This window comes from Juglans regia, chromosome 11, assembly GCF_001411555.2.
Source record: "Juglans regia cultivar Chandler chromosome 11, Walnut 2.0, whole genome shotgun sequence".
Classification (NCBI taxonomy): domain Eukaryota; kingdom Viridiplantae; phylum Streptophyta; class Magnoliopsida; order Fagales; family Juglandaceae; genus Juglans; species Juglans regia.
In genome coordinates, this window is record NC_049911.1 from 1413288 (window position 1) to 1485376 (window position 72089).

The 72089-nt window shown below is 35.2% G+C and overlaps 4 protein-coding genes and 1 pseudogene across 6 annotated transcripts; all 5 read left to right on the top strand.

Annotated features, from left to right (window-relative positions):
- Nucleotides 1-4276: 4276 nt before the first annotated feature.
- LOC109002387 (sugar transporter ERD6-like 15) lies at nucleotides 4277-16103 on the top strand. 2 transcript variants are annotated; one of them, XM_018980108.2, is made up of 17 exons: nucleotides 4278-4783; nucleotides 8277-8339; nucleotides 12426-12515; nucleotides 12603-12662; nucleotides 13452-13517; nucleotides 13613-13678; nucleotides 13782-13857; nucleotides 13979-14043; nucleotides 14279-14365; nucleotides 14575-14659; nucleotides 14768-14811; nucleotides 14911-14973; nucleotides 15065-15124; nucleotides 15232-15285; nucleotides 15409-15468; nucleotides 15553-15667; nucleotides 15800-16103. In XM_018980108.2, exons 1-17 carry the CDS (start codon nucleotides 4577-4579, stop codon nucleotides 15925-15927), a joined length of 1389 nt encoding a protein of 462 aa, XP_018835653.2. In that variant the 5' UTR covers nucleotides 4278-4576; the 3' UTR covers nucleotides 15928-16103. The 2 variants fall into 2 exon arrangements, with proteins under 2 accessions (XP_035551304.1, XP_018835653.2); XM_035695411.1 differs by lacking the exon at nucleotides 8277-8339 and having other exon boundaries at nucleotides 4277-4783.
- Nucleotides 16104-20382: 4279 nt separating this feature from the next.
- On the top strand, nucleotides 20383-31619 carry LOC109002385 (annotated as a pseudogene).
- Nucleotides 31620-35241: 3622 nt separating this feature from the next.
- Nucleotides 35242-45241, top strand: LOC109002386 (sugar transporter ERD6-like 5). Of its 2 annotated transcripts, none has more exons than XM_018980105.2 (18): nucleotides 35242-35406; nucleotides 35818-35880; nucleotides 41094-41183; nucleotides 41300-41359; nucleotides 42191-42256; nucleotides 42339-42404; nucleotides 42489-42564; nucleotides 42660-42724; nucleotides 42948-43040; nucleotides 43136-43216; nucleotides 43296-43380; nucleotides 43463-43506; nucleotides 43587-43649; nucleotides 43733-43795; nucleotides 43890-43934; nucleotides 44559-44618; nucleotides 44742-44856; nucleotides 44969-45241. In XM_018980105.2, the coding sequence occupies exons 1-18, from the start codon at nucleotides 35260-35262 to the stop codon at nucleotides 45100-45102; spliced, it is 1416 nt and encodes a 471-aa protein (XP_018835650.1). In that variant the 5' UTR covers nucleotides 35242-35259; the 3' UTR covers nucleotides 45103-45241. The 2 variants fall into 2 exon arrangements, with proteins under 2 accessions (XP_018835650.1, XP_018835652.1); XM_018980107.2 differs by having other exon boundaries at nucleotides 35322-35406; nucleotides 35822-35880.
- Nucleotides 45242-46726: 1485 nt separating this feature from the next.
- On the top strand, nucleotides 46727-47323 carry LOC109016558 (protein DMP10-like). The gene has a single exon (XM_018998955.1). It carries the CDS (start codon nucleotides 46727-46729, stop codon nucleotides 47321-47323), a length of 597 nt encoding a protein of 198 aa, XP_018854500.1.
- Nucleotides 47324-49807: 2484 nt separating this feature from the next.
- LOC109014847 (pollen-specific leucine-rich repeat extensin-like protein 1) lies at nucleotides 49808-51608 on the top strand. Its single transcript, XM_018997343.2, has one exon. The coding sequence runs from the start codon at nucleotides 49852-49854 to the stop codon at nucleotides 51475-51477; it is 1626 nt and encodes a 541-aa protein (XP_018852888.2). The 5' UTR covers nucleotides 49808-49851; the 3' UTR covers nucleotides 51478-51608.
- Nucleotides 51609-72089: the final 20481 nt, after the last annotated feature.

Genomic DNA, 72089 nt, shown 5'->3' on the forward strand with positions numbered 1-72089 from the left:
GAAGCCTTTATAACTTTTGTCACCACATGGACAGAGCCCATCTCCTCTCATGAATTATATCAATTACTGTTAATTCAAGAAAGTCGTGCAACTCATCAACAATGAGGTATAACCTCCTCTCTTGATCAATCTATTAATCCCAGTGTTGCTGCCAACCGAGATCATCGTGGACGTGGTTCTTACCATGTTGGATGTCAAGGACGTGGCCGGGGTCATCCCTTTTATAACAATTGAGGTGGTCGTTCCTTCTCTCAAAATGGCTCTCCGCGATAGCAATATATCTCTAATCGCCCTACCTGACAAGTGTGTAACGAGTCGGGACATGTGGCTCTGCAATGCCGTTATTGATTTGATCATACTTATCAATTTGAGACTCCATGATCCCTCTCAACAAATTACATAGCTCAAGACTCTCTGTCCGATTCATCTTGGTATCCTGATTCTGTTGCTACTCATCATATTACAAATGACTTTAATAACTTGAATGTTTCATCTGAGCAGTATAGTGGCAGTGATTCAATACGCGTTGGAGATGGTTCTAGGATACCCAATCAAAATTTCGGTGACTCGTCTCTCTTCTTGTTTCTCTTCCTTTTTTCTTCGTAATTTATTGCATGTTCTAGATATTAACAAGAACCTTGTCTCTGTTCTGCATTTTTGCATTGGCAATTCATGCTATTTTGAATTTCACTTCTCTCATTTTACTGTGAAGGACAACAAGACAAAGAATGTACTCCTCACAGGACCAACACGTAATGACCATTATATTTTTCCTTTCAAGCTAGCACAACCACAAAGTCCAACCATTCATCTTGGTGAAAGAACAACAATGGCTCAATGGCACCGAAGGCTTGATCATCCCTCCCTAAATCTTGTCTCATGGGTTCTACAAGAAAAATGTCTACCAATTTCTTCTTTTAATTCAAAGTTTTTTTGTTCAGAATGCCCTCTTGTTAAGGCCCATCAATTACCATTTTGTAATAGTTAAACTACTTATTCTCGTCCTCTTCAACTACTTTGTGCTGATGTTTGGGACTCAGCCCCTCATGGTTCTCGACTGGGTTTTAAATACTATCTCTCTTTTGTGGATCAATACACACTCTATACTTGGCTATTCCCACTAAAACTCAAATTTGATGTTGTTTCGATTTTTAGCACTTTTTTGCCATATATTGAATGTCTTTTTAACTCAAAACTTCTTATTCTCCAAACTGATGGCAGGGGGAATTTAAACCTCTAACTCAAATATGTAAAAAATTTGGAATCATACATCAGCTTTCATGCCCTCACACTCATCAACAAAATAGGTTTATTGAAAGAAAATATCGCCACATTGTTGAGATGGGCCTTGCCTTGTTGGCACACTCGTCTTTACCTTTAACTTATTGGGCCGAAACCTTTGACTGTTGTTTACCTGATTAATATTTTACCATCTCCTACCATCAACAATCCAACACCACATTTTCTTGTTCACAATTGTGAACCTAATTATAAATTCCTAAAAGTGTTTGGTTGTGAATGCTGGCCAAATATTAGATCTTATCTTTCACACAAATTTGCTTTCAAATTTGTCTCTTGCTTGTTTCTGGGCTACAACTCATCTCACAAAGGCTACAAGTGCCTTGACTTAACAACAAATAGACTCTATATTTCACGGGACGTGGTCTTTAACGAATCTTCCTTTCCAATTTCCAAATCACGGCCCACTTCATCTTCTCACCCTCTCATAAATCCAATAGTTATGTTGCCTATTTTTCAACCCTCTCTTCTTGGGCCTGGCCCTGGACCTAGCCCAACTCCTTCCACCCATTCTCCTTCATCTCTTTTCCCTTCCATACCGTCATCTACCTCGCCCCTGTCTTCTTCCCTGCAACTTCTCTCTCGTCAAAGATCCTCCATCACTTATTCCTCCTCGCTCTCCCATTATAACACATGCATAAACAAATTCCTCAAGGCCCTGAATATTTACAGATGAGACCATACCATACTCCTCTCAGTATTGTTTCACTGCTTCTCTTATAGTTCCTGATGAGCCTTCTAGTTTTTCTGCAGCTGCGAAATTTCTTGAATGGTGGGAGGCTATGCACCATGAATTTACGACTTTGCAACAAAATCAGACTTGGAGTCTAGTTCCTCCTACACCCACGACCAACATTCTTGGCTGTCGCTGGGTATACCGAACAAAAAATCAAGCTAATTGGTCATTTGAACAAAGGAAAGCGAGATTAGTCGCAACGGATTATCATCAGCAACATGGGTTGGATGATACCGAGACTTTTAGTCCAGTTGTAAAGCCCTTTACTATCGAATTAATAATCTCAATTGTTGTTACTCGTGCTTGGCCATTAAGGTAACTTGATATTCAAAATGCCTTTTTACATGGTAATTTGTCTGATGAAGTTTATATGCAGCAAACTTAGGGTTTTGTGGATCCCGTGCATTCGAACTACATTTGTAAATTACAAAAAGCCATCTACGGGCTCAAACAAGCCCCAAGGGCATGGTTTGCTCAATTGTCTTCATGGCTACTAGACTATGGCTTCAACTCCTCAAAAGCAGACCCTTCACTTTTTATTTTACAACATTCTAACATACACATTTATTTTCTTGTGTGTGTAGATGACATAGTCATCACAACGTCTCAACAATCTGCCATTGATAGCCTCATTCATGACTTGGGCCATGCTTTTCCCATGAAGGATTTAGGCGTCTTTTCTATTTCTTTGGTGTTGAAGTTGATCATACTCAAATTGGGTTAATTCTATCACAACGGCAGTACATCAAAGCTTTACTCTCCAGAAGTCACATGCTCTTTGCTAAACCTATTTCATCTCCAATGACTGCCTACCTTAAGTTGTCAAAACACGATTCTCCTGAATTTGAAGATGCAACTCTATACCGTAGTATAGTTGGTGGCCTCTAGTATTTATCTCTAACAAGACCAGATATCTCTTTTGTAGTGAATAAGATCTGTCAGTTCATGCACTCACCAAAAACTTCTCACTGGAGTGCTGTCAAAAGGGTGCTTCGATATCTCAAAGAAACTATCAATTTTGGGTTGTTGTTCAAACCTCAATGTGGCCTCCATCTTCAAACTTACAGTGATGCCGACTGGGGAGGCTGTCATGATGACAGGAGATCGGCTGGTGGCTTTTGTATTTATCTGGGTTCTCATCTGATCTCTTGGAGCTCCAAGAAGCAGAGCACGGTTGCACGATCCTCTACAGAAGCTGAGTACAAGTCCATTGCTTCAACGGCTGCCGAAACTATCTAGCTTCAGACCATGCTTCGAGACCTTGGTGTTTCCCTTTCGCAAGCTCCTACTCTGTGGTGCGACAACTTGGGAGCCACCTACCTCTCAGTCAACCCAGTTTTTCACTCCAACACGAAACATATGGATATTAATTTCCATTTCATTAGGGACTGTGTAGCAGCCAAGTCTTGACAAGTCTCTTTCTGCAACTCTCATGATTAAATAGCGAACGTTTTGACAAAATCGCTAGTTGCGGATAACTTTCAGCATCTTCAAACGAGTCTCAATGTAGTAGAAATTCCATTGAACTCGAGGGGGCATATCAGAATAACAGACCCAATTTTACCTTTAGACAAATAGCTGGAAGGCAAAACGTGTAGTACAACCAAAGCAGGTCAGTGAGGCCACTCACTAGCGTCATTACAACCAACAGCAGAACATCTTCTGGAAGAAAACAGCAGAAGAAGTTGTTAGGAATTTGTCTCCAGTTATTGTAAATTAATTTTATTTTTTATTTTCTCACATTCGTGTATAAATACACTTCAATTCCTTCAATGAGAATCAGAGAAGTTTTTCATGAATTCTTCTTCTTCTAACATGGATAAGTAGGATCCTTGTTACTGACTGATCATTGGTGGCCTGTAAATCCGGATCTCTCACTCCCACACACACACGCAGTTAGGCAACCTATTTCATGGTCTTAATTCCTCCCCCCTTGGCAAGAATTGTTCTTTGCGTGCACGTTTGTGTGTGTCTTTTGTACCTCTAAACATCGAGTTCGGCTTTAGTCTGTGGGTTCTATCCTGCCATGCACCTCTGGTACTATTGTCTTAGAGGGTAGGCTGTTTTATAATGGAAGGGATCAGTGGGACCCTTGTTACTGACTGATCATTGGTGGCGTCTAAATCCGGATCTCTCCCTCCCACACACACGCAATTAAGCAACCTATTTCATGGTCTTTCTCCCCCCGTGGCAAGAATTGTTCTTTGAGTGCACGTTTGTGTGTGCCTTTTGTACCGCTGAACATCGAGTTCGGCTTTAGTCCGCGTGTTCTATCCGGCCATGCACCTCTGGTATTGTCTTAGAGGGTAGGTTGTTTTATTATGGAAGGGATCAGTGGGACCCTTCTTACCGACTGATCATTGGAGGCCTCTAAATCCCGATCTCTCACTCCCACACACACGCAATTAAGCAACCTATTTCATGGTCATGTGTTTTGTTCTGTGCATGTGTTTTGGCTTTGCCTTCCTCGCCTAGCTAGCTACTGCTGCTGCTGCTGCATGCCGCCTTTCTGCACCAAGTAAAACACAGTACCCAATATATATGGAGGAAGAGCAGGCGGTGGCGAAGTTGCCTCTGATTGAAGCAGAGTGCTCTGCTCGTTTAAGGATTAGCAATATTGATAATGATCAAGAACATGGTGGTCTCGACAGTGCCGGTGCCGGTGCTCCTGTTAAAACAAGATCGACGGCTGTTCTTTTTATTTGCACCTTTGCGACCGCCTGCGCTGCCTTCACTGGTGGTTGTCTAGTAAGTAGTACTCATGTCTTTCATTGTCTTATTTCTATAGATGGACATCGATATATCATGTATATAAAAGTAGTTGTTTGTTTTTTCTTTCTTTTTTTTCTTACATCTTTTTTTGGTTTGTTTCGATTGAAAAGTCTGAAAAGGATAGAAAAAGGTTTATTCAGTCCATATTATATATAATATCGGGTCCCATTAATTAAAAAAATAAATTAAAACACGCAAACTATATCTTAAATTTTTTCTAAATATAACTGCGATGCACAATTTTTGAGGTGAAAAAACTATTCATTCTTATATCATATAACATTAACTGACTGTTTGATAAATAAAATTATAATAAAATCATTTAATACCATGTCAGTAAGATGATAAAATGATGATAAATAAATTGTACTCTTGGCTTTAATTAGCCGATTTGTGTATTTGATTTTGTTACTTTGAAGAAATTGGACCACTCAAAGCAAGCTTAGAGCACTCTCATTGGAATGGTTAAATTAAAGTACATTTTTTATGAATATAAGATGAATTTAACTTTTAGCTATTCCATTTTTATAAATATCCACATTGGAATAGTCATTTTTTTATTATATGACAATAAAATAATATAAGATGAATTTAATTTTGACTATTCACATCAAATTTTCAAATTGAATTATCTATTTATTCATTATATAGTAATGAGTAATTAATAATTTTGAAAATTTTTTAATTTTTTTAATTATAAATTTATTTTATTTTATCATATTTTACTATTTATAATATTATATATTAATTTGTAATTGTATTCTAATTATATTTTTTCAATTGTTATTTAAAATAGAGAGATAAATAATTAATATTAAAAGGAGAGAGAAATAAATAATATAAAAAGGATTTGATGAATGAATAGTGTGTTCTAAATTTAGAAATTAGTTTGGATATTACTGTAACTATATTCCAAATATTTGGAATATAGCTAATTCAATATGAGCAATTTATTGACCTAATAGCTAAATTCTCATTGGATTTAGCTTTTAGCTAATCCAATGAGAATGCTCTTACCCAGTGGCATGCATAACCAAACATCTTTATATGGGGGGTCAATTTTTTGAACGTATAACATTAATGTAAAATACAAAGAGATAAATCTTAATTTTAATTCCACATTATTTCGTAAAAGCATAACTATATATAAAAGTTACATTTCGGTAAAAACATCTTTAAAAGAAAGCTTTCATTTAGAAGAAAAAATTTATAATTTGTCATATATATGCTGAAATAAAGAGTAATAATAGATACAGTCTTAAGGTATGCAACTCTTGCGCACTCAATTTGTAAAAGAAAGTAGAGTTTATTATTAAAAAATAATTTTTTTACGTGGGTTTCAGATTTACCTACTTTTTTTAAAAGTAGTACGCAAAGCTTTCATACCCTACGACTGCAAATATGATTTCTTTGAAATAAAATCTTAAAAAATACAACTTAGCATCTCCTTTAGATTTCTTATAACAATCTTTCATGGAATAATATTTATTTTTGAAAAAAAAGTAGAATCTACTAATAAAAAAATAATTTTTTTATGTGAGTCTTAGATTTACTCACTTTTATTTCAAAGGCAGTGCGAGGGATTTGTACATCTTAATATTGTAAATATTATTTCTCTATTTCATATAAAATGTTAACCTTAAACATTCTTCTAATATTTATTTCATATTAAGAAGTTTAGTATCGTATAATCAAGAATTTTAGGGTTCATATTAATAATTTTGTTATTCTCACAAATTTAATTTTAGTTTTAAGCTCTTTTAGAACTTACCCATAAAATTGAAAGAATTGTAGGGGACAAAAAAATTAATTTTGCAGGGGCCACAACATAAAATACATGATATTTTAAAATTAAATAAAATTTTGGATCATATAGGAAAAAATTGGAAGGAGGGGCATTTATATATATATACAGATTTTTAAAAAGTTTGGAGAGCACATAGGGGTTATAATTTCTATGTAGATAGAATTTTAAGGAAAAAAAAAATAGGAAGAACTTCAAATTATAAGTTTTTTTTTTTTTTTTAGAGAGGGAAGTGGGTGGTGTGGCTATGGCCCCTAGGCATAAGATGGTTCCGCCACTAAGCATACTCTCTATATTGGAAACAAGTACCAATTAAGAGCAAACAAGTATAGCGAGGAAAGGATAAAAAAAACTTTAAAAGAGAGTCAAAAGAATGATTGAAATTGTCGTGAGAGAAGCGGATAGGTCTAGCGGTGCACCGTAGGAAGTGGAATGGTGTATGCCAATCTGCTAATTGACTCGGGGTGTGGACCACTGCAACTTGTTGTGGCAGCCCAAACTACGGTCGTAGCCATTATAACTTTGTTTAGCATTACTCTATTTGACGTTAGACTAAAAAAACATAAAAACTCAAGTTAGTTTGGTTACACAAAACTGAATTATTTCATATCATTTCATCTTATATAATCATTATAACTTTTTTAAACTTTCACACAAAATATAATAAACAATTTAACATTTTCAAATTTTAAAATAAAAATTACATTAAAAAAACTATATTATAATAATATTTTATTCAACTTTTAACAAAACATCTCATCTCAACTGAACTACGTAGCCAAACGAGGCCTAAGTTTCTAAAATTGCAAGCTCAAGGTTTAGGGAATGAAGCTAGGTTAATATATAATTAGTGATACTGTAGTAATTCAAATGATTGTCATGATATATACAGCTCCTATATATTAATGACTCATGAAACGCTCCTGAAGGGAGTCCCGAAGGGAGAGGACATGCTATATTTGAGTTAGAAAGTGTTGATGAAATAATTAAAATATGAAAAATTATATTCATCATCTCCACGCACTACACTTATTTTATTTTATTTTTTATTTTTTTTCTTCCAAATGTGTGATATTTGGATTATGAGTAGAATAATTCAATTAGTTTAAGAAAAGTAAAACAAAAAAAATTAAAATAAATAAAAAGAATAAAAATAAATGTGATGCATGAAAATGATAAATAGCAAAACTCTTAAAACATTGCAGAATTAATGAAGTAGTGAGAGTACTGCATCATCAGTACTATAGATTAGGGGTGATACCCGCATGGTGCGGGGCGGGCGGGTACCCTCCCCCGCACCCTGCCCCACACCATGTGGGGATTGGGAATCAGGGTAGGGGGCGGGGGCGGGGGAAAAAAATCCCATCCGCCCCGCCTCCCGCCTAGGCATCATATTGTGTTTAAAAAAAAAAATTTTTGGTCTAAAAATATTTTTTTAGACCTAAATTATAATATAATTTAAATAATAAATTAAAATTTATAAATATAAAAAAAAAACTTAAACTCATTAGAATTAAATTTTGGATTGATTTGACCTCCTAGACTAATCTTTATATAGGACATCAATGCAATACTATAGGTATTCTTAAGCAACGTAGGACTTACAGTATAGATATTTGAAGTTGACTAGGAGGTTTTATGGTTGCTTGATTAATTAATTTGCAGGCATCATATACATCACCGGCTGAGTCTGGAATCATAGCTGATTTAGGTCTCACTGTGACAGAGGTACGTAAATACTAAAGTAATATTAATTTTGGATGAGAAATTAATTCTATCTTTTAATAACTTTAATTATGATAATTATATTATAGCTATTTTAGAATTACTTTTATAACCAATTAATATGATGGTGTTCCTTTATAAAAGATACTACATTTTTTTTATTTGAATTTCAAGTTGCACGTACAATACTGTTGTGCACAAATCTTGCAATAGATCGAGTGGGATCGAGTGGAGATCTAAAGACGAAATTGTGCCGAAAAAGTAATAGTAGAAGCAAATAAGAGTCAAAACAGAAACGAAAGTCAGCAATTACACAAAGACACCAAGATTTAAATGGTTCAGCTTTAAACGATAGCTAATATCCATTGGTAGGGTCGATCTTCAAAGGAATTTACTAACAAAATGGAGTACAAGAGAGTTATCACAAACCACTCCTCAATTTAAAAACCCCAATACACCCAATGAGCTCTCAAATATCACAAAAAGAGTTCTCTCCCTTTCTGGCCACACACACACATTTATCCTTACAAAAATACGTTTATAATTAAATGGCGCATGAATTAGGTTCTTTGAATATTCGTTCGAGCGGAGTGTCGAGCGAACAATCTGTCTAAAGTTCGCTTGAGCCAAGGTTGAGCCAGAGTCGAGCCATAGTCAAGCCAAGTCTTTAGAAAGACATTTTCAACAAAAAATCAAGTCACCTCCAAAAAATCTCCACCTTGGCTTGAATTCCATCAAGCCTGAACAAAATGAATTTTACCAAATCGAATTTCACCATTCGACAACAAAGACTTCAAAATGCCTACAAAGATAAAAATAAAAATTAAACTCCCCCACAAATCTCAAATATAAAACAACGTCTATCCTTGAAGAACTTAATTTTCACCAAAAAGTTTTCAATTCCATAGATAAATTGACCAATTCAAAGGCTTGGTCTTAATAAAGAATCTCAATCTCTTCCCACAAAGACAAACGCACTACGATACAGACTGCTTACTTGAACAACAACTTTCGAATACACACGAAGGCTACAATAAATATTATCTACCAAAGTAAAAACACCACAAAGTTTGCATGAGCATATCCCGAAGGTGGCTAAATTGCCTCCTCTATCTACATGACGAAACTATAGACTTGCTCTCATTATGCGCAATGCCAAAATCAAAATCATGTTTCTTTCCAATATCATGATCTACACGCTATTGTGGAAGACAACAAACGCTGTGAAAGAAGAACAGTTTGCCCAATAGCAAACTGTGTTGATCATTTCACCCAAATCTATAGACAAGCCTGGCAAACCCAAAAGTATGCTACGGGCTCTCTTCAAGAGTTTGATTCATCCGTTCAGTTACTCCATTTTTGTGGAGTGGATATTGTACGGTATAAAAAATGCTCTACCTTCCTTTCTGTAAATCACTAGCATTTTCAAGTGCTTGAACACATCAAACACTTCACTCACTGCTTAAGAAAACAAGTACAGTAAACTTTGTACGTTGAAGATCAGATAACATGGCACCACCTTGCACAAGATATACCCCGAAGATCAAAACAAACAAAAAAAGTTGCAGTAAACCTGATTCTACAATGCTTCACAAGAATACAATACCAACACAAAAGTCAAGCTTCCCCGTCTTCTAATCACATAAAGCAAAAGCTGCCTACTAACAAACGACCATGCTTGTTCATCCATATGGCCCAATCACAAGTGTCATAAACGAGTAATACCTGAAACTAGAACATTTGAAGATGCAGCTGCACCAATCACTGTCTCGCAAAGAAAAAAATAAAGGCTATCTATCTTTTTCTCTGTCATGACCACAAAAGAGCCCTTGTAGATTCGAATGACTGCACCTTCAACTAAATACTGATAACCAAAAGAGTCAAGAATGCCGAAAGATATAAAAATTTTCTTCAAAGATGGAATATGCCGAACGTTAGACAAAGTTCTAATGGTTCCATCATACATCTTAATCTTGACTCAACTAATCCCAACAATATCACAAGCCATATCATTCCCAACCAAAACGGAATCACCGTTGAGTGGTTCATAGGTAGTGAACTAATCTCTTTTGGGATGCATATGGAACGTACAAGTTGAATCTACGATCCACTTGTCACCAAAACAGCCACTAGAGCCGTTGACTGCTAGGACAACATCAGAGTTGATAGTATTCTCAACAACACTAACAACATTAGGGAATTTGCTTCATCCTTTTTCAATCTAGGATACTAATTCTTGTAATGACCAAATTTGTAACAATAATGACATTTAACTTTTTTCTTCTTAGATCTAGAGTTGCCACTGGAATTACCCCCACCTTGATCTGAACCTCTTCCACCAGATCAACCACCAGAAGAATATTTCACAAATAAGCCATCGACATGATTATTCGAGCCTTGTACACCTAAGTTTGTTCTTAACTCCTTAGAATTTAGAGCAGATTTTACATCCACCAATGAGATGCTATCTCTACCATGCAACATTGAGTTCACAAAGTATCAAACGACATAGGCAACAAACACAACAAAATTAAAGCTTGATATTCTTCTTCAAGCTTAATATCAATATTCTTTAAATCCGTAATAATTTTGTTAAATCTATCTAGATGATCGGATATAGAAGTACCTTCCTTTATTCGGAGAGTGTACAATCGTTACTTCAAATACAAACGGTTGGTGAGTAACTTCTTCACATATAGACTCTCCAATTTTCTCCAAAGACCTGAGGCGGTCTCTTCTTCGGCCCCTTCACGTAAAACTCTGTCAGAAAGAGATAATAAAATTGCACTATGTGTCTCTTCCTATTCCTTTGTTAATGTAGAAGGTTCATCCAACACCTACTCCTCCAAAACTTTCACCAACCCTTGTTGTCGTAACAAGGCCCTCATCTGAATGTGTCACAAGCTTAAACCATTTTGACCATCGAACTTCTCTACATCAAACTTCACTGAAGCCATCTCAAGAATAGATATTTACCACAAAGTTTGGCACTCTAATACCAGTTTGTTGGAGTCGAATAGAGATCTAGAGACGAGCTAGATGCATAGAAAGCAATAGCAGAAGCAAATCAGAGTCAAAATAGAAACAAAAATCAGCAATCGCACAAAAACACCAAGATTTAAGTGGTTCGACTTCAAACGATAGTCTACGTCCAATAGGGAAGTCGATCTACAAAGGAATTCACTAACAAAATGGAGTATAAGAGAGTTATCACAAATCAATCCTCAATTTCAAAGTCACAATACACTCAATGAGCTCTCAAATATCACATAAGGAGTTCTCTCTCTTTTTGGCCGCAGTCACATGTCTCTCCTGACAAAAATATACGTTTATATATATAAAACGATGTAGAAATTAGGTTTTTTGAACAATTGTCCGAGCTGAGTGTCAAGTGCGCATCGAGTGAATATTTTGTCTAAAGTTCGCAAATATTTACTCGAGCGAACTGTCGAGCGGATGTCAAGTCACAGTCAAGCCAAGTCTTTGGAATAGCATTTTCAACAAGAAATCAAGCCACCATTCCAACAAGATTTGTAGTCAGACATCGTTTACACACATTCATAAAAACAAATCAACTTTTTTCTGATACAGTACTTGTAGGGTGTGCAAGCCCGGCCCACACACTCATTTTTTAAATAAAAAGTTGAGTCTACCACTAAAAAAATAATTTTTCCTGTAAGTTCTAAATTGACAAACTTTTTTCAAATGAAGTACATAAAACTTGCATATCTTAAAACTATAAATAATATTTCTCTTTCACGATGGATTCTATTTTTTTCAAAAAAAGTGTGTGAGGCTTGCATATTCTAGAGTAATCCTAGATACAGTCATAGATTGCGCAAGTGTCGTGCACTCCTTTTAGAAAAAGTGAGTTAATATGGAATCTACATAAAAAAATTAATTTTTTAATAATAAACTTTACTTTTTTTTTAAAAAAATGAGTGTATGAGTGTATGACGCTTATACAATCAATAATTGTAACTAGTATTATTTGCAAATTGTTTGATTCAAAAGGCATGATTAGTTCTGTATTAGTACTGTTGCTATATAGTTAATCACTTTCATTGCTTGGATGTGTGGTGAATGCAGTACTCGGTTTTTGGTTCAATAATGACAGCTGGAGCAATGATTGGCGCCGTAATATGTGGGAGGATGACAGATTTCTTTGGTCGTAGACGTGTATGTTCTTCAAATATATATAAATATATATATATATATATATATATATAAATGTTCTCATAAATTTTCATTTTTATTTTATCGCAGACGCTATGGGTTTTGGACATATTCTACATCGTGGGCTGGCTTGCCATTATTTTGGCTAAGGTTTCGGAATCTACCTACTCTTTTTCCTTTATCGATCTCATAGCTAGGAGTCTACCACTCGATTTGGTAGACGTATATTGTGTAATCGTGTTGTAATTATTTTAAAAAAAATAAATAAAATATGAGATTTATATGAAAAAAATTAATTTTTTAATTGTGGATCCCACTCTTTTTCAAAGCGATTACGCGGCGGTTACAAACTTCACGGTTGTATATAAAATTACTCTATTGGATAAGAAACAAGTGAAAACGAAAAGTTATAGCGTGCACATGATCATGTCTAATTTTTAAATCTTGCATTTCAATTAATTACTTAATTACTGATCATGATTTAATATCTAACTATATATTAAGACAAATAAAAAAATGTCGTGACATAATCTTAATATACAGTCATATTTTAACAATTAATGGGCACAATATCTTAAAACTTAAAAGATAATTATAGGCTGGTGTAAACCAAGTTCATGTGACTTTTTATAGTCTAAGATCGATGCACATGATAAGATTGGAAACAAATATGATTATTACATCCAAAAAGATAATAATGTTTCTTTCCAATTTTATTAATGTATGTAAAATTATAATACAAAACTGTCAAAACAACATGATTAACAGCAATGTTTTTGTCAAAAGCATATGGTCTGATGAAATATATAACACTCAAACCTCCTAATGGAGGTCTTGGATTCGACCCTCCTCTCCGACTGACTAAAAAAAAAAAAAAAGGCAATGTACATTTTTTATCATAACGTGCAGTACTTGATCAATATGGTTTGTGAATTAAAGGGGGCTTGGATGCTCGACCTTGGAAGACTGTCGCTGGGAATTGGGTTTGGGCTTACTTGTTATGTGGTACGTATCAAATGTTGTAATTAATTAAGCTGGTTTTGCTTTCATAGTAGTTAATTGATTAATTAATGGCATCCCACTCATGATGTCAATTACAGGGACCTGTATATCTTGCAGAAATAACACCAACGAATGTAAGAGGACTACTAATGTCAATCAGTCAGGTATTTAATTTATAACTTTATATATATATATATATATATATTTGAAAAATAATTTGTGGAAATATAATATTGCATGTTGAATGATTGGATTGATGATGTGCAGTCAATGACTGGTTATGGTGCTTCTCTCACGTTTGTAATCGGTTCTTTCGTCACCTGGCGTTCTTTGGCCATAATAGGTAGATTTGTTACATGAGTTGATATATAGCAATTAATTAATTAATTAATTAATACTTGATCCATAAAAAAAAAAGCATCGATCGATCGAACATTAATATTTACATCTTTCATCTTGATCAGGTTGTATTCCGAGTCTCTTACTGTTCCTTGCTCTATTTTTCATTCCAGAGTCTCCAAGATGGTTGGTGAGTTTAATTATAAATTAATTGGAAATTTTTACAATATTTTTAATTTAATTGCTCTCATGTACTACAAATTTATAAAACATATTATTAATTTATGAATAAATGTTCCTATATATATATATATATATATATATGCTTTGTTGACTCTTGATTCTTCACTTGTACATACTGAAGCTCGATCTTTTATATTATTAATTTATGAACAAATGTTCCTAAATTTTTTATTGTTTTATAGGATTATATCGAAAACCAGCGTCTTCAACAGAACTCCGACGACAATCTCCTCAACTTGTTTCGGCGAAAATATCTTCATATACTCATTGTGAGCAGTAAATATATATATATATATATATATATATGTTTCTCCTTTTGTGCAACGTTATTTGTTTGGAAAGAAATTATATTTGCAATTTTAGAGTGTGTGCAATAAATCTATTTTTCAAATGAACTATACAATATTTGTGCATTCCAAAACTGTATCTAATATTATTTTTTGTTGAATTTTTAGATATAACTCCAAATTGTTTACAGGTTGGAGTTGGGCTTATGGTAGTGCAAGCATCAGGAGGGCTATATGGATTTATGTTTTATATGAGTGAAATTTTTGATTCAGCTGGTAAAAGCATTGACAATATTATTACCTCTTAGAATATAAAGAAAGAAAGAACAAAAGTACTCATGCATGCTCCCATATCAAAATTGTTTTTTCGTTTGTCTATGATAGGTATCTCTAGTACACTGGGGTTTATCCTGGTGGCTGTTCTTCAGGTATATCTTTATATAAAGATCCTTTTAGTTCAAATAGTAATTGGATTGATCTGTTTGGCGAGTTTCTTTAAAATTAATGGAGTTTCATTTCCTCTGCAGATTCCTTTAATTGTTTCGAGTGCAGCACTGATAGATAAATTTGGAAGACGAACGCTGTTGATGGTTAGATTATTAGACAAAAATCTTGTCAGCTTTCTTTCAACTTATAATTTGGCCAAAGAATTTTGACTAAAATGCGAATATGTTAATGCAGGCTTCTGCAACTGGGCAATGCTTAGGCTGCTTCCTCACTGGATTGTCCTACTTCTTGCAGGTATCGTATATATATAGCTTAATTAACATGAAATTTGAAGGTGATCAAGATATAAAAGTATTGTATGTTTTGAGTTTTGAACATACATATATATGCACCATAATCAGGAACTTGACTGGTGGAAAGAAGCAAGTCCCATTTTGGCGCTGTTAGGGGTATTGGTATGCAAATTTATTTGACAAACAACATTTCTATTTGTCATTTTTTCAATATCTCTCTCCTTTCATTCAATCAGTACTAAACAATTGAGCAAGACAGTGAAAGTACCACTTTGTTTTCACCAGGTATATATGGGATCTTACTCATTTGGCATGGGTGGAATACCATGGATTGTGGTGTCAGAGGTTGGTTTATGTTATATATCTTTATTTTGTTAATATTATGTATCTTTATTTTTATTCTTGTTAATGGTTTGTTTTGTTCTTCAGATATTTCCAATAAATGTAAAGGGTTCAGCTGGAACCCTTTGCAATCTGGTCAGTTGGTTTTGTTCTTTGGTTGTTTCATACACTTTTAACTATTCATTCTCCTGGAGCCCGGCAGGTAAATGCCAATCTCCTGATCACTTCTATCTTAATTCCAGTGTGTCATGCACGAGTTCTTATGCCAAGTACTGTTGATCGTGCATATAAATATCTTTTTGTGGGGAATATTGCTTCTTCTTTTTTTTTTCAGGAACATTTTTCATATATGCGGGCATATGTGGTTTTGGGGTTGTTTTCATCGCAAAACTAGTGCCGGAGACTAAAGGGCGAACATTGGAAGAAATACATGCATCACTCATGACTCATATAATGCAGTGAGAAACATTAATCAAGGGCCATGAAAAATGATAAAAATTATTCCAAGGATTTTTATGATGTAATCGTGAACTACTATTTATGAATTCAACACAAAGTGTGCTTTCAGCTGCTACGCAGTTTTATCTTCCAGTTTATATGCTCCATCGTGCAACCACGACCAAGATTTTTAGATTTAACTAAGTCATATTTAATTATTCAGATTTTGTCGTAGTTATCATACAAACCTCCAAGGTGTAAGGACCTATTTGTGAGAGAAATAAGACTTAGTAACACTACTGGTGCTAATACCACAAATAGATCATGTACTGAAAAACCTTTTGTGCCAGTCAAGAATGTCCTTAACACTTATATTGCACATTCAGTAATTATAATGTCTTCACTGGCAAGATATACTAGCTAGTTTAAGAGAGTATGCGCTTATCAATGAGTTAAACTAAGTTACTTTAAGATTATAATGTCCAACCTCAAATAAGGGAACAATTAATCTTTGCATTACAAAAAACATGCAACTTACATTATTACCAACAAGATTCTCAAAGGTAAAATAATGGGTGTATGAAAATTGTTAGTTAATTACGTTAATTAATCCCTTCAACTTCTATGAAAATTATAGTGGGTGTATTACATACAATTCTACTCAAGAAGTTTTAGAGGTTTTTATAATAATGCGCCATATAAGTCGCATACTCAATCTCTAGGTTTTCTTCTTGGTTATCACAAAATTATTATCCTATGCGCTTTTAATTGCACACACATTTAACAAATTATTCGCATCAATCTAAATTAGAACAAAAATAATTAAAACACGTCACAAGATCGAAAATTTACTAAACTTCTTAATCATCTCTTGTACCACAATGCTTAGTTATTGATTTCTAACTTAATTTTTACGCTAATTTATATTGTATAAGAGATTAGTTTCAAATCAAGCCCAATCATGCTCCCACTATAATAAAAAGAAAAAGTCTTCGTAGCAGCCATTTCAGAGAAAGAAAAAGCATATCTATAATAAAAACAAATGTGACAAAATGATTTCATACTATCACGACATGCATATATTCAGTAATCATAATTATGAAAAAAATATTTCAGAGAAAAATATGTGGCATAACTATTTGTTGAATATATTAAAAGAAGAACGCTCTTTTTAGTTACAATTTTTACTCACATAACAATATATTCTGACGTGTTAGTTATAGATATGCTGAAAATTATAAAATTTGAAATTCAAAATCCAAATTAAAAAAGAAAAAACTAATAAAATGAGTTTTTCTTAATACATGTAATATTGTGCATAAAATTATAAGTACTACTCATATTAAAAATATAAAACAGTTCAGCAAAATACCTGAACTATAAGGTCAGTCTAATGATCGAGCTCATGGACATGGTACATGAGATCTTGGATTCAAAGCACTATCAAATACTACACTTTTGCCTCAAACAACCCAAAGAAAATTCCCAGTCTGAAAGTTGACAACATATTGTGGCATTTCACTGATGTCATTGAAAATATCACTTCTTGGCTCATCTAGATGGCCTTAATCGGTAACTTGATTTGAGTTGTTCGTCATCTTAGTTTTGTCTACCAAGAAAATTTATGCGTGTCAATTCTATTTCTACTGATTTGAAAATTTTCAGGTGCTATTCCATGTCTTGTACAACTTCTAGGCTTATTCTTGATTCCAGAATCTCCTAGATATATGGTTGGTGAGTTCAATTGAAAGACTCTGGTGCAAATGTCATGTTTGTGGTGAATCTCTTGCATAAATGACATGTATAGATGACTTAGTACCTTACTTTCCTTCTGTATCTGAAAGCAAACACAAAAGGAAGCATCCATCAGAAGAAATGACGATACAACTTCATGATGGCTAAAATTGGTAAAGAGAAAGAGTTTGAAACTGCTCTAGGACGACTCAGGGGAAGTGATGCTGATATTTCTCAAGAAGCAGCTGACATCAAAGTAAATTTATATCAAAGAACTGCCATTCTACAACCTTGAGCAGTCTTTCGTTTCTTAGGTTTTATTATGATTCATAGTAACAAAGGAGATGAGCTCTGGCCTGTTTTGCAGTATTTTTACTGAAGCCTTTGAGAAGCATTCAAAAAGTAGGTATCTAGATTCTAGATGTGTGTTCCAGAGGAGATATTATAACACCTCGGTCCCGGGTGGGTCGGAGAATTACTATCTATTAGGTCTCCCAATTGAAATAAAATCTCCATATATTTCAAAACAAACATAAATTCATCTTTTTAAACTTAATAATTAAATTCCTTAATAAAGTCATCAAAGCGAAAATCAATTAACATAAATCCATGTCCCCACAATCTTCCAATAATCTTAACATAATGGACTCATAATTTAGTAAGTTTCAATAGATTCAAATAACATAAAGAACTCCAAATACTCAAATCAAACCCTTCTATTAACATTGATACCCTTAACTACTCGACTCTCTATCCATAATTAGCCAAGCTTCAATTTCTATTCCTGACCCCCAGCTGGGTTATCAATATCATCTGAAAAATATTGTAATAATAATGGGTGAGTTATCAACAATTCAGTAAGTAGAGAACATATATTAATATGTAAACATGAGCCTTTTCAGAAAGTTTGGCATGCAGAAATAAAACATTTCATTTTCCTATGCACATCTCATAACGTGTTATCAGAAAACCAAAGCGACTTTTCAATCTTTTCATATTAAAAAAAAAAATACAACTGTTCATATTAAAAAAAAAAAAAACTTTGGCATAACATAACTGAACATTTTCATCTTATCATATCATATCATGTCATATCATGTCATCATAACATATCATATATCATGTTTAACCCTCATGGTATGGTTGTGTTATCCCCGGTGGCCAAACCAGGTAATATCATATTGTGAAATTTTTCTTTATTCATTTTTGGAGTCCCGAGTGTGTACACTTGAAAGAATACATAAAAGACCACTTTATTTTCAAAGTGGGTGCACTTATATCATATCATGTCATGTTGGTACCAATCATGTCATGTGAACCAGTATCATCATATCAAAACCAGAATCAGAATCAAAGTAAAAACAAATAAGTCCTGCCAAATGTTTTTCAGATGCATATCATATCAAACGACGTGTTGAACATTTTCATATCATTTCCATACGATAAAAAACAAATCCAAATCATTTTCTTATCACACGTACAAAAATTTATAGATATCATATTTGCTCTTTTGTACATTTCAGAAACATATCAAATATTGCTCATATCTACATTATTCATGTCAAAAATATTTCTTTTCTCTTTCACACATATTTCATGAGTAAATACAAAACATATACTGAGGTTGTTTTTTCACATTTTCCTTTTAAAACAATATGTATATTTTTACAAACCAATATCAGTTCATTTCTTTTTATGTAAATCTAGTATAGGAATTCCGCTTACTTGACTCATGCAGCGTATTATCTATGCGTTGAATTTGACCTCTATTAATCTCGTCACCTATTCATAAAAATAATATACACTAAGTATTAATGACCAACAACACAATCTCGATCTAAATAATTAAAATCCATAATTCCTAACCATATTTCAACAAATTAGCAAAACTCAAACAACCACATATTAACCCAGATAACCCATACTTCAATTCAGAATATCATATACCAATTTTAATGTTGACCTATACATCTACTCAAACTAACTTCAAACTCAAATAATCAATATATCAACCCCAAATAGCCGCTAACTCAAAATAACCACCAAGAAGTCAACATATACCTCCAACTAATTTAATATCCACTCCAAGGTTGGTATAAAATCCAAATAGTACAAACCAAACCAAAAAAAAAAAAAAAAAAACCACTATCCAACTCCGAGTATCTATTTAATTCACTGGACGTCCAACCCAATTAATCCAAACTAAGACCAGTCCAACACAAGTGTTCGCTTACACAAAAATGCCCAAAACGACTGTACATTTGAAACTCATTTCAAGAAAATTTCGTTGGAGTGGAAAAGTAACTTGGAGTGAATGTGTGTGCGCGCGTGAAAACAGAGAATGAGAATGTCCTACCGGCGATCGATAGTGTTCGACGGTACAAAACTTCGGGGACCCACGAAAAAGCAGCACCATGGTTCTATACTCAAAGAAGCTGGCAAATTGAGTACTGGTTTTAGAACCGGTTTCCATAAATTCTGATCTGTTCCAGATCACTTCATAACAAATTTCAGTATCCTCTTCTCCGTAGAAGAAGAATAAAGATGAATGTAATTAATTAGGCGATTATGGAGTACCACATTTGGTTCGTAGATCCAACAGCAGGTCAAACCCACAAATTAGGATCCACCAAGATCATTTGTTCGCTTACTCATTGTAATTAATATAAACTATCCAAATAAATACAAAAAATACAAAAAAGTTTTTATTACCTAGATTTTGCGTGCCTCCATGTTTATGAATTGCGTTTTAATATTGTTATTATGTTGATCGGTGGTTGTCGAGCACGTTTTAATATCTATTTTTTTACCCCAAACTTTACAGCTTGTTCCATCACTTTCCTCGACATGATGGTATATTATATGATGAATTTAGTCTGGGCATAGTTCGCATGGGAATTTCTTAATCGTTGTAACAGAGAAACCACGGGCATGTATATATGATTTCGTGGCTTTTGAACTTTAAATATAGTTCAGAGTAGGTGGCGCATCCCAAAGTCCTCCACTAATCCATCTGTTTTAGTCTAACCAAACACTTCCCAACACCTACCAATTTAATCCATCTCTTCGTAGTAAAAGATTTATCTTCTGTCATCATGTGTTGATCATATTTTCCCATATTCTTGCGTGAGAAATTGAGAGAGAGAGAGAGGATGGAAGAAGGGCTGTTACCAAAGTCTACCATTGTTACTGTTGAGGTGCCACCAAGAGCTAGTACAGGCGCCTCATCAGCCACACCTGTTGTTGTACTGAGCACCATGGTCGCCCTCTGCGGTTCTCTCTCCGGTGGCTGCGCTGTAAGTACCAATATTAAATAGTCTTATATAAAGGAAATGCGTTGTGGGGTCGGCTTTCTTGGTCTGAAGAATATATGAATAATTATATTTGTGTTTGCAGACTGGATATTCATCATCTGCTGAATCCGGAATTATAGAGGATTTGGGCCTCTCTGTTACAGCAGTAAGTTCTGTTTATACACTTTTATCTCTGTTTCTTACGTTTGTTTGAATGGTTAAAATAGAAATATTTTGGCATTTTCACAAAAGTAAACTCATCTGATGTCTAGAATTTGCCTAGAATCTGCCCCATTTGAGAATTTCTTGACGCCCTAATTAACCAGCCATCAACAATGTGTTTCCACGTAGAGCCTGAAACTCTGCCTAACCCAACCTGAGCTGCCGCATATTGCCACACTTTACGTGTAATTTCTCCAGTTGCAAGAACATGGTTTAAGTCCTCATACCCACCATTCAAACAACAATTACATTTAGAAACAACCGGAATTCCAATAGACTTCAATTTATCATCAACACTTAGAGAGTTGTTAAAAGCCTTCCACATGGTGACCAAAATATTTTTTGGAACACAGGGGTGCCAATCCCACTCAGCCCCACGGATTTTGGGAGCTCGAACTCTAATACATTGCCATGCACTCTTAGTCGAGAATTTCTCATTCGTATTCTCCTTCCATACAAGCACATCCGCACCATCCCGAGACTTACTCAAGATCTTCATGACCTCTATAGCCTTTTCACCACCAAGAAAACTAAATAAAAGATCAACATCCCAACCATTTTCCACCCTACACTCCTTCACTAGTAATTTAGGATTTCCTACAACAGGAAAAGCATCTCCTAGGGGACCATCATCCGACCAATTATCCAGCCAGAATGCCACATTTCCCCCCTAACTCTCCACTTTGAGAACTTCAGGACATCCGGGATACATGAATGGACCATCCTCCAAAACCGAGAACCCTTCCCATGTTCCAAAAGCGAAATATGGTGATTTTTGACATATTTGGCATGGAAAAATCTGGCCCATAGAGAGTCTTCAGTAATAACCTTCCAAACAAATTTCATAAATAAGAATTTTTTTATATCTTGAAAGCTTTGTGGAATTGTTGTAGTGTGGGTTGGGTAGAGCTGGTCTCTAATGGGGCCTCAGGTGGTATCATTATATTGTGGAATAGGAGGGTGGCGGAGCTGGTGGAGCACTTTGTGGGGGAATTCTTGGTGGCATGTCATTTTAAGAATCTTGAGGATGGGTTTGAGTGGGCATTTGCCGGGGTTTATGACCCTAATGTGGATAGTAGGAGGATTCATTTATGGGACGAAATGTCGGGTGTTTGTAGTTGGTGGAATTTACCTTGGTGTTTTGGAGGGGATTTTAATCTTACTCGGCTTCCTAGTGAGAGGTCGGGGGATTCATATTTTTCAAGTGCTATGGCTACTTTTTCAGATTTAATTTTTGATTTAAATTTGATAGATTTGCCTTTGGTGGGAGGAGATTTTTCTTGGTCTAATGGCAGATCTTCTTCTAGGTTGGATAGGTTTCTGGTCTCGTCTTCTTGGGAAGCCCACTTTTCTGGTTTGATGCAGAAAGTTTTGCCAAGACTGTGTTCCGATCATTTCCCATTATGTTGGATTGTGGAGGGATTGTGAGTAGAAGAAGTTATTTTAAATTTGAGAACATGTGGCTTAAGGTTGAAGGTTTTGGGGATAAGGTTAGAGGTTGGTGGAATTCCTATAATTTTTCTGGCTCTTCTAGTTTTGTTTTGGCTAGAAAGTTGAAATCTCTTAAGAAAGATTTGATGAGATGGAATAAAGAGGAGTTTGGGCTGTTGAATACCAAGAGGAAGCGGCTTATGGAGGAGATGCAATCTTTGGAAGAGAAGGAGGTGCAAGGGTTGTTATCGGAAGAGGATAGAACCAGAAAATTAGGGGTGTTTCTGAATTGGAGAATTTAGCCTTAATGGAAGAAATTTCATGGAGGCAAAAGTCAAGGGTGTTGTGGCTGAAGGAGGGGGATAGTTGTACCAAAGTTTTTCATCAAATGGCTAACTCTCATAGAAGATATAATGCGATTGAGGTTCTTTGTGACGGGGACAGGTTGATTACTGATCAAGAAGATGTTAAGGCCCACATTGTGAATTTTTTTTTAGCAGTTGTTTTCAGAAAACTATTCTTGGAGACCAAAACTGGACAGCCTTGTTTTTAATTCTATAGAGCAGGTGGATGCTGTGGTTGGAAAGATAGTTTGAAGAAGAAGAAATTCTAGATGTGGTAAAGGGTATGGACAAGGATAAGGCTCCGGGTCTGGATGGGTTCACTTTGGCATTTTTTCAAGTTTGCTGGGATGTTGTAAGAGATGATATTATGAAGGTGTTTGCAGAGTTCCACTCCTATATGAGGTTTGAGAAGAGTTTGAATGCTACTTTCATTGCTCTTATTCCAAAGAAGGTAGGGGCTGTGGAGATAAGAGACTTTAGGCCTATTAGTTTGGTGAATGGCATTTATAAAATTATCTCTAAGGTGCTGGCAAATCGTTTGAGTAGGGTGATGGAGAGGATAATTTCACTATCTCAAAATGCTTTTGTGAGAGGTAGGCAGATTTTAGATTCTGTTTTAATTGCTAATGAATGTTTGGAGAGTAGATTGAAGGTGGAGAAAGCTGGTATTCTTATTAAATTGGATATGGAAAAGGCTTACTACCATGTAAGTTGGGATTTTCTTGATTATTTATTGAGGAGATTTGGTTTTGGTGTTAAATGTGTTTCAACTTCAAAATTTTCTATTTTGGTGAATGGAGAACCGGCTGGTTTCTTTTGTAGCTCCCGCGGTTTGAGGCAAGGTGATCCCATTTCCCCCTTTGTTTTTGTTATGATTATGCATGCTATGAGTAGAATGATTGAGAAGGCTGTGGAGGGTAATCTTCTGTCCAGTTTTGTGGTGGGTAATGAGACTAGGAATAGTTTAAAGATCTCTCATTTGTTATTTGCTTATGACACTTTGATTTTTAGTGAGCCTGATTTGGATAATATACGTGCTTTAAGAGCACTTTTGCTGTGTTTTGAAGCTGCTTCGGGATTAAGAGTTAATTTATCGAAGTCTGACATTGTTCCTGTGGGTGATGTTCAGGATTTATCAGACTTGGCTAACTTATTGGGGTGCAGAATCTCTTCTTTGCCCTTGAGGTATCTTGGGCTTCCTTTGGGAGCCTCTTTTAAAGCTGTTAGCATATGGGATGGGGTGATTGAAAAAATTGAAAGGAGGTTAGCTGGTTGGAAGAGGATCTACTTGTCTAAGGGGGAAAGACAGACTATTTTAAACAATACATTGTCCAACCTGCCCACCTATTTCCTTTCTATTTTTCCTCTTCCGACAAGGGTTGAAAAGAGAATTGGGAGTTTATTTCGAAACTTCTTATGGGGAGGCAAATGTGAGGAAAAGAAGTTTCATTTGGTTAGTTGGAAGAAGGTTTGTCAACCATTGGATTGTGGTGGTTTGGGGATTAAAGATTTAAGGTTTTTTAATAGAGCTTTACTTGGAAAATGGCTTTGGAGATTTCAATTGGAGAGTAAAGCCCTTTGGAAAAATGTGATAGAAGTGAAATATGGAAGTTCGAGGGGAGGTTGGTGTACTAAAGCAGCTAGTGGAGCTTACGGGGTTAGTTTGTGGAAATTTATTAGAAAAGGATGTAATTCCTTCTCCAATAATTTCAGATTGAAGGTTGGAGATGGAAAAAGGATTCTCTTTTGGCATGATCTGTGGTGTGGGGATACTGCTCTTAAGTTGGAATTTCCTACCCTTTTCAGAATTGCTAGGGATCATAATGCAACTATTTATGATTCTTACTGTAGTAGTAACAATAAGGTTGATTGGAATATCATTTTTAAAAGGGACGTTAATGATTGGGAAGTAGATGAAGTTAAGGCTCTGCTGGTTAAACTCTACAGCTCAAAGTTGGTGCTAGAAAGAGAGGATAGCATGGTGTGGATTCCTGCTGGAAATGCTAAGTTTTCAGTTTCTACTTATAACAGAATTTTGTCAAGCAATAGTAGTTGTGTTTTTCCTTGGAGGAAAAGTATATGGAAAGTGAAAGTTCCCTCTAAGGTTGCTTTTTTCTGTTGGGTGGCTTCTTTGGGCAAAGTTTTGACTACTGATAATCTTAGAAGGAGAGGTATGTTTATTGCTGATTGGTGTGTCATGTGTAAAAGGGATGGAGAGAGAATCTGTAAATCACCTTTTTCTTCACTGTGAAGTGACAAGATTCTTGTGGAATGAGGTTTTGAGTTGGACAGGATTACATTGGGTAATGCCTAGAGAAGTGGTGGATTTATTGGTAGGGTGGAAGGGTTTGAAGGGCTGCAAGAAGGCGGTGAGGGTATGGAAGATGATTCCTCCTTGTCTTATGTGGTGCATTTGGCTTGAAAGAAATGAGAGATGCTTCGATGATAAAGAACTCTCTTTGGGAGATCTTAGGGATTTTTTCTCGAGTACATTGAGTTCTTGGGCTAAAGCTTTTGTAATGGCGGATAATTTTCTCCTTCTGTTTTAGTTTTATGGTGTCAGTTTCTTTTTTTTTGGAAGTAGTAGGTGTTTCCTTTGTATACGTCTTGTGTACTTGGGCTTATGCCTATTTCTTTGAATAATATTATTACTTATATAAAAAAAAAAACATTCCAAATTTGTCTGTAACTGGGAAAAGTGTAATATTGTCTGAACATATACATTCATGGAGAAGCAAGAACGACTATAATCCGATCTGTAGCAGCCACCATTCTATCATGCTGCATGTTGTTTCTGCTCCCTCCTAAAAATCATGGTGCCCGACCCTACTCTCTCTGGTGGGGATTCCAAAGTGGTACGCAGATTCTGAACTCCAAAGGAACAAGGTGGACTCTAATTCAGAGATTTCAGCAGGTTGAAGCTCAAGCATCAGTTGCAGAATTCATGACAGCTAAAACAATGGGATCGAGCAAAATCTTCTCTAGATCCGAATCTACAACTGTGAGGGCCATTCTTAGCCTACATCTTTCTCCCACAGATGAACCTGATCAGCAAATCTGTATACCATCAGCTCAAGGCCATTTTTCAATAAATCCAGCATATTAGCTCACTTCTCAATAGTCAATATCACTACCCCACGACAACTCCTTTCACTACCTCAAAATGTTGGAAGTTATGGAAGTTGAAAATGAATGGAAAGACCAAAAAATGCATAATAACAATTAGTGTATATCTCCCACACTTCGTGAGAGGTCGAGAGTGTTATCTCATATTCAGGCTGAGTACAAATTTACAATATTACAAAGACAAGATGCATTGAACATTGGAGAGGAGCAATATGTGGGATATAAATCTGTGCTATATATAACCTTTGGAGAAGATTGTTTTGCCATATAAGTTGATGGTGGTGCATAATTATGGGTAAGAGAAGCAGGAGCAGAGATGATTAGGATGCATCGGAACAAGGCACTCCATGGACGTTTTACTCCCAATGCCATTGAGATCTCGAGTTAGATGAACAAACTATTTCCTAGGCTTTGTGTTTTAGCTGTCAAGCCCCTCTAAGGTGAAGCACAGGCTGCCCTGTTTTGTAAGCCATCGAGGAGGTAAAAAAACTCAAGACAATCATCTTAGAATGGGACTCACAGGTTGAAACCAGCCCAATTAGCCTTATCACTGACCCTTCATTCTATTAATTGGCATATGAACACCACACTCGAAGACTGTCAGTGTCAGCACCTTCTCCTATGTTTTTTTTTTTACTCAATATTGATCTCCAAAACAATAATAGCTTAACTCTGGACCCTTTATTTCATACTGGTCATAAGAGGGTCATACTCCACCATAATTTGAAAATCTCCCCTTTTAACCAACCAAATTAATATCCAATAGTATTAGGCTTTTGGATCAATGGTTGGGCATTTAACAATCGGTATAAGAGAAGAGACCACATCAGGAACTCAAGTCACCGAGGGCGCGACCTAAAGGCTAGATTAAAAATCCTTGATGCTATATATGGGTATAGTGTTAAGTCATTGAATGCTAATGGATGAGTAAACTAGCCAAAAGGGAAATGGCTACCATCGGGTCAGTGTTGATAGAGTGGGCCGCTGTAGACGTCGGATTCGGAAGCATTGTGGAATGTTATGATTCTAAGGGTTAAAGGTTTAACCAAATTAATATCTAACAGTTCCATGACTTTTGGATCAATGGTTGAGTTTTTAACAAAATAATTAAGCAAAAACAGAATCAATCTTGCACGACACACAAGATTTACGTAATTCGGCAACGTGCCTACGTCCATAGAGCTACAAAAGATTTTATTCAAATGAAAATCAAGATTACAGTGCAGTGACCGTACAATAATTTAATATAATGATATAGTAAACCCGAACTATCAAGTCGGGTCGGATTAGTAAACCTTAGTTGGCATGTCAGGTCGGAACAAGAGCCAAAACGGGTCAACAATTTTCTGATTCTGGCTTTGCACCTGGACCCATGAGGCTTGTCCTTGTTTGTTTCGGCTTGGGCCTATCTACACTCCATGATTCAAGTCTCATTAAAAAACCATTAAAAAATCACAACGAATTCTTATCGGATCAGATCATCAAACCATTGTACACAAACAAACCAGGCTCCACACAAACAAGCCCAACACCCTTCATATGTAATTCTAGTTATCTTGCTAAAAGAAAAGCATGTTAACATACTCGTATATGCAGTGTTTTCATAGGTAATTCTACTTATCTTGCTAAAAAAAAGCATGTTCACATACTTGTATATGCAGTGTTACCAGGTATGCATACATGTATTTGTTCCTCACTGATGCATTTTGAATTTTCTCTGGATTTTACACCCTTGACGAATTGTCCACGTTTGAACCTTTTTTCCTTTTTCAGAATTTCAGCGGAATGAGTTATTACATTTTCCTGCCTTTTGCAGTTTTCAGTTTTTGGTTCTGCAATAACTATCGGGGGAATTATAGGTGGCTTACTAAATGGAAAGATAGCAGACAGTATTGGTCGGAAAGGTGTAAGTTTCTTTTGTCACATCTTGAGGCTTACTGTAAATCTTGTTTGAAAAATTAAAAGCTGATATAGTTTTTTATTCCTTTCAATTTCTTGTTGATGCCGAAATGCAGGCAATGTGGTTCTCTGAAATATTCAGCTTTGCAGGTTGGCTTTCTGTAGCATTTGCAAAGGTTTTTTTTTTCCTCTTTCCCTTCTTTCCCTTCCCTAAATTGCTGCTTCTGACAGCCAATATGTTGAATTAATGGTACCATGTCATCTTGTCTTTACATTCCCTTTTCGAAGCCAATTGTAGCATCAAGTGCTATGGAAGCAATTATACATAGAATGGATTTTGATTTTGAACTAAATTTTAGTTACCTGGCTATTCCCACACTAACTTGAAAAGATGTCGAAAGTAGGACATTGGACATCATCATGGTGATATATATGTTAACAATTCTCTGAGGATTCTATCCTTTGTTATTTTATTTGATACTTATGAAAGGGCAGATAAGTGAAAAAAATATATTCCAAATCAGTAAGAACCTAGTGAAGGAAATTCCTCCAATTTTCTCTGTTGAATCTCAACTGACAATTGTGTTTAATGCTTGATATAGAATGCTTGGTGGTTGGATCTTGGAAGACTGTCAATTGGTATTGGCGTTGGGATTATTTTCTATGTGGTAAATTGTTAGATTAACGTTCTGTAATTGGTTTACCTATTTAAAAGACATGAAACAGTGACTAAATGCTATGAAAAAAAAAAAAAAAAACAGGTTCCTGTATACATTGCAGAAATAACACCTAAGAATATTAGGGGACAATTTACATCAGCTGCTCAGGTATAACTCAGTCACTGTAGCGTTTTATTGACTAGCCAACTCGTTGTTCACATACTAACATATTGTCAAGTTTGCAGCTGATGATATGTTGTGGCATTTCACTTATGTTTTTCATTGGAAATGTCGTTAGCTGGCGCACCTTGTCCTTAATTGGTACCTTGCTTATTGCTACTTCTCCGTGTAAATTTAGTTTTGAGATGATTTGTTCTAGATAAATAAAAGTTCTATCCAAATTTTATTTTATTTTCAGGTGGCATTCCTTGTCTAGTACAAATTGTGGGATTATTCTTTGTCCCAGAGTCTCCAAGATGGTTGGTGAGTCAACACATTTTGTCAAAATGTATGTAATTTTGGTTATGATATGGAAAAGAATGTCATGCATGCTTTAATATGTTTTCAATGGCCTTTTCAATAATGCTTCAAGGAGGAAACATCTAAATGCTTCAAGGAGGAAACATCTAAAGAATACTAGAATTCTATTTCTATCTTATCTGAAAACAAAAGATGAGCATCGATTTGGATGCTGAAATGATGAGTACAAATTGTTTGCAGGCTAAAATTGGTAAAGAACACGAGCTTAAAGCTGCTCTGCAGCGTCTTAGGGGAAAGAATGCTGATATCTCTCTAGAAGCAGCTGACATCAGAGTATCCTTCTGATTTTATGTTTCTATGACACCATCTCTTTCACAACCCTCACTAGGGGAGAATAGTTTTCTTATTCTCATTATCTATTCACATATTTTGCACGACAATGAGAAAATTAGATATGCTCCTTCCTATTTGCAGGATTTCACAGAAACCCTTCAACAGCAATCAGAAACGAGATTTCTGGACTTGTTCCGTCGCAGATATGTTCATGCCCTCATTGTATGCCTCCTTCTCTGCAGACTGCGGTACCTTTACTTTTCATAGCTTGTCCAATATTTTTTATATATTTTATTCAAAATTACTTTAGGTTGGAGCCGGGTTGATGTTACTGCAACAACTTGTAGGATCCACAGCAATTGTTTATTATGCAAGCTCTATATTTGCACAAGCTGGTAAATTAATAGTTTGAGAAATCTTTCGTGTAATTATTGGACAAATGAAGAAATGATTAAAACGATTTCTGGTTCATGGAAGGTTTTTCAAGTAGCATTGGGACTATATCAATGGCAATCATCCAGGTACTTGGCTTGACTCATGCCTCATTGTTTCTGTGAGTGGATGCAGGATTCCGTTTGATACATCTCCCAAACACTTGAAACCTTATTTCGCAGATTCCAGCTGTCACTCTGGGTGTAATCTTGACAGATAAATCAGGAAGAAAACCACTTCTTATGGTGAGGATGGCAAAGAGTCATCTATAAGTCTGTGGTTTAGTTCATCAATAAGCTAATATCAGTGAAGTCAACAAATTATTGCAGGTCTCTGCTGCTGGAATGTGCTTGAGTGGCTTAATTGTAGGCTTGGCTTTCAGCTTTCAGGTTTTTATCAAAACCAAATTCATAGTTTCTGTGTCAGTCGTTATTTTCTTAACATATATGAATTATCATTGTTTAAATGCTTTTGTTATGAGCAGGACTTCAACAGGTTAAAGGAGCTTACTCCCATCTTGGTGCTAATTGGGATCCTGGTAATCTAATATAATAGAAAGATGAGTTTTCCCCTTCCCAAGAAAAGAACCTAAGACTTCTTGATTTTCTCACGTTTTATATAGTTTGTGCTTTACTCCAAAAAACATCGCTCCCCTTCTCAAGAAAAGCACCCAAGATTTCTATGCTGATTTTCTCAAGTTTCATCTGATGAATGCTTCAACTAGAAATTATAATGTGGGGCATCTGAAGTGCTTGAGGTTTTTTAAGTTCTGAGCTTACTTTGGATGGAACTGACCTAATGGTTGCTCAAAGCCTTCTTATCACCAATTGTTTCAAACGATTAACATGTTTACTAGCTGGTTTTTTCACTTCAGTTCTGGACTAAGGTTTATATTTACTTCAGTAATGGACCAAGGTTTAAATAGTGATAGATCAAATTGAGATGAATGGATTGACAGGCCAATATCCATGCAGGGGTATAGTGTGGCATACACATTCGCCTTGGCGGGACTACCATGGGTTATAGTGTCAGAGGTATGCAAGTTATTAAACTCTCTATCCTTTTTGCTAAGTTATCTATATATAATTGCTTCTCAAGTGAGTTGAATGTAAGCCTTACTCATGTTCTCTGTTATCTTTTCAAACTTAAATTCAAGTTTTCACAAATAGCCAAGAGTTAAAGCGGGTTCTTTATCTCAAATGGTGAAAAGGGATTTTGCATCAGCATTATAGTGTTAATACAAGGATGAGTAATTTCCTTTCATTTTCAGATATTCCCTATAAACGTCAAGGGGGCGAGTGGAAGCCTTGTGACTTTAGTGAACTGGTCCTGCTCTTGGATTACTTCGTACACTTTCAATTTTATGATGGAATGGAGTGCAGCAGGTAACTGTTTATGTCCTATATATCAACTTATATATGAAAACTTTCAACTTCCAATTTTAGCAAAATGTTTCTTTCTTCCTCTTCTGCAATCACAAGTTTTGTGCCGTTCTTCCTCAGGAACATTCTTCATATATTCTGGCATTGCTGGCTTGACAGTTGTTTTCGTTGCCAAACTGGTTCCAGAAACCAAGGGAAGAACTCTGGAAGAAATACAAGCCTCAATTACTCATTTCCGGCAATAAAATTATGAAATGCAAGAAACAGCAGTGAACGAGTCACAGAATGACACACATGTTGTACAATTAATATTCCCATTGTATGGTCTTTGAAAAATGATAGTTTTCCGCTTGAGTTTGCCTTGTTATTTTGACCGTTCATATATTTAATTTCTTTATTTTTACTTAATTATTAAGAAAGTGATTTTTAGTGTATTGGTATGTTTTTTAAAAAAATATATATATATAAAAAAGAGAAGAAGATAAAAATAAAAAATCAACTTTGTGCTAGCGGGCACGCTTAGTGGTCAAAGTTGGGTGGCACACTAACACGACTCAATAAGGGTCACACCAATCCGACTCCCTAAATTCTGAACGTAATGTCATGGCGTTACGTCACTTTACCAACTCTAATACCATTTGTCACAACCTAACAAAGTTCAGATCATCAACTTACCATTGCAGTTCCTTAACATATATAGATTATGATTCAAGTTTCACCCTATTAATACTCAATGTAAGACATGATACCTTCATAACCCACTCATCCAATGTATGAGATCAATGCAATATAATACACAGGAATCATAATGAAAGGATAGATTCTAACTTAAAATTTATAAGAGCACTCTCATTAGATTATGTAAATGCAAAATTATAATTTGCATAATATCACATGATTTTACATTTGGCTATTTCACTCAAAACATATTCTCACATTGGATTATCTATCTATTAGCTAAAATAATAATAAAATATTATTAATTTCATAATAATATTTTTTTCTAATTTATTTTTGTCGTATTTTACAATTCTACCAATCATATATTAATTAATAATCAAATTGTAATTAACATATGATTGGTAGAGAGAAACACTCAAAATCCTAACAAAACAACTCTTCTACATTAGAGACGATAAAATTACAACATGTAATTGCACCATTAAGTAAAACATTGCATCATTCCACAATTAAAATACTGCCAAACAATTCCACAACAGCAACAACAAGTAATTAAAACACTCGGATGCAGCAGTGTTACAATTCCACAATTCATAGCAGTGTTAAAATCTGGAAGGATTTTGTTTCCTATGGAACCTCTTGGGGTTGAGCCTCATCAAGTGGTTCCTAATCAGGAATCTCTGCTCCTCTTGAGATCTCTACATCAAATTCACAGCTCTTATGAACCTCTTATGGTTGAGCCTCATCAAGTAGTTTCTGATCAAGAATCTATGCCCCTCTTGAGATCTCTACATCAAATTCACAGCTCTGCATTTGAATTACTTCTTCAGATGCTGCATGTAATGGAAACTCATTAGTACTATCTTTATAAACTCAATAACAGAGAATTATATAACGGATAAAAATAAAATTAAACAAACAGGACTACCTAGATGATTTTCCAAGGGCCATAGTAGGCATTGCATTTTAACCATGCAAATCCACTTTAAATGATTGATTCAATTCAATATTGAGTAATTTAATTTTTTTATAGATTAGGGAAGTGCAATCAAATATATATGAGACAGGCCAGGTTCTTATTTTAAACTTGCATAATCTAATATAGCCTATTTTTCAGCTCTATTAGCTAAACACCTTAAATTATTTACATTTACATCATCCAATACGGATGCTCTAAAGATGGCATTTCTCGCGATACTTCATAAAAAACTCGGTATTCTAATGTAACTTTGAAAGCATGAAATTTTAGTGCAATATTAAAGTTAGGGCTGTAAAAATAAACTGGAGAACCAGAAAATCGGCCTGGACTCGTTGGTTTGGTCCGGTTCAGTTCGGGGCCTATTTTTCCATTTTAAAAATGGTCATAATCGGTCCGGACTCGATTTTATATTTTCTAGAACCGGACCAGTTTGCATATTTATATATTTTTAATTAATTTTTAATATTATATATAATTTTGATAAATTATAATTATATATGAAATAATGTTATATTATAATTTATAACATAAAATTTTAATTTTAAACATGAACATTTATTTGATCATATGTTTTAAATATAAAATATATATTAGTATATTAATTAATATATTATCACTAACATATAATAATAGTACCTATACCAACAGTATTACTATTTATTAATAGTATTAGTATATTATTAATATTTATATCTCTACTATTATATAAGTAGCTATCACACGACCACTAAACAGAAATTCTTATTTTCCGTTAACTCTCCGTTAAATCAACGCTATATGACTAACGCAGCTTTGAAAACAGTAATTTTCTTATTTCAATCAGATTTTGCTTTTTTTTTTTTTACATTTTTATCCGTTGAGTATTAGACTATTTTAGTTTATTATTTTTCTCCTTTATATCTTGTGGTTGTATCAGTACACTATTTTTTTGCTTTTTCTTTGTATGTTTTTTCACTTCTGCAGTTGAATGTTTTGTCCTTTATCGAGCCACTACACATTCTTTATTAGTAGATGAAATTTGCATGGTAGTATTACGTTTGGATGTTAGGTAATATCAAATGATTTTTTATTATGTGAACATTTGTGTTTTATAAATTTTATAGAGATATATTTGAATGTAAATAAGTTGATATATGTGTAGATAAATTAATATTATTCCAATTCCCATGTATTGCAGTGATTACCAACTCTAAAATTAAATTCAATATATATATAATTATATATAAAAAAATTTATTCATTGCTAATTTTATATTAAATGATAGATTTATAAGTAAAATATAATAAATAATTTACTTATAATTATCAAATATCACATTATAAGATGATGAGAAGATTATGATATTTGAGGATTATAATATTTGTTGATCATTATCCAATTTTAAAAAATATCTAATATGATTTAATTAAGAGACTCACCCAGATAACCTACAATAAATAATATCACACATGTATATATATGACCTAATAATTTCATGAACGATGATAAGATATTATGTGATAAGGGGTAAAAGTGATTTTTCTTTCCTTAATGTCTCCGTCAATTCTAAAAATGACAGTACTGATCAGTATTATTCTACTGATCTCTTCTCTTTAATTATTATATTTTTTATTCCTATATTTTTCCATTCATTAAATTATTTATTAGTCATTTTTTTAATTATGATTTTTTTTTACACGTTTCTCCCTACCTAATATATTAATGTATACGTATAAGTATAAGAGATTAAAAATTTAATATATATTAAAAATCAAATCGAATCGGATCGAAATTGGTGAAATTAAAAGTATCAATTTAAAAGGATAACTGATGTGATATCAATTCTTAAAAATATAAAATCAATGTATATAGATTTGATCCCAAAATTTGTCTCAAACCGAATCAAACAAACCGATTACACACCCTTATAAAAGCCACGACGTTATCCTTTCCAACGAACAAAATGTCAAAGTCTGGTGTATCTGTCGTGATCAGTACTTCAATCTGACTCCTAACCGATAGTCTGAAAACTTCAGAATATATTCGCTATTTCATGCATGGTGTATCTGTTGTGATCAGTACTTCAATCTTAGACTCCAACTGATAAAGTCTGAAAACTTCAGACTATATATTCGCTATTTCATGTTAATTATTTCTCCTCTTAAAAAAAAAAAAATGTTATAATTAACGTGATTTCATGGCATAAATTTAAAAGAGCATTAGTCAGAACAGCAGCAAACCAGAAAGTCAATACTCCACCACCTCGACCTGTTTGGTCTCAACAAACTCTCTCCAACATCATCATTTATCTTGAGTGGGTCATGATGTGCATGTTTTGCCTATATATCTTCCAAGAGATCGAAAGAGATCGGAGAGAAAGTAATGGAAGAAGGACTGTTACCAAGGTCCAATAATGCAGAAGTTGGCGACGAGCTGCCGCCAAGCAGTAGTAAAGGTGCCTCAGCCACACTTGTTGTTGTGCTCAGCACCATGGTCGCCCTCTGCGGTTCTCTCTGCACTGGCTGCGCTGTAAGTATATACCATGATCATTTACTGTATATACATTTACACACACACACATATTTATAATATATACACACAAATACGTACCATGATCTTGATCAATAACCATTTCTCTCTCATACCGCTCGATCCTAACCCATTAGCCTTTAAATTTCAGAAAAGAGGAAAAGGCCAGGAAAAAAAACCAGCAGTCATTTGATTACTACTGTTTTCGTTATTATTGTTTTGGGTCATTTTTCTTGAAAATTAATAAAAACAAATTAAAAGAATGAGAGTAACAGAAGTTAAAAACTCAGTACCCCATGCAGAATAATATAATTTGTATCAAGTTTACTGATTACCGATCATGAGTTAGTACTACTACTGAGTAGTACTGGCCGATCAGCAATACAAATTAATTGGCTATTTATTTTGAAGTCAGGATATTCGTCATCTGCCGAAACCGGACTTGTGGAAGATTTGGACCTCTCTGTGGCAGAAGTAAGTACTACAACGTCTTCGTTATTAACATAGAAGATATTCCTCTCTCTACTAAGGAACCGTAGACAGTGTACAGCAGTGTAAATTGTTTTATTTTCTCTACAGTCTTGTAACTGTTTTTTATTTCATTCTGATTCTAGAATATTGTATGACATCAGTATAAATACCCATGTAAACACCATTGATAAATACAACAGAATTATGAGGAAAATGCCTTTCTATTATGGTATCAGAGCGTTCTGACCAACGTCTCTCGATCCATGGAGATATTCTCTTCTTCTTCCTCATCCAACTCCTCCTCCTCCAATATACACACAAATTCTTCTTCTGCTTCTATGCCTTCCTTTTCTCACATTGTGTCTACCAAATTAACCACAGCCAATTTTCCTATTTGGCAAGTCCAGATCTCGGCATACCTTAGAGGGCAGGACCTTTTTCAATATGTTGATGGCTCTCTCATGCCTCTTCCTGAATTTCTCTCAAATACTAATCTACCCAACCCAGACTACCCTCCTTGGAGACGGAATGATCAACTTGTTCTCAGCATCTTATTCTCTTTAATTTCTGATTCAGTACTTGGTCATGTCCTTTCCTCAAACACCTCTCGTGCTCTTTGGTCATCTCTTTCTTCCCTTCTCGCTACTCATTCTCAGGCCAAGCAATTTCAGGTTCGTTTTCAACTTGCCAATTTAACTCGTGGTGATCAAAATATCACAGATTATTTTGGTAAAGTTAGAGCACTAGCAAACATTCTTGCTGCATCGGGAAAACCTCTACCAGATCCTGAGTTCGTTACCTATCTCCTTTCGGGTCTAGGCTCGGCATATGATGTCTTTGTCACCTCAATAACCACTCGCGCAGAGCCCATCTCCTCTAATGAGTTATATCAATTTCTCTTGATTCATGAGAGTAGACTCGCACATGGTGTTCGTGGGTCTCCTGCCATAGAACCTTCTGTGAATCTTACCACAACGACTGGACGTGGTAGTCGTGCTCCTTATCGTGGTGGTCGCTCTGCTCGTAATGGACGAGGTCGATTCAACCATCCAAACAGAGGCGGACGAAGCTTCTCTCCAGCCACAAGTCAGCATCCAACTTGTCAAGTTTGCCAGAAATCTGGGCATGTAGCTCTTCAATGTCGGCACCGGTTTGATCACAGCTATCAATATGGAGCTCCAACCTCATTCTCAGCAAACTTTACTCAACCCGGTTTCCTCCCAGACACGACATGGTATCCGGATTCGGCTGCTACTCACCACATCACTCATGATCTCAACAATCTCAACCTTCACTCAGAGCCTTATTGTGGTAGTGAACAAATCCGAGTAGGAGATGGTTCTGGCCTTCTCATTCAAAATACGGGTGACTCATCTCTAGCTTCTCCTTCCTCTTCTTTTCTACTTCAAAATCTTATGCATGTTCCTAACATTACCAAGAACCTTCTTTCGGTTTCAAAATTCTGCAAAGATAACTTCTGCTTTTTCGAATTTCATGACTCTTGCTTCTTTGTGAAGGACACCTCGACGGGGAGGACCCTCCTCACAGGGCCAACCCGTGACGGTCTGTATATCTTCCCTCCGGCGCCTGCTTCCTACTCAACTTCCACTCCTTCTGCTCACTTCAGCGCATCCTCCTCAGTGGCTCAATGGCACCGTCGTTTGGGACATCCTCACCACTCTACTCTCTCTCGTGTTCTGCATAGCACCCGTTTGACAAAAATCCCAAGTGTCTCCAGTTTTAAATGCACTGAATGCCCGCTGGCTAAGAGTCATCAACTTTCTTTTGAGTCTAGCTCGGCCCAGTCCAATAAACCCTTAGCTCTAGTTTGTGCAGATGTTTGGGGCCCTGCCCACACTGTGTCTAGGCTTGGGTATAAATACTATGTTTCTTTTGTGGATCATTATACAAGGTTTACTTGGTTTTATTCCTTAAAATTGAAATCTGATGTTGCTCAAGTTTTCTCTAGTTTTTTGCCTTATGTTGAACGTTTGTTTAATTCCAAGCTCATCACCCTTCAAACCGATGGGGGTGGTGAATTTCAATCTCTAACGCCTATTTGTAAACAATTGGGAATTAATCATCGTTTTTCTTATCCACACACCCATCAACAAAATGGTTTTGTGGAAAGAAAACATTGTCATATAGTTGAGACTGGGCTTGCTCTCTTAGCCCATGCCTCTCTTCCTTTCATGTTTTGGGCAGATGTTTTTGAAACGGCTGTATATCTTATCAATCGTCTACCATCTCCTATCACCAAAAATAAATCCCCATTTTATTATGTTCATCATCATGATCCTGACTATATGTTTCTCAAAGTTTTCGGTTGTGAGTGCTTTCCCAATTTACGTTCCTATAATTCCTACAAACTCAATTACCGGTCCACTTCATTTGTTTTTCTGGGTTACAGTTCGGTTCATAAAGGCTATAAGTGCCTGGACTACAAGACCAATCGCCTCTATTTCTCTAGGGACGTCCAATTTCATGAAGATTCATTTCCACTCTCTCGGCCCAAGCCCACCCCAATCACTCCCTCTAAAATCTCTTCCCCCACTTCTGCCGTCCTACCCATTCTGCACTCCAGGTCCTCTCTTCTCGGCCCAGGCCCAGGCCCAGCCCACAACTCTCCACTCCCAATTAACCCATCCCCTGCCCCTTCTGTGTCAAATCCGAATACCACTCCCTCGCCTAATCCTTCCAGATTTCCCCCAATTTCTCCAATCCCTAGTTCCTCTCCCTCTGCATCTCAAACCCAGCCTCCGATTCTTCTTCCTCCCAGATCTCCCATCATCACGCGAGCTCAAACCCATTCCTCTCGTCCTCGTATTCGAACCGATGGCACGATTCCCTTCCCTACTCGGCAATGCTTCACTACCACAATAATTCCCGAAACTCCCACAAGCTTCTCCGTTGCTACCAAGCATCTCGAATGGAAGGATGCCATGGTCGAGGAATATCAAGCTCTAATTCAGATCAAAACATGGTCTCTTGTGCCTCCTAATCCTACCTTTAATGTACTGGGTTGCAAATGGGTCTACAAGACCAAAGTGCATGCCGACGGCTCCATTGAGAGGAGAAAGCACGTCTCGTAGCTAAAGGCTACCATCAACAACATGGACTTGATTTTCATGAAACCTACAGCCCAGTGGTCAAGGCTTCTACCATACGGGTTGTTCTGTCTCTTGCCGTGACTCGAGGATGGCCACTTCGACAATTGGATATCCAAAATGCTTTCCTACATGGTACTCTCACTGATCAGGTATACATGCATCAGCCTCAAGGTTTCGTCAATTCTCAGTTCCCCGATTATGTGTGCAAATTGCACAAAGCCATTTATGGCCTTAAACAGGCCCCGAGAGCTTGGTTTGCCCAACTTAGCTCTTGGTTGCTCGATTATGGCTTTCGAGCCTCCCAATCTGATGCTTCCCTCTTTGTACTTGCACATGGTGATCTGCGTCTCTACCTTTTAATTTATGTTGATGATTTTATTCTCACTGGGTCTCACGCATCTGCTATTGATAATTTTATCCATGACCTAGCTTTGGCTTTCCCCGTAAAAGACCTTGGTTCTTTATCATACTTTCTTGGTTTGGAGGTCACTCGACTAGACAATGGACTACTTCTCTCTCAGAGAAAGTATGTTAAGGATTTACTCACGAGAAGCAATATGTTACATGCTAAGCCTGTCTCTTCACCTATGGCAGCCTCACTAAAATTGTCTAAGTTTGATGCCCCAAGTTTTGATGATGTAACACTCTTTAGGAGTATTGTTGGTGGGTTACAATACCTCTCCTTTACACGGCCTGATATCTATTATGCAGTCAATAAAGTGTGCCAATTCATGCACACTCCTAAACTTCCTCATTGGGTTGCTGTTAAACGTATATTACGATATCTGAAGGCTACTGTAAATCATGGCCTGTTTTTCTCCTCCAAATCCTCTCTTACCTTGCAAGCATACTCCGATGCGGATTGGGCTGGATGCCCAGACAATCGGAAGTCTACTGCTGGCTATTGTGTGTTCATGGGTCATAATCTGGTTTCTTGGAGTTCTAAGAAACAAAAGACCGTTGCTAGGTCTAGTACGGAAGCTGAATACAAGTCAGTTGCCTCTTCTGCAGCTGAACTCATATGGCTTCAGACTCTCTTATTTGAACTTTGTATTTCTATTCCTCGTGCTCCTACACTATGGTGTGACAACATCGGTGCCACCTATTTGGCAGCCAATCCAGTTTTTCACTCAAGGACTAAACATATGGATATTGATTTTCATTTTGTTCGAGACCATGTTGCTGCCAAGTCTCTCAATATTTCCTTTATCAGCTCCAAAGAGCAGCTTGCGGATGTATTCACTAAGCCTTTGGTTGCGGACAGATTTTTCAAGCTGAGGTCGAGCCTCAAAGTTGTCGATACCCCTTTGGGCTCGCAGGGGCGTATTAACATAGAAGATATTCCTCTCTCTACTAAGGAACCGTAGGCAGTGTACAACAGTGTAAATTGTTTTATTTTCTCTACAGTCTTGTAACTGTTTTTTATTCCATTCTGATTCTAGAATATTGTATGACATCAGTATAAATACCCATGTAAACACCATTGATAAATACAACAGAATTATGAGGAAAATGCCTTTCTGTTATTCGTCACTTTGTTTTTAATTAAATTTTAATTCTTATATATGTATATATTTATATATCATATTAGGGAAGATATTGCTAATTAATACGTACATTAGTCTCAGCATTTGATCATCCGTTTTTTATAAAAATTTCCTGATCAGTCTAAAATATTATGAACGTACAACATTCTTGAGTTTTCAGGATTTTTTAAATTGATTATTAATTAAGTCCATTGCAATAAAAAAATATAACGAGAATATTCATGCACCAGTACACGTACGTGTTTAAAGTCAAGTAAGACTTTCTACATTATAGAGGCATCGTAACTCTACAGAATAATAAATATATAATCTCTCTCTCTATATATATATATACACACACACTGCAGGCATCATATGAGCTAGCAATGAAGATTAGTGTTGCCATGAGGTCCGGATAAATGTTTTGTTCCTCGCAAATATGTTTTGAATTTTATTTGGATTTTACACCTTGAATGAAGTGTCTTATATATATAATTATCTATATAGTACTGAGCCTTTTCTTTTGACTGAACGTCAGTACTGGAATGAAATCAAGTTTCGTTGTATCTGCCTTTTGCAGTTTTCACTCTTCGGTTCTATAATAACCATTGGAGGAGTGATAGGTGCATTACTCAGCGGAAAGATGGCGGATATTATTGGGAGGAGAGGTGTAAGTTTACTTTGTCACCTCGTAGCTCAAGCCACCATATTCTAAATTTTTATATAAAAATCAAAAGCTTAATTTCTTTGATTACCTTTATTTCTTGTTGATATATCATAATGCAGGCAATGTGGTTCTCTGAAATTTTCAGCCTTGCAGGTTGGCTTGCTATAGCATTTGCAAAGGTTTTTTTCCTGGCCTTCTTTCCTTCCCTTAAATCATGCTTGCATTTGACTGCCAATAAGAACCAATGCTATCAAACCATCTTGTCTTTACATTTCCTCTTTACAATTGGAGATTAGGGAGTTATGGAAGCAACTATGCATGGAATGAGTTCTGGTTTCCAGCTCTGAAGAGAGAGAGAGAGAGAGAGAGAGAGAGAGAGAGAGAGAGAGAATTCAGATTTCCACCTAAGTTTTAGAAGGGATGTCTCTGTCCATGAATTAATATCTAATCTCAATTTTTCTTTTTCAGTTATATGGCTATTTCCTCACTAACTCGAACAATTTTTAAAATTAAGTAGGATATTAGAAAAGCCTCCCGGTGATACCTGTTGTGGTTGTCCCACATCGATTGTGGAAGGGCTTGGTCAATTTATAAGTGCGAGGGAAAGCCTCACCTCTTGAGCTTGTTTTTGATGTTGAGAGTGGCCCAAGACTACCTAACACTAGTATCAAAGCCCAAGTTTACCAATAGTCTCAGGTTCAACAGTTTGTGGGAGAAACGAGTTGTCTCTGCTCCAATCCAGGACCTGATGTGTGAGGGGGAGATTGTTGGGTTATCCTACGTCGATTGTGAAAGGGGCTGGTGGTCAGTTTATAAGCGTGAGAGAAAGTCTCACCTCTTAAGCTAGTTTTTGAGGTTGAGAGAGGCCCAAGACCACCTAACAATACCTATGTTGATTATTTTATTTCAGTTGATGAAGGGGCAGGCGAGTGAAAAAATCAGTCAAGTGAAGTAAATTAGTGATAATTTTTTCTCTACTGGGTAATAACAGTGATTAATGCTTTATATAGAATGCTTGGTGTTTGGATCTCGGAAGACTATCAGTTGGTATTGGCGTTGGGATTAGTTGCTATGTGGTAATTTTTGAGTTGACATTTATAATTGGTTTACCCATTTTGAAAGACATTATATAATGATTAAATGCTTATAACCATACAGGTACCTGTATATATTGCAGAAATAACACCTAAGGATATTAGGGGACAATTTACATCATCTAATCAGGTATATCTAGCTCATTCAATATTGTAGCTTTAAATTGAACAGCCAACTCGTTGTTCATGTATTTACATCTCGTCAAGTATGCAGCTGATGATCTGTTGCGGCCTTTCACTGATGTATTTCACTGGAAATGTCGTTCCCTGGCGCACCTTGGCTTTAATTGGTACCCTGTTTATTGCCCCTTCTGTGTGTAAATTTAATTTCAAGATGAGTTCTTCTAGAAGAATAAATTTCTATCCAAATTTGTTTTATTTTCAGCTGCTACTCCTTGTCTGGTACAAAGTGTAGGTTTATTCTTTGTTCCAGAGTCTCCTAGATGGTTGGTGAGTACATACTTTGTTTTAAAAGTTTTATGTATGGTGTTTGGTTGTAGGATGAAAAAGAATGCAATGTATGCTTTGATATGTTTATGTTGGCTTATTCAAGTATGCTCTGAGGAGAAAACAACTAAAACTACAAACTTTTACTTCTGATTTTTTGTTTTTCTGAAAAGAAAAAGAAAACATTGATTTGGATGCTGAAACGATGAGTACAACTGCTTTGCAGGCAAAAATTGGTAAAGAGCAAGAGCTTGAAGCTGCTCTGCAGCATCTTAGGGGGAAGAATGCTGATATCTCTCAAGAAGCAGCTGATATCATAGTAATCTTGGGATTTTTTGTTTCTTGAACACTGTATCTCTTCGAAAAACTGCACTGGAGGAATATAATTTTCTTACCAGTCATTCCATTTCGCAGGACTTTACAGAAACCTTTCAACAGCAACAAGAAACGAAAATTATGGAATTGTTCCAGCGGAAATATGTCCATTCTCTCATTGTAAGCCTCACCCATTGTGGCTCCTTTACTTTTCATAGATTGTCCAATCGTTTGTTGTATCTTATTTAAATTGGTTTAGGTTGGACCTGGGTTGATGTTACTGCAACAATTTGGAGGAGCTAATGCAATTGCATCTTATGCAAGCTCTATATTCGTAGATGCTGGTAAGGTAGTAGCTTTAAGGATTTTTTTCATTAACCATTGAAGAATGGAGAGACGATCATTGAGAATTTTGATTCATGGAAGGTTTTTCAAGTAGCATTGGGACCATATCAATGGCTATCATCCAGGTACTTGGCTCATTATATATGTGAGTGGATGTAGGATTCCGCTTGATACATCTCCCAAATATCTAAACCTTCTTTTACAGATTCCATCTGCTGTTGTGGGTGTAATCTTGACAGATAAATCCGGAAGAAGACCACTTCTTATGGTGAGGATGGCGAAATTCAGCTATAACTCCATGGTGTAAATCATCAGTAAGTTAATAACAGTGAAGTGAACGAATTGTTGCAGGTCTCTGCTGCTGGAATGTGCTTGTGTTGCCTTCTTGTAGGCTTGTCATTTGGCTTTATTCAGGTTGATATCAAAACCAAGTCCAAAGCTTCTGTGTCTGTGGTTATATTCTTCACGTATATGATTGATCATATTTAAATTCTTTAATTATGGGCAGGGCATCTACTGGTTAAAGGGCATCTTGGTGCTGATTGGGATCCTGGTAACCTAACATACCAGAAAGATTATTTTTTGCCCTCTTCTAAAGATATATATATATATATATATATAAAGGAGATTTCTAGATTAAATTTCTCATAATGTCTCCTTTATGCTTTATGGTCAATTATAATAGCGAGGTTAATTTGTGAGAGGTGTTTGATGGGGCTTTCAGCACTTGAAATTCCGAGTTTAATTTGGAAGGAGCTCACTCCAATGATAGTGCTACTAGGCAAATTGGTTTTACAAACATCCAAAAGGCATTTTTTCCCCTTGTCAAGAAAAGAACTAAAGATTCTTATGTTGAATTTCTCACATTTTTATCTGATTTATGCTTCAGCAACAAATTCTAAGCTCTGAGCATATTTTCCATTGAAACGACATAATGGTTGCCCTACATATCATACATAGTCTTGGGGGATCAAACTTCAAAGCCTTCTAATCACCTATTGCTTTCCAATTACTAACATGGCCAACTTTGCACTTTCTGAAGTTTCTTTTTCTTTCAAATCCACAAAGGAACAAGGGAGGTGTTTGTTGTTCTTTTATACACAGTTCTGGAATAAGGTTTGCATATTCACATATTAAATTGAGATGAAAGTGATCGACTAGCCAATAATCCACGCAGGGGTATAGTGTGGCTTACACAATAGGCATGGCAGGATTACCATGGGTTATAATGTCAGAGGTATGTATGTTATTGAACTTTGAACCCTTTTACCAACCTTTTAAGGGCTAGAATGATTACTAAGAAGCTCAAAGCTTAAGAATCATATGGCTCTAATACAAGGATGACTTTACATTAATCCAGATATTCCCTATAAACGTCAAGGGTATGGGTGGAAGCCTAGTGACTTTAGTGAACTGGTCCAGCTCTTGGATTGTTTTATACGCATTCAATTTTATGATGGAATGGAGTGCAGCAGGTAACCGTTTCTATAGACACTTTCACTTCTAGTTTGTGAATTGTTTGCTGTTTCTTGCTTGATCATCTTCTGCATTTATACATACATGCATGTTTTGGCCATGCTATATCAGGAACATTTCTCATATTCTCTGGGATCAGTGGTTTGAGTGTTGTATTCGTGGCAAAACTGGTTCCAGAGACCAAAGGGCGAGCTCTGGAAGAAATTCAAGCATCAATTACCAGTTCTACTGCAATAAGATCATGAAGTCCAAGAAATACTAGGGAATGTTTTTTTCCTGATACATTTAAAATATGTTGTTAGATCGATTAAACTTTTAGAATATCATGTCAGAACTGTAAAATAATTGTATGAGTAATATTCATATTTCCATTATTGCTCTTCATCCACAAGCTCAAGGTTTTTTTGTTTTTTCTCTCTGTTGTTGAATGAAAGTCAAATTTAATGGCATGAAAGCCCATGTACAATTGGCTGAAATCAAGTGGTTTTTGACATTTTGTCGACTCAGATATCTCCCATATAATCCTTTTAATTATGATACGTTTGAGATGAGTTTAATTAGTTGAGTTCGTATTTTATAAGTCTCATTGAAATGAGTTTAACGTTTTTAGGTTGAGATGAGTTTAACTTTTTATAGAAAGTTGAAAAAGTAGTGGATCCATCAATGATTAGTTTGAGATGAATTGAATTTGGTTCAACAACCAAACACACCCTAATGTTTTTATTTTTGTATTATTTTGCCGGAGCATTCTTCATATTCTCAAGCAAATGTGGCTAGCTTAATGACCGTTCTCATGCATGCATGTTTGTAGCAAAGTTAATTGAAACCAGAGACAAAGGGGCAAACACTCGAAGAAATACATGCATCCATGAATCCATTTTCAGCACAAAATAAATTTTGCATGCCGGTATTACCGCAGCCATTATCTGTCTTTGAATGAACAAAATGACTGGAAAAAAAAAAAAAGAAGAAGAAAAGAAACAACTTATTATAAAAGAGATCATCAAAATGGGGCCTGGTTATTCCATGAAGCAAGGTTCTTAAATCTTAACCTACCAAAGTTTTGAGACATCAAAATTTGTTTGTGGCTTAGATCCCTAGCTCCGAGAATATTATTACTTGCGCAATTATTTTCTAAAGCTTTTTGTGGGATTGATGATCCAATCCCAACAAAATTTATAGCAATTTTTTTTTTTTTTTTATAGATTTTCAATGAAGCTTAGGCCATAGAACGGACCAAGCCGGAACACTATATTATGATTTACTTGTAACTTATTGTATACCCTTATTGTCATTGTTTGAAATTAAATTCTCTGCAATTCTATAGGTGTAGACACATTGTCGAATTATGTAAATCTTGTATCGTGTATGATTGATTTTTCTTTTTCATTTTTTTTTCAACATTCCTAAAATCTTCGCCCCAGCGCCAAAGGGCCACAAAATTATTAATTTGATGTTTTTCTCCTATTTATGATGTAAATTAGGTGAGAAATTAATTATGAAATCCCGATCAAGGAACCTCAGTCGTCATTGCAGATTGAGAAGAAAACGTCTAACAGATTGAAGGAAGTCCACATGGAGAAAACAATTCCAACAAGCAAACAATTAGCTTTTCCTTTGTTGTGATCCAAAGTTATACATCAAGCTGTAGCTTCTGTAATGGATGAAAAGTATGTCATTTCGTAAGGCACACAAATTTAAAGAAAAGGTAGAAGTCCCTGACGCTATCCCTCTAATTAGTAAAAGTTTTGATGCCAATTAGGCACATCCGCCCAAACTCGATCCAGTCCTAATTGATTTTCTATAAAGAATGACCCAAAATCATATCCAACACATTGTCTCTCTATCTCTCTTTAATTCTCTCCCTCCATGGCTGAACCATCTGTTTCACAACCACATGACCCGCCCCCAGTAGTACAACCGGCGAGCCGTGGCACAAACCATCCGGTCAACAACACCCTAGCCAGTGTGGCCAATCTTGCTAACCTTCTACCCACTGGCACTGTGCTTACGTTTCAAGTACTCACACCTACATTCTCCAACAATGGCTCCTGCAATCTTTCCAACAAGTGCCTCACCGCAAGCATCATCATATTCTGCGCCATCTGTTGCTTGTTATCGTCGTTTACCGATAGCTTTGCCGGCAAGGATGGAAAAGTTTACCATGGTATCGCCACGAGCAAAGGCCTGTACATATTTAACACAGACAACTACTGCTGCGAGGACACGAAAGACCTGGACAAGTTTAAACTCAGTTTTATAGATTTTGTTCATGCATTTGTCTCATTGTTCGTGTTCATGATCTTTGCTGTTAGCGACTCAAGTGTGCAAAGTTGTTTCTTTCCTGGAGCAGGAGCTAATGAGAAAGCACTGATAATGAATCTGCCATTAATAGCCGGGGTATTGTCGAGCTTTGTGTTCACTATTTTTCCAACTAGACGTAGAGGCATAGGATTCTCGCACTAATAATCATGTTAAATATATATAGGTTTATAATACGCAAATCTTGTGAAAGCTCTTTGAAAAAAAAAAATTACTTTACATTAAAAATACGAAATTTACTTATTTTCTCAAGAGAGTTACACCAAATTAATTTGCGCACTGATCTAGTGCATAACAATACGGTTATATAGCTTCTCACTACCCATCTCATCTCAACTGTAATGCATGTATAATTGAGAGTTGAATTTATGAAAGAGAAATATATAATAATTACAGTCGTGAATATGTAAGTGCCACGCAATCATTTTGAAAAAAAAAATGAATGATCAATACGGAATTCACATGAAAAAAATTAATTTTTTAATAGTAGATTCTACCATTTTTCAAAACGATTATACGACGCTTGCACACTTTATGATTGTATGTAATATTACTCTTTTTAGATTTTTATACCATTTTGAACTTTTTTTTTTTTTAAGTTCTGATCAATCTCTTTTACTGATGTGTTGACACGATGCACATAAACAGTACTAGTATATACAACAGCTTAATAAATAACTAAAGGCTAATAGAAAGATTGAGTTTAATCATCAAAGTGGAAACCATAAATTTAGAATAAATAGTAGAAAATAAAGGTATTTGAGTGAATCTGTCTACAAATAAAACAAGAGATCAAAGTAGTACTACTTTAGCATATAACCCGAAAAGAATACTAAAAAGATGATATATATATATATATATATTGAATCGAATTCTTTGCACGATTATATGTACTTTATTCTCAGTCCATTAAATATATAGCATTTAGCAGACAGCTTAACTATGACAATATGCAAATAAATAAAATAAAATAAAAAAAACTATGACAATATGCGATCGAGGAGGATCAGTTCTCTCATATATGCATGTTGTATGGTTAACTAATTTTCTTAATAATCTGATATATATTTTTTGAGATTCTGGATTACTACTACTGATCATGATATTATATGCCGCGCGCCAGATCAACCAAAAGCTCGTGGAGCACCAAGGTATTATTAATATATATACCTTGTTTAGTGGACGTTGTTATAATATTGAAACATGATGGAATTAGTATATATACTTTCCCTCTTCATGATCATTAAGATCATTATACAACCATGCATGGCTCCAAATCATGACAACGTTTTAACAAAAATGTGAATCTTGATCTAATTTCCATGATATAGCGAGATATTTTTTAGCAAGGTAAAATTAGCTGCTGGGTGCCTCAATTTGACAATTAATTCCTTCTCAATTTCTTAGCAAGCTGGTAATTTAAAGAATTATATGAAACTATTCAAAAAAAAATTAAAATTAAAATTAAAAACCAAATAAGAAATATGTAGGGATCAGAATATTTGAATCAAAGTGGCTGGTAAGAATTAATGTTTATTTGGCATAATATAAAATATATTCTCTATAACTAGGTTTAAAAGAAAGTATTAAAAGTAACCTCTATCGTGGACAGAGGTGATAGTTTCTCTAAGATCTAGATCTTTAGAGATTTACCGTCTGGACTAAACTATGTCAGTTACAAAAATGTACTGGGTTACTACTAACGATTGTAATTTGCTTATTTTTCAAATTATTTTTGTAAGTCATTTCTTATCGAAGGGTTATGATCCGTTTTATAAAAAAACAAAGAAAAAGAAAGTATTAATTAGAGAATGATCATCTAATTCCAGCGTAAAGTTCAATCATATATATATCTACTACTATCGCTTTTCTGAAAAATAAAATCTTGGAGTCAAATACTTATAACAATTAGTTTATTAATTAAGGGGCAGGCATCTTTTATATAACTACTCCAAATTAATGTAAATTAATGCTTTGCAGTAAAAATGCACGATTAGCCCATTTCCTGAGTACTACGTATTACTACTTGCTGACGCTGTACCTATCCAGAGGCCCAACGTCACAATGGAATAATTGGAACTTTAATTTGTTTCAATTAAAAAAAAAAAAAAAGGATTACACGTACGATTTGCTCTCTCTTTTCTCGGTGGAAAATGGTATCTCTAAATCAATAAATTATTAATATAACTTAATATAATTCGTTAATCATCGTAAAATTATTTTTATTATAAATTAGATCTAATATATTATATAAAATTAAGTTAATTTATAAATTTTTTTTTTATAGTTGTAGAACTTCTCTTCTAATTCTAATTACCAAGTATTAAATATTTTTCAGTTTTTAGTTAAATTTAATTGAGAACTTTAAACTTGGGAGAATAAAGCTGATAGATATCAAATAAAGTAAGTCCGACAATATTTATTATTAATATTAATATAAATATTATACATTTCAATACTTTATATATCTATTTTTCTTTGTTTTAAAGCTATTAAATTCGAACAAAAACTTTACCTTGAGTGATGAGAGAAAATAAACAAAAATGTTAAAAATTAAGTACTCCCGCTAGCTCCCTCCTAATCTTCTATATAAAGCTTTATCCCATGCCAAGGCACCTACTCAAAACTCAACCCTCGCTATCTCTCCCTCTCTCTCACCCTCGATCTCTCCAATGGCTGATTCAAGTACTCCTGTTAATCAACCAATTACGGTGCCATCTGAGTCAACTCATGCCAATCAACCCCTGCAAAACCAGGGCTCCAGCCCCCAGCTGCCGCCGCAAAACCTTAACCATCAACTCTCAGGCGCAGCTGAGTCTATCCAACAACTAATCGCATCGCTGCCACCTGAGGCTAACTCGGCCCTTAAATTATTATCTATGGCGTCGACACAATCAAACCCATCACCACCAAAACACGACGCCTCCGCAATATTCAACTTCAGGCCTGAATTTCCTTCATTGTCACAACCCCCTGCGCCAGGCAGCCTTGGCGAGTACCTGATGATGATATTGAACCAGAGCTCCAGTTCCCAGCTGGCGGCACCAAACGTTAACAATCAATTACCCTCCGCAGGCTCTGAGTCGTCTATAGAACAACAAATCGCACGGCAGCTGCCACCTGATCAGCGTAACTGGCTCCGTGAGTTCTTGGCTGAAGTGCAACTAATATCCCAATCTCAGCTTCCGGACAGTAGATCCCAACTCATTCCTTTAGTTCATGAAGCGTTGCTGCCGCGGCCTGCTTATAATTATTACCCCGATAGGGTTCTGCCACCAGCGCCTGCATACGGCCAAACTTTGAACGAGGACTCCAACCACGAGCGGAATGCACCCGGCCACTTCGCCATCGACATAGTTGAGCCAGTACCTTTGTCACAACCATACTCATCAACTGTTAATGCAGCGCCTAATTACCTGCCACCTCCTTCCGTATCCCCACCAGTAACCCAATACCAATTCTCAAACCCCATGGTTGCAGCACCATCTTTTGGAAATCTACCGAACCCAGTTATGACTGTAGTACAGCCACAAATATTACAAGATATGAAAGAAACCCAACAAAGCCCTGTTCCTCCTCAACCATCGGCACAACCACCGCCACCACCATCACCGAAACACAGCCCAGAGCATCATCAGGAGAACCCAAACCCAAACCCAGTACCTTTACCTAGTCCGCATGAACCAGTGCCAGCGCAAACAGCCCCACAACGAGGACCATTAATAACCCGGCCTGGCTTCGGCAAAAAAAACGTGGCAAAGACAGCACAGAAAGCATCCAACCTGGCAAACCTTTTACCCACTGGCACAGTCCTTGCATTTCAATCCCTAGTACCATCACTTTCCAACAGTGGAAAATGCGGTATCTTCCACAAGTACCTTATTGGATTCGTCATTGCAGTTTGTGCTGCCACTTGTTTTCTCTCTTCTTTCACTGATAGCTTCGAATATAACGAAAAATTATACTATGGTTTCGCCACATGCAATGGCCTTTGCGTCTTAAACTACGAAAATCGTGCCGACGAAGAGCCAGACATCAGGAAGGAGTTGAAGAAGTTTTCAATCGAATTCAGAGACTATATTCATGCATTTGGTTCCCTCTTTGTGTTCTTGATCTTTGCTATTAGCAGTTCGGAGGTGCTATCTTGTTTCTTCCCCCAAGCAGGTGAAAACGACAAGTACTCAGTTGTCGTGTATTTGCCACTCGTGGCCGGAGTTTTATCCAGCTTCTTGTTCTCCATTTGTCCGACTAAACGTAAAGGGTTTGGGTACTCTGATCAGGGTCCACGCCGCCCGTGATGGTACTGTTCCTGCTTGCTTAAGAAACAATATGCATGATTATATATAATAATGACGATGTAATTTCCTATCCATTAATCAAGGATGCAATTCTATTATTATTATAATGAAATAATTTATAAAATTCTCAAATTAAATAGACAAGCTCTATATAAGATTAATCTTTTAACAAAGTGGTGTGTGTGTGTATATATATATATATATATATATATATATATATATATATATATGTAAAAGTGAGGTTTCAAAAAGAAATTGCAAGAAATACAATTTTATTTTCATGGGGCATGAATATAGAATTGATCAGTGTTATTTTACCAATTAAAAACTAAAAACTTTCTTGATGACAATGTACGTACGGTACTGAACCCTCGAAGCTAGTTATTTTTCATATATAGATATATATATATATATATATATATATATATATATATATATATAACTTGTAGAAATTATTCTAATTATGCGCTTATCTTGCTTGAAAGAGTGGAAAGTGAAAAATTATTTTTATTTTTGGCACATGCAAATGGTGTGTGAGTATTAGCATTGGATTAGTTAAATGTATTTTTATCTTCAAATTTAGTAAATATCATCCATATTTACTTTATATTGAATTAGCTAAATTATTTTCATCCAAATTATAAGCTACAGTAAATTTATTATTCTTTTCAAATATGAAAAGAATTATAACAAATCTAAAAGTATTTTTTGAGATTATTATATTATAGATATAAAATTTTTATTAATATGAAATTTTATCATCTATATACATATGAAATTATTATATTATAGATTGTTAGATTGTAAAAATAAAAATGAATATGATTTGTTAGAGATTATTGAAGATTATGAAAATAAAATAAAGATTAATTAAAAAATATTTTATTATTATAAAGAGTGTGATGACTAATTTAATGTAGACTTTAAATTTTGAATGATTAATTAAATGTAAAAAAATTACATATTAATCAAAATTTAAAGAATAAGATGATTAATTCAATGCTAATGCTTTAAGCTAAGGTTCTAAATAAATAAATCCATTCGACAGGTCATTTCAATCAAATTCGAATTCGACGTGATTCATTTACTGAATAAATATTTATATAATCGGTTATTAATTAACGCTAATACAATTCGTATAAAATTTGAATCCCAATATATAATATAATATTTATTAGACAATAAACTCGAATTCAACTTATATTCAAATACTTTAAAAAAAAAAAAACTTATATTCAAATAATAATTTTCCAGAGGACTTTAATTAATGATATATACAGTTGCGTGTCGTTCATGTTATCCAATAGTAGTGTTGTATAATATATCTCCAATATAATCTTGTCATTCTCTGTTACCTTTAATTTAATTAGAATCATCAAACACAAAAACTTGAAATATACGCCAGAAAAAATATATGGAGATATATATATACCAAAAATACTTCCTTTAATTATTCTAAGAGTTTGTATTAATGTGTATATATCTACTATATATATAAGTGTCAATCGAGATGAATAGTATTTTCATCTAATAATTTTTTTCTATTTTACCCCTGCCTCTATTCCCAAATTTATGTTTTGCCCCTAGTCTTCTCCCACGCACGAGCCCATCCTCCCATCTCCCCCGTCAGTTTCTTCATCTCCTACTGTGCGCCGCCGCACGCCATCGTTGGCCATCATCTCTTCACCTCACCACTATCGGCCCTCTAGTCACCTAAACCACCTAACCTCAGTTCCAATCCGTCACCGTTGAAGCACCTCTAGCTCATTTTTCAATTTGGGTATTTTGGCCTTCAACCGCCGCCCACGCCGCCACCCATAGCCAACTACCACCATCATTTGCTTCACCAACACCTTTAAACTCTTCCCTAGCCATCCCAAGTCTTAGTTTGTTCTTATTCAAAATTTAGCCTTTTGAGACCCATGATCATAATCCAAAATATATTGTTACATTATTGTGTCGCCACCTTTTACACATCCTTGATCTTTCAAAATTTATATTTCATCACTGTAAGTGATTTCTCAAATAACTTTGTAAGATTTGAATATATTTTTGCACTAATAAATTTTTTACAGTTTGGTTGGTTGTGCCGAACTTTGAGTCCGACGAGTATCGGCGTCAGTTGGATGTGAGAATGTGTTGTTTATTTAATTAAATTATGCTTGCGTGTATTTATGTTGGGTTTGGCATCATGACATTTATTGAATCATTACATGCATGCTCATGTGTCGTGAATGAAAATTAGATTTTCATATGAGAGATGATTTTTGAGTATATTTGAAATGAATGGATTGAAAGGAATAAGAGAAATGAAAGAAACTGTAAGGTTGGTGGTAAGTAGGGACGGTAGTAGAGTCTCATCTGTGATTCCCGCCTACAGTACACGCGGTAGGAATGGTGATAAGCAAGAATGGTGGTAAGTAATGCTTGTGATTTTCGCCTATAATGCAAGCGGTAGGGATGGTGGTAAGTCCCGCCTGTGGTTCCCGCCTACAATGTTAGCGGTAGGAATGTTGATAAGTAGAGATGTTAGAATTCTCACCTACAATTCCCGCCTATAGAGATTGATAAATGAATATGTTAGGTCATTTTCTGAAAAAATGGTTGTTTGTGGTTTAATGGATACGAGTGCCATTTTCTGGAAAATTTGTTGGTTTATGCTTAAGTCGTTTTTTAGAAAAATGGCGAATGGTATTCAATGGCATGTTTTGGATCAAAAAAATAAATGAATATTAAATAATACTCTTAAAATAATAAAATCATTTAAATAAATTAATTTTTTAAAATTATATTATTTTCAGAACTCCAAAATATAAAAATGTTTACTTGAAAATTAGTCTTTGTTCAATAACACTACAAATACCTCATTTAAAATTATTTTGGTAAAATATTTAGAATATTTTAAAATACTTGACCCAATTTAAAAATCATCGGCTAGATTTAAAATAAAGATATTAGATTTAAAATGATTTTTTTTAAAGAAATGTTATTCATCATTTTCACACCACAAACCAATATGTGATTTCTTATTTATTTTCTTGATGTATAAACACATATTTAAATATCAATATATATGTTTGAATTGAATGGTAAAAATAAGAAATTAGATATTACTGTATAATATAAAAGATGATGAGGTGAATTTTTTTTTTATAATTTATTATTTCTACTTTTTAAAGTAACTTTTTATTTAAAAAATAAAAAATTATGTAAAATTAAACTGAACACACGTATATGACACGTTGTCTTTTCCTATTGTGCGCGTGCGCCCATGACATGATTTTGTATCTTGTTGCACGCAGGGCCCAGGCAGTCAATTTTCAATTAAGCGCCGATGATTCAGTATTTTTATTTTTTTAGCTTTTTTTTTAGAGTATCGAATTATTCATGTTCTCTTTAATTAATATCATTTTTTTATAGGAATTAATATCATTTTTAAAAGTAGTATCAAATGACTTGCAGTTCTGTGTCTCCAGTAGACTGTAAATCGGGTCCGGTCCTGTTTATCATTTTTCTGGATCGGACCAAAACAATCATTTTTAGTGGATCGAATTAGACAGATAGCTATAAGTCCAATCGATCCGGCTAAGTTAATTTGTTATTTTATTTTATCTTCTTTTTTTGTAAATAAATTAATAAAAAAAGTTATTTAAATTATTAAAATTAAATTAAGTAAATTATTAATGTGGTTTATGTAACTAAAACTAACTCATTAAAAAATATATTTAATTATAATTATATTTATGTTGTTGATAGTTATTACTTACATTTCATCGTATGCATAATTATTAATAATGTCTTACATTTTATATATAGTTAACGAATATCATATAATTTCATTGTACATAGATTATTCATACTTGTTTGTAATTTAGATATCTAAAAACAATTACTTAATTACTTTATTTAAGTGTAAATAGTAGAGTATTTATGAATGTATCTACATATAATGACATAAATTATCATATGATTTATGATATTTATATATATATATATATGTATATATATATTTTGAAAACAGAACAACTTTCATTCATAAGAATTACTCAATACAATGTTTATCGAATTCTAGCTTACTAGAAATCGTAACAAGCCCTTCCTCAACCCAACATTGCATTTCTTCTTAAGACAAAGCCATTCTTGCTAAGATGTGAGCTACCTTATTACCTTTTCTTCTTACAAAACTGATCTTCCAACCATTCAACTCCTTCAAACTCTCTTTGACATCTTGAATAATCTGCCCATATGTTGTCCAACATGTATCTGGATTCACCACAGCCTCTAAGATTACTTTTGTATCTCCTTCTATAATCACCATGTTAAATCTCATATCTGTACATAACTCAATTGCTTTTCTCATGATTGCTGCTTATGCTATTAATGGTTGAGACAGCAACAAGTTTGGTTCATTGCAGGCTGCCATCTGCTCTCCATTATGATCCTTGATTATAACCCAAACTCCTCCTTTCTGATTTTTTGAATCTGTAGCAGCATCAAAGTTGACCTTAAGCCAACCTTCCTCAGGTTTTCTCCAAAAAATAATCTCTGGCGTTGGATTTCTTGTTGTATTCCCCATTTCCTTCTTTTGTTGTGCATCTTTGAACTCTTTTAAGGACAATAGAGTAGATTGAACAATCTGTTTTGGCCCATCAAAGTGATCCTCGAAGACAAATCTATTTCTCTTCTGCCATATCCCTCTTAACAAAACTACTACTTCTTCTAACTTCTCTTGAGACAGCCTTGAGAGCATTGTACCCCATAACTCCATAAAATCCCCAACCATAACAATCCACTTCTGTAAAGCACTTTCCTTTTTTGTCCAGACATCACTCACAACAGAACATTGCCATAAAGCATATAGGATAGTCTCCCTATCCTGTTTGCATAGTGGACAAACTTCATCTTCAACCACCTTTCTCTGCTTCAGTGCAGCCTTAGTAGGAAGAGCATTCGAACCAGCCCTCCAAAGAAAGTGTTTAGTTGCAGCAGGTACCTGTAATTTCCACATTGATTTCCACAAACACTCCACCTGCCCCCCATTTGATGATTCCCCTTCCCTCCTCAAGCATAGTTGCTTTGCTACATAATAGACACTTTTGACATTATACTTTCCATCTTTGCTATAATTCCATATTAATCTGTCTTCACAGTTTCTCTTACTAATTGGGATCCTGCAAATGATCTCAGCTTCCTCTTGACTGAAATGATGGTTTATTAAGATCTCATTCCATAGTTGCAACCCAAGTAAAATAAGGTCACAAACTCTTGCCTCATATCCCAATTCTGAAACTGGTGATTGCACACAGTAAGAAGAAGGTATTGACAGCCATTTTTGACCCTGAACTTTTATCTGTCTCCCATTGCCCACATGCCATACTAACCCTTCCTTCATGAGCTCTTTTGCTGACCACACACTCATCCATATCATTGAGGGAGAACATCCTATTTTTGCATACAATATACTGCCACCATTAAAATATTTACTGCTATAGACTATAGAAACCAGTGAGTTTGGCTCGTTTAAAAACTTACAGCTATGCTTTGCTAACAAAGCCATGTTAAAATATTCTATGTTCCTAAACCCCAACCATCCCTCACCTTTTGACTTCCCAATTGAATGTCAGCTCTTCCAATGAATCCCTTTTGTCTCTCCCCCCTTCCCCCACCAAAACTTGGCTATCATAGAAGATATTTCATTACATAACCTTTTAGGTAACTGAAAAACATTCATAGTATAAGTTGGAACAGCTTGTAATACTGCTTTTATTAAAATCTCCTTACCAGCCTTAAATAGATAGCAATTTTTCTAGCTACTAATTTTCTTCCATATTCTTTCTTTAATCCTTCTGAATGCATTATACCTTGATCTACCTACTAGTGAAGGTAAACCAAGATATTTTTCACAACACCCATACACCACTGCCCCTGCTTCCCTTTTGATATTGTTTCTATTTTCTTGATCTGTGTTGGAGCTAAAGAATAGAGAAGTTTTGTCTCCATTAAGCTTCTGCCTCGATGACATTTCATACTTGTATAAAACTGCTTGAAGGTTATCCCAATCTGACTTTGAGGCTCAGCAAAATATTACACAATCATCTTCAAAGAGCACATGATTGATTCTTGGTCCCCTCCTTGCTACTTTCACCCCTTAACAGATTATCTTGTTCTGCTTTATTGATCAAACAACTTAGGCCCTCTGCACAAAGAATAAAGAAATAAAGGGATAGAGGATCCTCTTGTCTCAGCTCTCGAGTTGGCTCAATCTTCTCACCTTCCACTCCATTAACCAAAAATGATAGCATATATTATTTAAAATTATATATGGTCAATAATAATAGATTAGATGAAAAATACATAATTAACTTATACAATTATTAGGGTAATTATTGACTTACAACCACTTTACTACTCTTAGTGTATTTGTTTTTTTATTTTCTTTTAAGTATTTTTTTAATATATTAATCATTAAGAAAAAAATTTTAAAAATATAAAATTTCATTAATAGTCATTTTCTTAACCATTAAATAAAAGAAAGATTTTTAAAAAAATTAAAAAACAAATTAAAAAATAGTAGTAGAATGGTAGTAGAAGAGTGGTAAGGCTATCATTATTTCAATTATTATATAAAATACTATATTATATATATAAATTTTAAAAAGATAAATATAGTTCGGTCGGTTTCAATCCATTCCGATCCAAAAATCATAGACGACGGGACGGAAACCCATTCGGTCTCCCAAATGGAGGATTGAACTGATCAAGGCAATTTTCAATCCGGTCCGATCAATTTTTCCAGTTTGGACCGAAACGTTTACACCTTCTCTAGACTCCAACCGTTTCCTTTCTTCCGCGCGAGACCCATAATCCCAATATTGCTCAAGACAAGGGCTCTACCTATTTTGTCTATGAGAAATTGTATTTACAGTCTCCATTTAAGTACTGCATGTGCAAACCCTTCATTAAATAGAAAAAAGTACCATGTTGAGAAGGATATTATTAAGATTTTAAAAAATTTTAAAGATAAAATTGACTAGGCTTGCACATGTAGTCCTCAAATAGAGACTGTAGGTAGCATTGCTCTTTGTCCATAGACTTATTTCTAATTTTTGAATTGTTTTTGTTGTTCCTTTTCCTCGAAGGTCGAAAAAGATCAATCTATAACTTTTCGGCCATCTTTGAGACGCACGCGCCATACAAGACAAGAACTCCCAGGCCGTTGATCCTTCAAGTAGAATCAGTGGAGTGCATCAAAACTATGTGTGTATCTCTCACGTGCAACTGAAAGAGCCGTGTGATGCCTAAGCACCTCTTTTCCTAGAGTCCAATGATCTACCACACAGGTTCGAACCAAAAACTTCCTCATCCTTAAATCTTGTATATTTGGTCGTTGTGACTACATCGCGGCCCATGAGTGAGTCTCACTCATCGGCACAGATTCCAGTATCCCCCAAAATTCACCCAAACTACAATCCGTCCATTTTCTCCCCCATCTTACTGATTTTACTTAACTTAGTTACTCGGATAGTACTCTTATATCCAAATAGCAAAGTTAAGAATTTGAATCATACGCGCTAGATGATGCCGGACATAATTTAGTTTAATTCTGACGACTAATTTCAACAGATAATAAAAAATGAGAAGATAAAATATCAGTGCAAAACATAAAAAAACAACTCTGTTTTCAATTGAAAATTATCAAAACTTCAAAATCTTCTAACCAAACCCGCAAGCCAAGCTAAAATATCTATAAATCTGAAAATATCATAATTTTACCAAAAGTAACAAAATCTCAATAAACACTCCAAAAATAAATACGTAATTAAAGAATCATTCTACCAAAAATCTGACCAAAATCGTATTCAAAATCACATTCTATCTGAGAAACGAATTATTACCATAAAAGGTAAAAAATATGTAAAATTGTGGATTTGAAAGGGAAAACAGTTGATTTTGGGCTAAAAAAGATGTACACCAAGCGTAGTTGGGTGACCACGCCGTGTGTGTTGAAAAAAAATTTCCGAATTGAGGTCATATGCTTGAATCTAATACCCATAGCTAAATTTATGACCAAAATACTAACACATGCTCAAAACTGCTCCAAGTAAAGGAAAAATCATTCTTTCTTGCTATCCTTGTGCTAATCTGCCGTCTCAAGGTAGTTCAGTTAACATGCAATCTGACAGTTCAACATCATTTGACTCGAATTCTCCCGCATCACAAGATAATCACCACCACTTCTTTTGTCATTTGGTAGTTTTTTCTCTAGCCTCAACTCACAAGTAACACCTTTTTCACTTCTGCCCGCAGCTTGAAAATCATATCGAGTACTCATTCGAAAGAGTGGTGTTTTGCGACAACATATAATGTGATAGAATTTGGTTTTTTTTTTATCAAATTTTTTAATACAAGATTTGTACTACTTTACCACATGATCATGAAGACAAGAAAGTAGATCCCTCAAACAGTCACCTCAGAGCAACAAAGTGCAGCCATACCAACCACCATGGCTTCCGACCTTGGTTAACAATCCGTGTATAAAAACCGCCACTTTGTACAGCCGTCCCTCGTCGATGAAGGATATGGATGTTTTATTTGTTCCCAATGCCTTTTTTTATTTTTCTTTAGTGTTGTACTAATTCTGAATGAGTGTTTATAAAATCATCCACCCTTTATTCATGTATTCCTTTATCTATTAAATATAATATGTCGAGCTAGAAAAAAAATGACTTACAATTCAATATAATGCAGTAAATATATTCATAATTATTTAATGATACATCACTAGATGAAGAAAATATTAATATGCAACTTAAGCTAGCTATTAATTAGTTATTCGAAGCTAGCTTGGGTAATGAGCATCAACCAAAATAAAAGTTGCATGAAGATGTCGGCAAATTAATTCCACTGAAAAGCTAGCTTGTCTCCTCGCCTGCAGTGAACTTCGTACGGCTGCATCAGATATCTTGAATTTTTTATTTTAATTATAGTTATATTCTAAATAATTAATGTATAAAAAATAATTTAAAATGTATTTGACGAAAGAGGATATTACAAACATGAATATCACTGTTTAAGCACATATATATTGACCCATGACCTAACGCTACTTTCAACTTATCTAAGCGATTTTTATATTAAAAAAAAATTATCTAAACGTGCGCAGCCCATGAGTCTACCTTCCCATAATTAAATTAAAAATATAAAAAAAAAATTGTCAAACATTTTGTCAGGTGGCGCCACTTGAACTAGACACGTTGTTTCTCAAGAGATCGATGTGCATTTATCATCTTACAATTGGTAATATTAGATAGAGTTATGAGTTGTATAAATGTCAAGTATTTTTATTTTTAAAAAATAAGATTTATTATTAAAAAATTAATTTTTTTTATATAGATTTTATATTTATTTATTTATTTTCAAAATGAGTGCGTGATATTTACATACTTTATGACTATAAATATAATTTCTCCTAACTTATATACAAACATGTAATTTTTTTTTTATTTAAACACACATATTAATATAAATATATATATATATATATATAAGAACAAAAATGATAAATCGCTTATTAGTATATAGTGTAGAAATAACATTTATAGAACTTATATATTTATGCAAAATTAAGGGGATCCCATCACCCACTGATAAGGCATGGCTGCTGATACCGTTGGAATTAATGGTTTTTATGTTGCATTGGATTTTCGAATCTTTAACTCAACTTTAATTTAATAATCGCCCACGCTGATGTGGTCCCGTTATTCCGTTGATTTTTCCTTAAAATGTTCTAACGCTAACAGGACCTACGATTTGACCACTATAAAGATATTAATGAAACGTCATTATTTAGAAAAACGTCATTATTTAGAAAAGCTATATTTTTTTTAATATAAAAAATAAACTTTATTTCATTTCATAAAAAAAAGTTACATCTAAGACTCAAATTACAATCAAACTAACATTTATTATAAGCATCCCCGTACACAAAATCTTTGCGACGGACATTATTTAAACTTTATGAAAGCTCTCAAAGAGAAAGTATCATTCTCTGTATTAAAACAGAGAAAAAAACACCCCGCATCAAAACTTCATCCTTCATAGGAGTAGAAGTGAACAACACACTCATCCTCCTAACACAGAGGAGGGAGAAACCAAACACTGTTATGAACAAAAGTCCAATAGCCTATTTCACTTTATTTTCCTACGAATAAAAAATTTAACAAATAAACGTCAACAAAAAACACATCGACATAAATTCGAAAATATAGTATCGAAAACAAACAAACACCACCAAACAAAATTGGAAAAACAAAATGGAAATCGACTATGGCCACACTAGAAAGGAGTCATTCAGCCAGTCATGACGTTGTTGGAGTCGCTGGGCCCTAAACTGTCGCACATGACATCAACGTAAGATGAATCACGGTGGTTTGAGAACCCCACGCGTTTCCTTTAAGCCGTGTGTCGGCGCAACGCGCCACTCCGATTGGAGCTCAATTCGGTCGATCGCAAGATCGGCGGGTGAGGCTTCACCCAGTGGTGCGCGTGTCAGACGATGGTCACCAGAGAAACTCGAAACGGCTACCCGCTTTATTCGGCAAAAAAAAAAAAAAAAAAAAAAAAAAAAAAAAAAAAAAAAAAAAAAAAAAAAAAAAAAAACAAACAAACAAACAAACAAACCACCAGAGACAAAGGGCAGGCAAGGAGAGGAAGGAAAGGAAGAGGAAGAAGGAGCCGAAGCTCCCCTTCCCCCCAGTAGGATTTGGACGAGCGAGTTTCTAGAGAAAGAATATCTGGTTTCTAAAGAGAGCTCATTGTTAGCCACAACTCCATATTTGATATTTCAGTTGCCAGCCACTTCATCACCAACATTAATGTAGAAGATCAGCCACTAATTGATGTAGAAACTATTAAAAATAATTACAATTAGATTTTAGTGTATAGCTAGGACACATTATTCACATCGTAAGTAGAACTTACACTAAAACGTCACAAAATAATATTAATAATAAACTTTAAAAAAATACTAAATTCTTGTGTTATTAATCCTAATCAAGTATTGCCTTCTCTCATTTTCTCTCTGCAGGGAGAAGCTGATCATGTGAGATTTTTCTCTTGTAAGAATTAGTGAGATCACAGTCTCTAATCTGCTCGCCAGATTGAGAGGGTGGAGATGGATTCTCTATTGAATACCAATGGAAACATTTTCATTTAAATGAGGAGGAAAAATTGGAGATCAATGTCCATGAAAAGTGTTTGGTAGAAGAAACCAAAAAAAAGGGAGATGAGCCTTCTTTGAAAAATGTGTTCAGAAAATTATAAGCAAAGAGGCGGTGTGCTCAACTACGGCTAAGATCGGGAAAACATAAAAGCCATTATTTTTCCAAGATATTAGTCATAATCTGTTTGTAATATCCTTTGATAATCAAGAAGACAAGGAGTGTGTACTAAAAGGAAGGCCATGGCTTTTTTATACGATTTTATTTATCCTTAAGCCGTTTGATGGGTTGACTCCACCCAAAAAGATGAAACTTGTCTTTGAAGTTTTCTAGATTGAGCTTCACAATTTTATTGTTGGCATGCATGAATGTTGATATAGGAAACCAAATTGGTAAAACAAATGGAGAGGTGAAGGATATACTGTGAAGGCTAACGAAACTGGATGGGAAAATTTTTTATGAATCAAAGTAGAGCTTGACTTACAAAAGCCCATATCTAGAGGAGGATGGATTAATTTGCTGGAGAATTGAGAGTGGATTCCTCTAAAATATGAAAAATTTCCTAAACTCTACTTCAAGTGTGGTCTCATTATTCATGGGCCTAAGGGATGTATATCAGTTGGAGAAAAGCTTCACGATAAACAAGAATAGTTTGGATCTTGGCTACGGGCTAATATGAAGAGTAGAGGAATGAAGGGTGGCTACTATATATGCAATGAAAGGGAATGATTAGAAAGATGGTGAGAAATCTTCATCACGGCGGGAGATGGGACAAACTCCGAGCAATTTCCAATGAAGCAAGCTAGGGGTGGCCGAAATGGATGGTATTTTTGGAGAGAAGACTATAGATAGTGGAAATCAAGGAGATGTTGAAGAAAACGTACAACAAAGGGAGGTAATGGTGGTATGTCATAATGTGGCAAAGGAAAGAAAGAATATCAAGATATGTAGTGTATAACGATTGGGAAGAATATAAATAGAATCCCTAATTTCGTGGGTCCATAAATTGAAACACTTGTTGAAGTTGAGGTGGTCAGACCATAAGAGACGATGGGCCAGCAATCAGTTTTGAGAGGGCCACAGCCCAATGATATCGAGAAGCCCACTAATAATATTGCTAATGTAAAAGCACATGATCTAGAGCAGAAAGAAGAGCAAGTTAGTGGCAATAATCAAAGGATTCAATGAAGTTGGAAGAGACGGGCACAGGTAATTCGATTTATATATTACCTTATGCTATTAAACCTAAAAGTCATGGCATGGAGGGTCCTAGATCAGAGAAGGGTGGGGAGAAGAAAAGTAGAGGTGAGAGTTGTGAGTGGAATGGAAACACAGCTATGCAATTGGCGAAGGTTGCTAGGCAACCGCACCAATCATTATGAAAATATTAAGCTAAAACTGCCAAGGGCTTGGGAACCCCCAAATAGTTCAAGATATATGTCTAATAGTCAAGGATAAGAAGCCCACAATTTTGTTTCTAATGGAGACAAAGCTGGGTTTGTTGTTAATTCTATTGGAAGAAAGGGCGGACTTGCATTATTATGGAATAGTGATGAAGATGTGACAGTGGTGAATCACTTGAGCTACCGCATTCATGCAAGTATTTCTGGCTACTTGATATATGAATTGGAGTTTCACCGGCTTTTATGGATTACTCTGACACTAATCAAAGAAGGCATTCATGGACTTTGTTGTCGATGCTTAACTCAGATCATAAAAAAACCTTGGTGTGTTATAGGAGACTTTAATGAGATTATAACTCATGATGAGAAGAGAGGAGGAAGACCAAGACCTAAGAAGCAAATGGAGAATTTTAGATAGGCTCTGGAGTCAAATGGTTTATATGATTTCGGATGGAAGGGATGAAAATATACATGGAAAAATAGGCATGAGGATGACTTTTCTACTAAATAGAGACTCAATCGGGCTGTAGCTAATCAGGAGTGGTTGGAATTATTTAGACTAAGTGAAGTGGAAGTCTTTACCTGTAGAAGATCAGACCACAATCCTCTTCTCTTAACAGTTATCGAGGGCAATTTAAGAGCTGTGTCTAAAAGAAAAATGTTTAGATTTGAAGATAAATGGATGTTGGAGGAAGGAGATGAAAAGATTATTAAGGATGCCTAGACCAACCTACTCTCTACCAAACTTAGTGGAAATGAGTCATTAGGAAGATGAAAACATGTTGTGGGGATTTTTTGAGATGGAGTTCTAAGAAAATAAGAGATACTCATAACGAGATTGAAGAAAAAATTGAGTACCTAAAACAGTTGTAGGTAGGGGAAGGCCCCCATAATGTAGCAAAAATAAAGAATTTAACTGCAGAGCTAGATTTGATGCTTGAACAAGATGTAAAATGGAAACAAAGAGCGAAAATGAATTGGTATCAATTAGGTGACACTAATACTAAATTTTTTCATGCATTGTAACACCCCCTCCCCGTAGGCTAGGTGTGTCACGTATTTTTTTTTTTTTTTATGAAAAATAAACCCGGCAAGCGATTCTCTAATTTCACAATTTAAAAATAAACTGAAATAATTTATTGAAATAAAAGGTCTAATAAAATGTCTTCCCAAAAAAAACATTTAAGAAATAACTGGATAAATTCGTCATAAGAGACACATTTTATTTTAAAAGTCTGAACAAAACTAAAATGCTCCTTCTACTCCTGGCCTGCCTGCTCGTAATCATCATCTTCACCTGGGTAATTAAAAACATGAAATAAACTAAAATGAGTCGATGACTCAGTAAGAAATCTATCATAACGAAAACATAATAAACATAACATTTTCATAAGAACTTTCATGCTGAACTTAAGATTCATGACTGTTCATGCTAATGCTTATGCTATGTATGACTGAATTATCTGAACTAACTGACTGATTTATCTTACTTATCTGACTGGCCAACACACTTAACCCTGTGTGCAAGGTTGTGCACCAGCCCCACATCCCGCTGCAGCAAGGGGAACTGCTGATAGTATTCTAGCATACTATGGTGGACCACGACTGAGTTCGTGGCTTGCACACCACCCTGAAACTGAACTGCATTGGTACCATGCATCTGAATGGCCATCTTATTAACTGATCTGATTTTTATCTTACACTTGAATTTAAGATGGCTTATGTGTCTTATACACATGAGATGCATGACCTAATACATACATAACTATAATTTCTGAAACTGAAACATGATGCGGAATGACATGATCATATGCTATGCTGTATGACATGCTTGTACATGAGCGGTTCATAAATAATGGCTATCAAAGAACTGGCTTGAATAATACATACATATAAGCTAACTGTGATGATCCTAATTTATGATCAAATTTACTTACCTCGATGCGTTTCTTCTTGAATAATACTTCGTAACTTGAGACCTATATTCAATAAATAACTATCACTAAATTATTTGGAACTAAAATAAATGCTAATATCCTACTTAACTAAATTCGAAATTCTAAAACATAGTCAAACCAATATTTGTTTAACACTAAAAATCAATAATTCATAGTATTTAAATTACTTAAAATACTAATTTATAATTTAGTAGAAATACTCGAGCTATTTTAAAATAATTCACAAAAAACTTAAATTCTTAAACTAGTTTCATTTCTTAACGTAATTATTAAATCTTATAAGAAACTTAATAAATTCCATTAAATTCTTAACATAGAAACCTTATTAAAATCTTTACTAAATTGACAAAAGAAATATTAACTCAAATATTAGACTTAAAAATTATACTTTAAAACATCTTTCCAATTCTTTAAACATTTATTAAAAAGAACCTTTAACTAAAAATATTTATTTAATAAACTCAACTAGTAATATTAAACTCAATATAAATCACTAAAGCAATTATTAAATAAAATAAGATCAAGTCTAATTTAAAATATAAGTTCGAATAAATATCACTATAATCTGTAAAAAGGGTTAAAAACTCTGGCCCATGAAAATAACATTATTACAGGAGCCCAAACCAAATAAATAAACCCATCCCAACCTCATACGGGCCTAAGGCCCAAGGCCCAACAAAAGAAACTCACGGGTTCTTCAAGAACCCGAGTACTCGGCAACCAAAACAGAGTTGAGAGAGAATGGTCTGCGATGGAGGAGCTCACCGAGAGAGGGTAGAGGGCGACGGCGGCGCTGAGTGGTTGGAGTGACTGGCGACGCGATGGGGTCTCTGGGAAAGGTGGTGCGACGCCGTGACACAGAGAGAGAGAGAGAACCGTTAGTCCGAAAACATCCCGAAAACTACCGAGAGAGAAAGAGAGCTGATGGCGGTCGAGGCCTTACCGGAAAAGAGGTGGCTGAGCTAGGGCTGGGCTGGTCGGCACCGTCTGTGACGCCGGAAGGGAGTCCCGCGCCTCTGAGTGGCGTGGAGTTACTGCGAGAAGAAGTGGTTGGCTGCGGGTCAGAGAAGAGAACTCCAAAACAAGTGAGTTTTCTTTGTATTTTTCTTGTGTTTGAATCAGATATTCTAGATGGATTTATAAAGACGGTAGAAAGGCTATCTGATAGGGTTTTTTCTAATGAGAGTTAGACTCCTACTAGGACTCGAATTTACACACTACGGCAGGGTTTCAAATTTGAAACAAAGTGGATGAACTTACGGATTGGTGGTTTGAATTTGTCAAACAGCGGCTAACAAAGTGATGAGGTTCGGAGACTAGAAAATTTAAACTTAAATTTCAAAACACACATCGCAGTGAACGTAATCTGAAACACTTTAAAAATCCTTATTAAAACAAAACTCTAACAAATCATGAATAGCAACTATAATAGAAATATAGAGATAAAATTAAATATAAATTCTGATAAAACTATACTCATAAAAGTATAAAATCTAAAATAAAAGTTTACTAGGAAATATTACTAATATACCCTATCACCAAAACTGGTATGTCACAATGTGCTTCTCAAAGTAAGAAGAAAAAATGGATCAAGTCTATCAAAGATACTCAAGACAGACTGGTTACTAAACATTGGAAGATTGAGAGGGTATTCCAATAGTTTTACTGTGAGCTGTTCTATTCTAGTAATCCTTCATTAGCAGCAATTGAGGGATGTCTCCAATGTGTGGAAGAAAGAGATACACTATCAATGAATGAAGAGTTGCAACAGCCTTTCACTACAGAGGAAATAAAAGCTGTTGTATAGCAAATGGCACATTTGAAGTCCCTAGGCCCAGACGATTTCAGCTTGTCTCTACCAATCCTATTGACACATGAAGAGGTATGTTCTGCTGCTTTAAAGTTTCTTAATGGGTTGGATTTTGATCATTGTATTAATTTCACTTATAGTGCTTTGATTCCAAAGATTAAAAATCCTACATGTGCTAGTAAATTTAGACCTATAAGCTTGTGTAATGTACTTCACAAAATAATGTCTAAAATTCTGGAAAATAGGCTGAAGAGGATTCTTCCTAATAATATCTCTAGTACTCAAAGTGCTTTCATCCTGGGAAGGTTAATCACTGATAATGTTTTAGTCGCATATGAAGCCTTACATTCCATGATGACTAGACATAGAGGGAATATTGGAAGCATAGCTATGAAGATATGATCGTATAAAGTTGTCTTTATTGGATGAAATGAAGAGAAAGTTAGTTTGGCTTCTGTGAAAAATGGACTTCTTTGATTATGGCATGTGTTACCTTGGTAACTTATGCAGTTCTAATCAATGGCCAGCCTAGTAATATTATTAAGCCAGCATGAGGGATTAGGCATGGAGATCCTATCTCTCCTTACATATTCCTCATTTGCGCTGAGGGCCTTAGTTCACTGTTGAATGTTGTTGAAAAAACATGAGCTATTAAAGGAATTAAAATTTCAAGGGGATATAAACCAATGAACCACTTGTTATTTGAAGACGATAGCATCCTATTCTATAGAGAATAGATGAATGAGCGGCAGAAAATTCAAGATTTGTTATGGAGGTATGTGCAGGCTTCTGGTCAGTGTTTGAACAAGCAAGAAAAAATCAATAATGTTTAGTTCTAATACTAATGCTAAAGCTAGAAATCATATTAAAAGGACATCTGGAGTTTCTATCACAAGCAATTATGAGAAGTATCCAGGCTTACCATCCTTTGTGGGAAGATCAAAATAAAATTCATTTCGAGCCATAAAGGAAAGGATATTGGGGAAGATCAATAGCTGGAAAAATAATTTCCTCTCCCAAGATGGGAATGAAATACTTTTGAAATATGTTATTCGAGCTATACCAACCTACTCCATGAGTGTCTTTAGACTTCCAATGAGACTTTGCAAAGAGATTGCTGCTATCATGTCAAGATTTTGGTGGAGTTACAAGCACAATGACAGAAAAATACAATGGAGAAAATGGTCCAAGTTGGGTGAGTCTAAATCAAGAGGAGGGCTAGGTTTTAGGGATATAGAGTCTTTCAACAAAGCTTTATTAGCTAAACAGATATGAGGATATTGAATAAGCCTGATTCTCTTGCTTCTCATATCATGAAGAACAAACACTATAGAAATTGTAATATGTTGGATGCTCAGCTTGGGCCTAGACCTTCTTTCATGAGGAGGAGCTTTATCTCAACTATGGAACTAGTCAAAGAAGGCTTGTTGTGGAGAGTAGGGAATGGCTCTTAGATCAGCATCTGGGGGTTGAAATGGATTCCAATACCTACTTCTTATATTGTTCAGTCCCTATAAAGGTGTTAGATGAGAATGCAACAATTAGATAATTGGTGGATACTGATACTGGAGATTGGGATAGAAGTTTGGTTTCTAGATCTTTAACCAACAAGAGGTAGACACAATTTGCAGTATTCCTCTTAGTAGGTTAGGTGCAACAAATAAGATAGTCTGGAGTCCTTCAAAAGAGGAAGAGTTTAGTGTTAAATTGCCTATCATCTAGAAATGGAAAGGATGAGGAAAGAACAATGAGAAACTTTAGCAAGACCAACTGAGGAGTCAGCTTGGAAGGTTTTATGGAATTTAAAAGTTTCAGGATTTGTGAAGCACTTTATTTGGATAGCTTGCCATGATATACTTCCCACAAGACATAATTTGTATAAAAGGAAAGTGGTGGAGAGACCCTAGTGTCCTATCTGTGAAAGGCTTGAAGAAACATCAATACATGCACTTTAGTCTTGCCCTGTTGCTAGTTATGTATGGGGAGACAAGAATAGTCCACACAAGAAATGGTCGAGTTTTTTTTTTCTTCTTCTTCTGATGTCTGGGAACTATGGAAGCATTTAAGTACAAAACTGAAGATGGAGACCTTAAATATGTGGTTATGGTTATGAGGAATATCTGGACTAGAAGAAATGCAATAACTTTTGATAACAAATTTGATCAGTCTGAGACTATGCTTCGAAAGGCAAGTATAAGCTTGGAAGCATATCACTTTGCCCAACAACCTGGTCTAGTACAAAATGCAAATGCATTAGTGGCAATAAGGGGACTAAGGCAATGGAGAAAACCATCTAAGCATTATATGAAGGCTAATTATGATGCTACTATGGACATTAAGTCCAAGACCACAGGGTTAGTAGTTATTATCAGATATGTTGAATGTGAGGTTCAAGCTTCTTTGATTTGCAGCATTAAAACTACTCTCCAACCTGTTGTTGATGAAGCAAGAACACTTGAAAGAGCGATGGATCTCTATACCTTTCTCACATGTCATTTTTGAATGGGCCTGTTAGGAGATTATCAAGGCTATCAATGCACAACAAGAGACTTGGACAGCAACAAGCGCTTTGATCTATGATATCAAAAGTATGTTGAACACCAGACTAGGATGGAAAGTTTCCTTCAGTTATAGGGAAACAAAGCAGGCTGCTCACAAGTTATCTAAATTAGCTCCTTCTATGACAGATGAGCATATTTGGATGGAAGAATGGCCTATGTAAATACTAGATGTAGTTGTTAAAGAGAAAGTTTGTAATGACTGATTTTAATATATGAAATTTCTCTATTTTAATTTAAAAAAATACTAATATACTAATATAACGTATAAAGAGTGTCTTTTCATACTTAAATAAAAAAACTAAAACCAAACAGAAATTTGAGTAAATGTTGGACATATAAAATTATAAAAGTATCTAGATTATTATGTAGTTCATATGACTCATCAAAGTCATGTTATTATAGGTACATATGGCCAATCAATTTAAATGTCGCCCACCTTAAATTATAATATTATTATGTATCTTAAAAATGTAATGATTTGTATAGTTTTTCGATTTGCAACTTCCAAGCAAGCACTAGTACATGCAGATGAGTCTTCTCTCAACCGTCTTCTGAGAGCGATTGAGGAGGAGGTTTGTTAGTCCATCCTGCTTCAGTTGAAGGAGGAGAGTGAAGTATCTACTCATTGCGGTGGATGGAGTGGGAGTCATAGAGGGGATTGAAGAGAGATGGGATGGCCTAAAGTTAAATGAGGAAGAGAACAGTCTGATTGAGGTGAAATGTAGTGAACTGGATCAAGTTAAGAAAAAATGGGAAAGAAGTTTGGTGGGAAAAATATGCTCTGAGCAGAATATTGGAAGGGAAATTGTTAAACTGACGATAGAAAAAATATGGAAAGTGGAGAAATCGATGGAATTTCATGAAATTGGAGCCAACTGCTTTGTTATCACATTCGCCAACTCAAATGATAAGAACAAAGTACTTGAAGGATGCTTGTGGCTATTCGACAACTATTTGTTTGTATTGAAATTTTTTTATGAAAATGCCCAAACAAACTGGCTGGATTTTGATCATGAAAGTTTCTGGGTCCAGATGCACAATTTGCCTTTAGGTTACATAGATCAGGGGATGGGTGAGCAAATTGGAGGAACAATAGGGAATGTGGTGGATGTTGACGTTCAAGAAGATGGTCTAGCTTGGGGCCGATATCTAAGAGTGAACATTGAGTGTGATCTAAGAAAATCAATTGTGAGGGGAAGAACTATGAATATAGGAGGTAAACGACTTTGGGTGCCTTTACAGTATGAAAAATTATCGAAAATTTGTTTCAAATGTGGGAAGATAGTACAGGGCCAGCAGGGGTGCATAAGTGGGGATTCTGGCAATGTACAAAGTATTGGAAGGGAGGCACAATATGGCCCGTGGCTAAAAGCATTGTCTGATAATCATAAACAGCTTGAGAGGAAAGGGAACCAAAGACAAAGAGAGAGTGGCAAGAATCAAAATTACCACTCGAGATCTAGTTTGGGGACGGTGGAGAATCTGAAGATGCCAAAGGTAATAAGTGAGAATTGGAAAGAGTAGAGGAGATGATCATGAAGGGGAGGGAAAGGTGAGGGAGGGGGTAAATGGGGAATATGACAAACTAGAGGAGACTGGGATTTCCCATGGGGCCAAGGGAGCATGATTGGGTCAAAATCTCAAAGTCCAAGTACCTGTTC

Bases quoted from the DNA above. Each gene is read 5' to 3' on its own strand.
- LOC109002387 (XM_018980108.2), top strand. From the start codon at position 4,577: ATGGAGGAAGAGCAGGCGGTGGCGAAGTTGCCTCTGATTGAAGCAGAG. The intron at 4,784-8,276 runs GTAAGTAGTACT...ATTAATTTGCAG, and splicing joins CCTTCACTGGTGGTTGTCTA to GCATCATATACATCACCGGC. The intron at 15,668-15,799 runs GTAAATGCCAAT...TTTTTTTTTCAG, and splicing joins ATTCTCCTGGAGCCCGGCAG to GAACATTTTTCATATATGCG.
- LOC109016558 (XM_018998955.1), top strand. From the start codon at position 46,727: ATGGCTGAACCATCTGTTTCACAACCACATGACCCGCCCCCAGTAGTA.
- LOC109002386 (XM_018980105.2), top strand. From the start codon at position 35,260: ATGGAAGAAGGACTGTTACCAAGGTCCAATAATGCAGAAGTTGGCGAC. The intron at 42,725-42,947 runs GTGAGTACATAC...ACTGCTTTGCAG, and splicing joins CAGAGTCTCCTAGATGGTTG to GCAAAAATTGGTAAAGAGCA. The intron at 43,217-43,295 runs GTAAGCCTCACC...AAATTGGTTTAG, and splicing joins AATATGTCCATTCTCTCATT to GTTGGACCTGGGTTGATGTT.
- LOC109014847 (XM_018997343.2), top strand. From the start codon at position 49,852: ATGGCTGATTCAAGTACTCCTGTTAATCAACCAATTACGGTGCCATCT.